Genomic DNA, 72,089 nt, shown 5'->3' on the forward strand with positions numbered 1-72,089 from the left:
TTGTGTGTGTGTGCCGTATAACACTTCCTGTACAGTGTCAGTTTGTTGGGTTAAAAAACTGAAAGGTGTCAACACTTACTGTTACTGTTGTTCTGAAGAGATCTCCAAAATCCTCAAAGAGTCGTCTGACCATTATGATAAAAAAACAAGAACAAAAACATAAAATCCTCTAAATTCTAGAAAAGTGTAGCTTTAGTATAACTGTCTGCTTTCCTGTAAATCAAAGGGTACCAGGATAAGTTTGATGAAAAACAAGTAAAAAGTTACAAAAATAAGGAGAAAAATAAAAAGTAAAATCCGCGCAGCCACAAACCAAACTAACCTGTATTTCCGTGTCATCCTGTTTTCTACAGCCCACACCCTGCACCTGCGTGACAGCAGTGTCCATAGCAACACCTCCTTAGCAACCACATTCCTTTCTTATCTGCTCATTCTGTAGGTGGGATTATGAGACATAAAACAAAGTGACAAAAGTGTGACAGTTTCTGTATGACATGTCTGTCCATAAATGAAGATAAAGTCTGTGAAATAAATAAATGTACAAGGTCACAATTCCAGAGTACAGTGAACACATTTAATAAACACGGTCAGCAGTTAAAAGACTTTCTGTTTCAGTCTTGACTCTGATCAACACAACACCGACAAAGTTCAAGTTTCAGGTTTATCTAATCATTCACAATGTCAACTCATGCACTGAACAACATGCCAGAACATTTTCAAATCTACTGATTTCTTCCTTATTATTTAACAAGACAATAGAATTTTATTTATTCACTTTGAAGAGATTAAAACATCAAAGTCAACAATAAAACGCTGACGCATACAAACACTTCAATAGTGACGTGGCGTTCCTTACAGCTGGGTGTGTATTAGATTAAACATTGATAAATCCTCTTATCATGACCTGGTTGTTTTTAGTCCAAGTAGTGCTGGATTACAGCAGCTTCTTAATATCTGTACTGAATATGGTGTGTTATATGATATACAGTAAAATGCTGTTGAAAGTTCAGTCTTGATATTTAGAACCAAGCAGGATAAACAGCTACATTTCTCTGTGTTTAAACTGTCCCAAAAAACTCTTGAGGTTCATAAAAAGGTGAAATATTTATTATTGCTCAAACTAATGATGATGATGACATATACAGACAACGATGTACGCTCCATGTGCAGCCAAATACTATTGCAAATCAGCTTTTGTTCACTTCCAGTTAAACTGGTTTGAAGGGTATTGCACCCCGTTACATACTGCCCCCTTGTGGTCATCTTAAAAACATTGTAGAAGCTGCATGCTGCATGTAATGATGCAATGAGAATCCTTCGTAGAAAACTTAGAGGAGGTAGTGCCAGTCAGATGTTTGTAGCTGTGGGTGTTTGGACTTTTAAAGTACTTTTAAGAAATTTAATGTTCACATTTATGGCTCTAACAGTCTAATTTTAGCGCTCACAGAAACAGTGATTGGTTCCTGTTACTCATCCAATCTGAGGAAGTACTGGTTGAAGTGTTTGTGTATTTATTGTTTTCTTTTAAGTAATTGTGTATTTTATGTATATAATGGTTTTATATCATTACAAATATTTTATGTTTTGTTGTTGTTTTTTAAGCTATGGACGTAAAGTCTGCTAATAAAGATTGATTGATTCATTGATTGAATGACTGAGTAGAGTATTCAGTATTCAGTAATTCAGACTAAAACACAATTGCAGGTCGCTACATTCATTCTGTTCAAATGAACAACAGAATTCACTGCAGTTTTATGTTATAATTTCTTTGAAATTGTCTGTTTAGTGTAAGCAGATTTCAGTCCTGTAAATGTAACTGTACAAACGCTAAGAAAAAAAGTGACATCAAATGATTATTTTTCATCTGTTATGAATTCTGAGTTTTCGTGTCTCCTGGATTTGGGTGCAGAAGTAAAAAAAAGAAATCTCCATGAATGAGCACAGACTCAGCTCAGACACTTCAGCAGTAAGTAGGCAATACAGTTTTATACCACAGCAAAAACAAGTGTTATTATGAATATCTTCTCCTGGGAAACAACGTGGCCAGTCCTGCCGACCCTGACTGGATCTTCTCAAGCACTTTATCCACGTCTGCCCTCGTCTCACATCTGTTCCTTTTCCTGGAAAAAGACAGAGGAAGAGAAACACCTCACTCCTTAACCTTTCTGTATTAATATTATCTAGCAATTCTCAGTCTGTTGTTTTCTACTTATTATCTAAGTCTGGTACACGCTGTTCACACTCCACTGGCCTGAGCAGAAAATATTTCAAGGACTTATACGTATTACTAATATGCTAAAATATTTTTCCTTTTTTTCTACTGCTCTTTACTTGCACTTTCTGTCTTGACCAAAACATTTCCAATGTGGGGGACTAATAAAGGTTTCTGTTATCTCATCTTAAATACACCAACAGATATATACACTTTAAAAACAGCTGAATCTGTTTTTTGTTTTAAACAACTGCTGAAAACTCATTTTTGCATGTTAGCATTCCCTTTCACACTGGACAGTCTTTTCTATAGCTTGCTTCATGGAATAAAGGTGTCCTGCTGTACCGAGCAAAGCACAACTCAAGTGTATCAGTATTCGCACATGCTGTGGTCAAAATCTTTTCACTTGCTGCTTTCATGTCTTTTGTCCTGTTTTCCTATTCTCACCCCAACCGGTGACGACCGATGGCCGCCCCTCCCTGAGCCTGGTTCTGCTGGAGGTTTCTACCTGTTAAAAGGACTTGATCATAGGGGGTCATATGATTATTGGGTTTTTCTCTGTATGTATTATGCAGGGTCTACCTTACAATATAAAGCGCCTTGAGGTGACTGTTCTTCTCATTTGGTGTTGTATGAATAAAATAGAACTGAATTGAACTGAAATTCAAATTTTGACTGCTGCATGTTGTGATGTACCTTTGCACAGCCAATAGAAAGGAAGCATACAGCTGTGCTAAGTTAAGCCAAACGATGACCAAAAATATTCTGTGCGTATGCAAGTTTAGGGAACATTCTGACACAAGTGGCTTTGTAGACCTTGGGAGGAGCAGTGTTGTGGAAACAACACTTTTACTAGCAGGGATAGTTGCAAAGATTTTTTTATGGATGAGACATACATGGTTTGAAAGGCAGCTGGCACATCTAGTGTACTTATCTTTAATGTGTAGCTTTTCTTAAAATTATGAAGCACTTTGTAACTGTGTTTTAAAAAGTCCCATGCAAATAATTACTATTTTCATCCCATTTTTGCTCTGTTATCTTATTCTTATCCTTTTCCCATTCATCTACCTGCTTTCCTGGGTGTCAGCTGTTAGTCTGTTCTTTACATCACTACCACTTTCCCACAGTGTTACACTGTAGCATCTTCTTGCCTGTCTTTTTTCATCAAATAAGCCTCTAGTTTGCGTGGTTTAAATCTGTGCTTTCTGTCAGTCTCCCTTTCAGACTCTTATTTGTGAAACCCTGTTAAATCCTATCACCACTGGGATTCTGTTCTCCCATAATGGGTCATCCAAGTCCAAGTTTGCCTTAAAGATTAATTAATTTCTCTATCTTTAGAAATCATGTTCAGTTCTTTCAAATGATCTGTCATTACTGAAATACTAATAGAAATGCACAAATAAGTAAAAGAAAAACACTAACAAGAGGGAGTTTATAGAGCTTGTCTTGGGAAAGCAAATATGTTTGGCACAACAGCACATTCAGGTCATGAATTTGATTGCAAAAGCTTCCAGACAAGACAGGAATTTTCAGGTACTTTTTTTTAACAACCTTTCACTTTTTTTGAGAGATGTGTACTGATCTGTACTTGCTCCTTACATTTTCAAAACCGGCTTGTTACTTTTGGTTTAACGCATTTTTGGGAAGTTATTATTTCACAGCACTAAAAAGTCCATCTGCTGTATTTCACAGGGAGACAAAAGAGTGCGAGATAACTTCACTCAGAGATAGTTAAAAGATAAGAAAGGACAGAGAAGGAAGAAAAGATGTTATATTTATCTAAAGTCCATTATTGATGAATCATTTTTTTCTGAGCCTGCTCCTCTGCCTCACTGTGTTCTGCACCTGCTGGCAGCTGCCACACCGTAACCAGTGCCACCGTATGCTCTGTGGCTGCCAAGTCACTGTCTGGTCCAGCTCCAGCAGCTGCGACTGCCACACTGCCGTTTGGTTCTCCGCCTCCTGTTGATACTGGAGTGTCCAGCACTATGTCAGTCTACCATATCACACCACCACTGGACATCCTGAGCTTCACTGCAGGGAGATAAGTATAGATATAGAGAAAAGATGTAAATTTAAGGTCGGTACTCATGGATCTGACCATATAGTCATATTATATATTAATTATTATTTTTGTTCTATTATTATTCTTTAATTTCTGGCTCCATTATCTAGCTCATTAACCCTTGTGTGGTGTTCGTATTTTTGTTACTCAGCCAGTGTTCATGGGTCTGGTGGACCCGCTAGAGTTTTGGCTTTCCAAATTAACACTATCAAACAATTTTATGTTAAATTACTCAACAGATGTTTACTTCATCCCAATTACAAGACATATGAACAGCAAACATGGTTAATTTTTTCCCTTTACCTTTGTTAGATCACATTTATGAATTAATGTGCTTCTCGTTTTTCTTTTATATAAAATGTTATAAATAAATCAGTTATAATCAAGTGGAGTGAGTGGAAAGACACAACACATTTACACGTGAAAAAATAATTAATTGTTTAATTTTTCTTTTGAAAAAAACTGAACACGGGTCTCACAGACCCGAACACCATACAAGGGTTAAGTAGTCCTATATAATACTCCCCCCTTTATTTGAATCTGCCGGTTCAGATAGAGGGGGAGGAGGTGGAGGTGGTCAACAAGTACAAGTACCTCGGGCTGTGGGTGGACAATAAACTGGACTGGTCATGCAACACAGAGCACCTGTATAAAAAAGCCCAAAGCCGACTGTACTTCCTCAGGAGGCTGAGGTCTTTTAACATCTGCAGGAAGCTCCTGAGGATGTTTTACCAGTCGGTGGTTGCTGGAGTACTTTTCTATGCTGTGGTGTGCTGGGGGAGCAGCACAGCAAAGAAGGACTCATCCAGGCTGGAGAAACTGATCAGGAGGGCTAGCTCTGTGGTCGGCATGAAGCTGGACACTCTGGTGACAGTGGCAGAGAAAAGGACACTAAAGAAACTGATGGACATTATGGACAATGCTGGGCATCCTCTGCACACGGCCATAAACAATCAGAAGAGTCTGTTCAGTGACAGGTTGCTTCTCCCCAAGACAAGAACTAACAGACTTAAAAACTCCTTTGTCCCACACGCCATCAGACTGTTTAACTCCTCTCTGGAGGGGAGAGGGAGGGGAAACAGGAGGACAAAGGAGGGGGGAACAACTAAGCTGTAGTGCCTCTTCACCTCACTGTACAATACCTTGTGCAATACTTTTTGTAAATAGTCAACAGTGCAATAGACTCAATACTTGAAATGTGCAATTCACTTGTATTTTTATTCCTATTTATTCTATTTATCCCCTTCATATATTTTATTTATATATGTCTCTGTATTTATATATCTGTGTATATATATAATATTCTGCTCACGTTCTGTAACTTCTGTCGGTGCTGTGCTTTTGGAAACCAAATTTCCCAGAGGAACCGACCCGAGGGATTAATAACGTTTTATCTTATCTCACACCTACAGATGAGGTGGGCATCTGATGATATTTTGACCTACCTTTGCTTGTGGATATCCACCAACAATATTCCTAATAACCAATCTTGTCTCTATTTTAGTGTTGTACAGATAATAACACAATGACAAAACAAGACTTAAAGATGATTCAAAGACAAATCAGCTAATGATGAGTGGTCACATATTAATATACCCTGGATAAGCCTTGCAGGCATTTCAGTAATATTTCAAGAGGCCAACACTGGACAACCACTCAGAAAACAATGGCCATGAACGTCTGATGCTTCCTTTGTCTTATGTTTTCTTAACCAAACAACAGATAACTGAGAAGACCATGACTAAGCCTGAGTTGCAGATAAACTCCTCGTCATGGTTATCATCAGTTAGCCAGTAGCCCTGGTACATTTTGGAGAAGTAACAACTTTTGAATCATTGTTCAAAACTGAAGGTCACACATCATTTCACATTCTCACTTATTTCTGTAATTTGTGAAAATTTCAAAAAAACATCAGAAAACACACATCTTAAGAAGAAGAGAGGGTGTCTGTCTCCTAAATCCAAGCTGGGGCTAAAAGCTAAAAAGCTAAAAGCTCTGCCTCACATGACCCACGGCGAAGCCACAAGTACCCTGTACTTTTATGGGCGAGGGCTGATTATGGAGGAACAAAGGCGCTTATAACCTTTATTTAGTTTCAATTTGCGGGCAACAAGTCAGGTTGTTACAGGAAACAATTACACTGTAAGTACTCTGTACTTTCTGAGGTGTAGGCTGTATTACGGAGTGATTTAATCTTGCTTAACTTCCGGGTATTTTATAAGGAAAGTGACGAAAATTGTGCAGGACATACCGTAGCAGCTTAAGTAATTACTGCTTAAGTACTTTCTGCATAATAGATGTTTCACCTCTCTATATATATTTCATATAAATTGATACACAGAAAAAATTATACATTGACATGTACAATCAAACTTAAAGCACCAGATTCAGATCAGATCAGATCCATAACTCTTAAAAAATTAGCTTAAACAATCCATTCTGCCACTCCGCTCAAGTCTCCACTGACGAAAAAAGTGGACAACAGCAGTCACTTTCTTTTATTTATCTTCCTTCATAAATGACAGCGTCAAAACTTATCCCGATGGGCAGAGCTCCTAACTTTGCCCGCCGCTGTTCTGTGTGTGACACACGTGGCTAGTGTCTCGCCGTCCAACGAGATAGGACACTCTCCTGTCACCTCTTCATTCTCTGCCAACTGTGTTCTTTAGCTTAAAGGTGACATTCTAGCGCGTGTGTAAACAAAAACAAAAACAAAAAATGCCACACGTCACATGATCAGTGACGTCTGAAGCTTCCATTAGAACTGTTTCATTACCTGATGATTTACAAGGAAGTGAATCATTCGTGGAATTTGTGCAGAGTTGTGATTGTGAGAGAGTCTTAACGAAACAAAAATCAGCTTTTCATTATATAAATATCATTAAATCAGAATCAGCTGTATTGATCCCTAGGGGGAAATTATTGTTCGTTACAGTGCTCCATTATAAACAAACAGTAAAAAGACAGACCAAAGACAGACCAGAATAGCACCATATATACATGCATATATATTCATAAGTCACTCATAAATAAATATTTGGAAAAGAAACATGTGTAGTTGTAGCAGCAAACAGTGTGTTAAGTGGATGCGTTGTACAGGGAGATGGCCACAGGCAGGAAAGATTTCCTGTGTCGTTCAGTGGTGCTTTTCGGTAATCTCAGTCTCTCACTGAACGAGCTCCTGTGACTGACCAACATGTCATGGAGTGGGTGGGAGGTGTTATCCAACATTGTCTTTATCTTGGACAGCATCCGCCTCTCCGACACCACCTTGAGGGAGTCCAGCTCCATCCCCACAACATTGCTGGCCTTACGGATCAGTTTATTAAGTCTGTTGGCATCTGCGACCCTCAGCCTGCTCCCCCAGCATGCAACAGCATAGAGGATCGCACTGGCCACCACAGACTCGTAGAAAATCCTCAGCATTTTCTGGCAGATGTTGAAGGACCTCAGTCGCCTCAAAAAATAGAGACGACTCTGGCCCTTCCTGTAAAGTGCTGTGGTGTTTTTAGCCCAGTCCAGTTTATTGTCAATGTGTACTCCAAGGTATTTATAGTCCTCCACAATGTCAACACTGACCCCCTGGATTGAAACAGGGGTCAAGTGTTTCCTGGTCTTCCTGAAGTCCACGATCAGTTCCTTGGTCTTTGCCACGTTGAGCTGCAGATGATTCTGCTCACACCACGTGACAAAGGAGTCGACCACAGCCCGGTACTCTGTCTCATCATCCCTGCTGATGCATCCAACCACCGCAGAGTCATCAGAAAACTTCTGAAGATGGCAGGTCTCTGTGCAGTGGCTGAAGTCTGTGGTGTAGAGGGTGAAGAGGAAGGGGGAGAGGACAGTCCCCTGTGGTGCCCCTGTGTTGCTAATCACCTTGTCAGACACACACTGTGGGAGACGTACATATTGTGGTCTTCCTGTCAGGTAATCAACAATCCAGGACACCAGAGAAGCATCCACCTGCATCGCTGCTAACTTATCACCCAGGAGGGTCGGCCTGATGGTGTTGAAAGCACTGGAAAGGTCAAAAAACATGACCCTCACAGTGCTCGCCGGCTGGTCCAGATGGGTGTAGACACGATTGAGCAGGTAGATGATGGCGTCCTCTGTTCCGAGACGAGGCTGATAAGCGAACTGAAGGGGATCCAGGTGTGGTCTTACTATGGGTCGCAGCTGGTCCAGGATGAGCCTTTCCAGGGTCTTCATGATGTGGGAGGTCAGTGCCACGGGCCTGTAATCCTGGGGGCCACTGGGACGTGGCGTCTTTGGTACAGGGACGAGGCATGATGTCTTCCACATCACCGGGACCCTCTGCAGACTCAGACTCAGCATAAACAGTTTATGAAAGACTCCACACAGCTGGGGGGCACAGGTCTTGAGGACAAGGGGACTCACTCCGTCTGGTCCAGCAGACTTGCCTGAGTGAAGTCTCCTCATTTGCATCTCAACCTGGTATTGAGTGAAGGTGATGGGTGGGGGAGGGGTGTCAGGAATCTCACAGGAGGCAACATGTGAAGAGAGAGGCTGGCACAGTGGTGTGGCTCTGGATTCCAGGCTGACTACAGGTGAGGTTGTGGGGGTGGGAGCAGACACTGTGGTGTCGAATCTATTGAAAAACAAATTCTATTGAAAAAAAAGCTTTATAAAGACTTTTATTTGACTCTATTTAATACAATACAAAATACATTTTATTTTTAAAATAATATTAAAATGTAATTCTACAAAGGTCGCCGGTTCGATCCCCGGGCTCTCTGTCCTGGTCGTTGTGTCCTTGGGTAAGACACTTTACCCTACTTGCCTACTGGTGTTGGCCAGAGGGGCCGATGATGCGATATGGCAGCCTCGCTTCTGTCAGTCTGCCCCAGGGCAGCTGTGGCTACAACCGTAGCTTGCCTCCACCAGTGTGTGAATGTGAGAGTGAATGAATAGTGGCATTGTAAAGCGCTTTGGGTGCCTTGAAAAGCGCTATATAAATCCAATCCATTATTATTGTTATTATTAAAATTTACAGCAATTTCATTTGTTTATTCATTGTAAGTGATAGTCTGTGGGACCCAGAAAGACTGCATACCTGCATCTCTACCAACTTCCAGTTCGTGTGAACTCCAGCCTGTTCTGTTCAATGTGAGACGTCACAGCCCTGATCAGCACTGATCATCCTAAAGTTAGAAATATCCTGTCTCAGAGTGACGCTGAAAAACTAGTTCATGCATTTATTACTTCCAGGCTGGACGACTGTAATTCATTATTATCAGGATGTCCAAAAAACTCACTGAAAAGCCTTCAGCTAATCCAAAATGCTGCAGCAAGAGTCCTGACAGGGACCAGAAAGAGAGAGCATATTTCTCCTGTTTTGGCTTCCCTTCATTGGCTTCCTGTTAAATCCAGAATTCAAACTCCTGCTCCTCACATACAAGGTCTTAAATAATCAGGCCCCATCTTATCTTAATGACCTTGTAGTACCATATCACCCTATTAGAGCACTTCGCTCTCGCTCTGCAGGCCTACTTGTTGTTCCTAGAGTATTTAAAAGTAGAATGGGAGGCAGAGCCTTCAGTTTTCAGGCCCCTCTTCTGTGGAACCAGCTTCCAGCTTGGATTCAGGAGACAGACACTATCTCTACTTTCAAGATCAGGCTTAAAACTTTCCTTTTTGCTAAAGCATATAGTTAGGGCTGGATCAGGTGACCCTGAATCCTTCCTTAGTTATGCTGCAATAGATGTAGGCTGCCGGGGGATTCCGGGTTAATAATGAGATATATAAACAAATAAAAAAAAAAAATATTTCATTTCTGACATTTTTGGATAACTAAACATGTCCTGGATCAAACTGACCATCATTGATGTACCTAAAAAAAAAAAGAATTTCTTCTTTAGTTTTTCTCACACTGAGGCAGAAATATGCCAGCAAGACATTTTCAAAACCAGGAGGACAAATGAGAAATGAGATGCAAATATAGTGGAAGCATTAAATGTTCACTTCCTTGTGTAATTGCAAGTGAAAAGAACAAGAGCAACTTTATGTTTATCAAATCAGTACCAGGAAACACTGTGGAAGTGTTGTTGTGGAATCATCACTTGAAAGAAAATAAACTTAAACCACAATGTTTTTCTTTTCAAGCGATTTTTACTCAAAACAAGTTGGAGCATATGACAGCACATTTTTATTTGCTTTCTCAACAACATTTGCTCTAAAAAGGCCTGAAAAGCTCTGTGTCATCAGCCATGTGGAGAAGTGAGTCTAAGCCTTGTTAAGTCTTCACTTCAGAATAGTCTTAAAATCAAGATCAATCATTTCACTTTCTGATTAATTATTGGATGCTGAACTGTATGCAGGTGAAACTGCTTCAGCAGTGAGTGTTTGTCACTGGTACAGACTGACTGTGTGTGTTGTGTGTCCGATCATACAGTGACAAGAGACAACAGCAATACACGCAGCACTGTGGGTGTGGTGACAGAAGCTCTGGAGCTTTGATGTTAAAAAGGGAAAATTCAACAACACCACCGAGGGAATTTTGTCCAGGGAATATTTACCAACCAGCTGACAGTCATTCAGGCAGCAGAGCGAGAGAGAAGCTTTTATGTCTGTGACTGTTTTTGCAAACACTTAACTTGTCTTAACTTGTCTTCTGTTGTTGAAAACTTATTGCTGGCAGCCAGTGAGTCTCTGTGTCTCTGTGCTTGTTTTGTCTACCCACTCTTTGTGAGCAATCACGAGTTGATCAACCAAAAATAAACACGAGGCAAATCTCAGCGTCTTGAAGAGTCCCATCTTTATCTGCGGTCATGATATCATCATGTTGCATAGCAATGTTCTAAAATGACCTTTTTTCTCTTTACAACCTCATGAAGGGAACAAACAAATTCATTTGACAAAAATAGCTCATCATTCATATCCATAAAAGTTGAATTATACATTATATCATAATGTGCGGCCTGGCAACCACCTATCAATGGACTAACTGAGCCATGTTTTTGCATCATGACCTACGGCAGGAACAGGCCAAACCCTGCTGCAGCATGGTCACATGTGAATTTAAAATAAACACAAGAGTATTTAAATGCTGCAAACTCTTCTCTGCCAGTTTTTGTTGTTTCACTGAGTGTTTAACAGTCAGTCTTACAATGCTCGTGTTCGATTAGGTCCAGGAACACTGTTACAAACAGAAGCAGAAAAACAAAGTGACATTTGATTCTTCTTGTTTGAGCATTTCATATTTTTCTGAGTCTACTTGAATCTCTTTAGTTTCATTTCCATCTCTTGTTTTGATTAAAGTCTGGTCTGATTTTCTGTATATTTCCAATCTGAAACAGGACGTATTTATTCCAGAGAACAGTGAACATATTTAATAAACACAGTCAGAAATAAACATACTTTCAGCTTGAAGTCTGTAACTGCACTCATTAAAACGACTGAGTTCAGTCATTCATTTAAATTCAAAAAGAAAGAAATTATTAGCATATTGCATTTTGTAGACAGCAAAAAATGTTAATGTTATTTTAAGTTAACACTGATGTCACAATATATGAAATGTGTAGTCGTGTGACGCTGTTTCCCCTTCATATCAGCACTGTATTTACTTTAACTTTGAACTTCAACCAGGCTAACACAAACCCAACACAGATGTGACCTCAGTGAAGAAACATGAAGACAGTTGTAATAAAAGTAAGAAGTCCATTAGCCTCACAGACTGGACTGGCTGAAGCTCCCTCATTCATAGAAATCCTCTCTCAGAAATCTCTTCCAGTGGAGCAGCTTCTACATTTCAAGGAAAATATTCACTGTATGAATAAATAAATTCAGACTATAATTGAACAGACAGAACTATGACTTAGAAAATGTAATGGAAACCTGTTCAGCTCAGGCTGAATGAATCTTGTAGTGCTGCAGCATTTGGCATCAGTCAGATATGTAAATAAGTATTTACAGGGTCACTATCAGAGAATTGGATATATTTCAGTGAGCTGAAATATAAATTAAAAGCACTTTTGTTCATTTACAGCAGTGAAATATTTCCACACCATGTTCCACTTTCTCCTTGGCTGTAGCCTCCATGTGCCCACTGAGTCACACGATGAGGGGAGGAGCAGAAGGACCAAAGACTGCATGCCTGACATTTAACAAAATTACTTGTTATTTTTCATTGTTTAAGTGTTAATAAAAAATGCATTGAGGTTTTAATTTGGTATTGGTCAGTGTAGATGTGAGTGTGGAGTCATGAGGGTGAAATAATCTAACCAACTGTAGCGTCAGGCGGCAACAAGTGAAGGGGCTCTGACGAATTTCTGATTCCACTTCATGTATTCAGGGTTATGGTGAGCTCAATATTTGTATTGTTGGCTGGGAGATTTTGTACACAGTTCATATTGTAGTTGGGAAAGATATGTCCTCAGTAAAAGTATTCAAATATGATGAAAATATCTTCACTAACCTAAACTGGTGTTGGTGGTACTCTGGTTATGTCGAGATAAAACTGGATGAAGCGTTCCTGTACAGTGTAATGTCTGTGTGTGAAATGAACAACCTGGATTAAATCATTATTTTACTAATGTTTTTGCTACAACATTTATATTCACGTATAAACTGATGACACAAATCAATATATGAATTAAATCTCAGTCAGGTCTTAAAACATAAAGATTTTATGACCTGTAACTTTTGTCTAAATTGAGACAAAGCTGAAGTTATTTTAATAAATTGTCAGAAACATGGTGTTTAATGAGATATTTACTCTGCATGACCTCCAGCACTGCAGTGAGGATGTATCAATGTATTGACTCTGTTTATCCACAGTCAGGTCACAGTGGCAGAGTTTTCCTCATGATCTTTACCACAGTGATGTTTTCCATCCTCCAGAGAGATCCTGGGACCAGATGAGATATAAAGTGACTCCAGTTCATGGCTGTAAACCTCTGAACAACACCAGCAGACTGTTGTGGGTGGAGTTGGGCTCATGTTTAATCTTTATATGGATTTTTGTCTATTTAATGTACAAAAGGGGGAAATTGTATAACTGAACTGATTTGAAGAAGGACATCTTCCAGTTTGTCAAACTATCAGCCTGATATTAAACCCTAACCCACCTTTAAGTGGTGACCTGCTGGATGTTAAAGAGGTTATCAGCTGTGCTGCAATACCCAGTTTCACCAGTAGATGGGAGCAGACATTAAATGTGATTCAGGTGCATTTTAACTTGACTGAGAGGTTTAGCAGGATGAGCTCTGAGTTCAGGATCCTGAAGGAAGTCCAGTTCATCAGTTTGTAGTTTCAGACAATAAAACACTTCAGCTGTGTTTCATCTGAAACATCGAGTGTGACACTATGAAGAGAGGAGTGTATCAGTTAGACTCAACCAAACAGGATCAAGTCAAAATTTTCATCAGCTTAGCAATATGGCTGTAAAAAGGCTGATTTATTTAGGTTAGGTTTTATTGTTACCTTCATGAAGAGATCGTTTTAATAAACCACAGCAGCTTTTCAAAATGTTCTCATCTTCACATCTCTGCTGTGAAACACAGAGTGACCACAAAGAACTTGGAGGTGTTTCTGTGATAAATAAGTCAGATGACCACAAAGCTGCCTTCTGCTTTTTGACACTTCACCACAGAGCAGAAAGCAAACATGTTCTCACAGCATGAACACTATTATTAGACCAACCAGAGCACACTGCAGCGGGACATCTCACCAGCTTCAGACTGCAGTTACACTAGATTCATCAACATCAATGTACATGTTCAACATGTTAGGAAGGCACAGAAACTATAAACTGTTACTGAGAATTTCAAATGTTGGAGACACAAATGTTAAAAACAAAAACAGGATGCTGGACGACTGCAGAGCTGTTAGCTTCAACCACAGACCACAAACACACAGTCCAGCTCACAGTGAACAACACTCAGTAAGTACAGAGTTGAACACACATGATTACATCTCACTCATCAAATTATACTCAAAGGAAACAAACGTGTAATTAAACTTTGTATTTAAATGTCCCCTCAGTGCTACGCTGCATAAATGTCCATTGAAAGATAAATAAAACATGTTAGCAGCCATCATGTTTTACCTTTTTTTTTTTTGTTTTTTTTTTTGCCTGTCCCGTTTGGCTCTTTTGCCATCAGAATTGTTGTCTAAAGGCAAACAAAGATGCCCAACGGATTTACTTTACCAAACTGACCATCCCAGCCTTGCCGTAATGGTCCATTTGATTCACCTTTTATTCTTTATTTTATTTTCACTTGCTGAATACGGGACAGACTTGACTGGGGGAAAGAAGGGGAGAAAGAAAGAGGGAAAGAGAAAACAGCTGAGAAGAGGGACGGGGGAGAAGGGCAAAAGACAAAAACCAACAGAACGGGCAGAGAAAAAAAAATGCATATATCAATCACCTGGATCACCTGCTGAGAAAGAAAAAAGAAAGCAAGCAGAAGAGAACAAGAGTAATAGAATAAACAACATCACAATGATATATGTGATGTTGGCGGAGCAGAAGCCAGGGGGAGTTGCAGTGACGCGCCCGTGAGCTCCGCCGGCAGCCAGCTGCGCCTGAGTGACCGAGCCCCAGGCCGAGAGGCCGGGGGCACCCCACCTCCGAAGTGGCCCGAGCGAGCCCCAGGCTCCAGGCCCCGATAAGCGGCCGCCAAGGAGTGAGCCGGTGTGTACCTGGACGCCCATCCCCGGACACAAAGAACCACCAACGCACCGATGTCTGAGGGAGTCCGCCACTGGCAGGGGAAGTGGTGGTAGGGGGAGATAGGCCTCCAAACCTTGGAGGGCCTGAGATGTCCCCAGAGAGGTGGTGCCTGACACCCAACCTGACATATGGACACAGACATACAGGCACACACAGACACAAACATCCATTCCCACCCTCATGCTCTCACGCTTTTTACCTTTTTACATAGTAACAAATGAGCTAAACCTGAACATGAGTCAAAGTCACATGTTTCATCTTTCAGCTGTTGATTGGCTGTTTGAGAGAATGGGTGTGGACACTTGCTTTCACTAATGTATATTCAGAATTCATTTCTTTGATTTCATCTCCTTTTTAAAATATTTTCATACTTGACCTCTTTACATCGCGTCAGTTTAGATGGTTTTGAATTCAGGTTCATACAAAAAACCCTGAAAATAAAATATAATTAATCCAGCAAGTGGATGTTTTTACTGTTATGGGAGTCATTTATGAACAGCCTCTGTGAAAGTAGACGATTTTGCTTCTGGAATGACCAGACACCAGTGCTACCAAAACCAAGCGAAAAATTACATATCCGTACCGCAGATGACATCAGTGCGCACACTGTGTCTGAGGAGGATGTGCGGAGGTGCTTCAGGAAGGTGAACGCACGCAAAGCTACTGGACGGACGGGATTCCCGGCCGCGTCCTCAGGTCATGCGCGGCTCAGCTGGCTGGAGTGTTCACGCACATCTTCAACCTTTCCCTCTCTCTGTCTGTAGTCCCAGCCTGCTTCAAAATGGCCACCATCGTCCCTGTACCCAAATCCTCCACCATCTCCTCATTGAACGACTGGCGACCTGTAGCCCTGACCCCCATCGTAAGCAAATGCTTCGAGAAGCTGGTCAGGGACTTCATCTGCTCTGCACTACCCGACTCACTGGACCCTCTACAGTTCGCATACCGCCACAACAGGTCCACTGATGATGCCATAGCCCTGACACTACACACTGCCCTGTCACACCTGGAGAAGAGAGACACGTATGTGAGAATGCTGTTTGTAGATTACAGCTCAGCATTCAATACCATCGTTCCCTCGAAGCTGGACAGGAAACTGCAGGATCTAGGACTGAGCAGCTCCCTCTGCAACTGGATCCTTAGCTTCCTGTCTGACAGACGCCAAGTGGTCAGACTGGGCAGCATCACCTCATCCCCCATCACACTGAACACTGGTGCTCCACAGGGGTGTGTACTGAGCCCTCTCCTGTACTCACTCTACACCTACGACTGCACAGCCACTAACAGCTCCAACATCATTGTGAAGTTTGCGGACGACACTACAGCGGTGGGTCTTATCACCAACGGTGATGAGACGGCTTACAGGGAGGAGGTCAGCGCCCTGACCCACTGGTGTCAAGACAACCATCTCACCCTCAACGTCGCAAAGACAAAGGAGTTGATAGTGGACTTCCGGAGGTGCAGAGAAGTACACACCCCCATCACCATCAACGGCGCTGCTGTGGAGAGAGTGAGCAGCTTCCGGTTCCTTGGAGTACATCTGGCTGAGGATCTTACGTGGTCAGTACACACAAACAAAACAGTGAAGAAGGCGCAGCAGCGCCTCTTCTTTCTCAGGAGACTGAAAAGATTCGGCATGAGCCCCCGCATCCTCAGGACCTTCTATCACTGTGCCATTGAGAGCATCCTCACTGGATGCATCACCACCTGGTATGGCAACAGCACCGCCTACAACTGCAAAGCTCTCCAGCGAGTAGTGCGGTGCTCTGAACGGATAATTGGAGGTGAGCTTCCCTCCCTCCAAGACATCTACAGGAAGCGGTGCCTGAGGAAAGCGGGGAGGATCATCAAGGACTCCAGTCACCCCAGCCATAAACTGTTCAGACTGCTTCCATCAGGAAGGAGGTTCTGCAGCATCCGGTCCCGTACCAGCAGACTGAGAGACAGCTTCTTCCACCAGGCCATCAGACTGCTGAACACGTCATAGACACTCAGCTTCACTACTGAAACTTTAACATTATGCACTCCATACTGTACAGTAATGCCACTGTTTTGCACGTCTCAACTCTGTATATTTTTATATATTTTATTTATTGTTTACTCTATTTAATTTGTAAAATATGTGTACACACACACACACACACACACACACACACGTAGAAAAACATATTTAGTATACACATCCAGGAATGCATATACTATTATATATTGTACATATATTTATTAGTCTCAGATTTAGCCATTCTTGTATTTTGCTTGTTTACATTATTGTATTTTTGCACAACTCTGTTGCTTGTGAAGCTCGCACACAAGAATTTCATTCACATGTACTGTATCAGTGTACCTGCACATGTGATGTGACAATAAAAGTGATTTGATTTAATTTGATTTGATTTAAATCCACACCAAACCAAGATTTGACGTAACCTGACACTTTGGTTTACCTTGAGCAGGTTTCTCTGATTCCACTCCTCAAGAAATACTGTCCTGTAGCTTTTAGAGGCTCCAAAAGCCCAAAGGCGATATGAGGGTGGCGGCTCACAACAGTTTTTGTTTGCTGCATCATTTTAGTTCAGCTGGGTGTCTTTCCTTTTGTTATATTTCTTTAAGAGTTCAAAATGTGTTAATTACATAAATAAAATGTAATTTTCTCTGTAGCACTTCATGGATTTCAAAAGCAACACACCTTAGTTGTTCACACAAAGCATAAAAGTAAAAAAGAATATATACAGTGTTATCTTCATTTTAGATGTCAAAAAGTATTTGTGCCTCCCAGTGTTTTCTTTTGCGTGGAAACCGGGTCCAAATGGCTCTTTGGGTGTTAAAGGTTGCTGACCCCTGCTCTAGGGGATCTTAAGCAGGGGATTGAGATCCTTTTGCTGTTTGGCTTCACTTCCTGCTGAGGAGACAAAAAGGAAAAGTTGCTAACATGATCCCAGAAAATCTGTTGAACTCAAAACATCCCCAAAAGATGAATGTGTTCTTGTTTCTTTAACTTTCAGTATCAATAAATAATGAAGAAATATATATAAACATAATGGAACCCCTGATCTACACGCACAAATGTTATCGCAGTATAACAACATGAAGAAAACACAACATCACCTCTGCTTCGTCTGACTGGCTGTTGTTGATGATTTGATGAAACTGTACATGACATGAGTGATGATGTCATCTTCTCCAGTTTCTTCTTGACCTGCTGAAATTATCCAACATGAACAATGATATAAATTAAATATCTAAACAGTGATTACATTTAAGATAGTTGTTACTGTCATTATAATGAATGTGAACTTTATTCTACTAAACAAACTCAGACATGAAAGATCAGGAAGTCTGAGTGTTAGATTTGTATTGTTGATTGTCATTTATGCTTAGAAATATTTACTCATATATGCTTAGAAGTGTATATAATCATTGGTGGATTGAAAGGATGTTTCATCCTAAAGTAACAGCTCTGTGTGTTAGGGAGTGCATCCGTTCATCTAGAGTGTCCTTGGTATAAATCACATACTCCCTAGGAGAGTTTCTCTTTTCTTGTTGATTTATGGTATAGCAAGCACACGTATATCTGTTTAAGTATAAGAGCCCTTTGTTCAGATGGACCGCTAGACTCCTGGCACCAGCTTTGGGGAGTCTTCACAGGGTCACATCTGGACCCCACACACACACACACACACACACACACACACACACACACACACACACACACACACACTATTCTTTGTTCACATGTATACCTATGTAAGATGTCATATGTTAATGACCCTATGCATATTCATGTAACCACAATAAAAGGAGTGCTATGGGGAGCCTGGCTGAGAGTCTGACGGAGGCTAGGTGGTGGGACGACACTCGGCCCCAGCCAGATTTCCCTCATGCATGAGTAAACCAGCCTGCTTGTGTCTTGCTTTGCAGTGTAATTATATTGTCTTCAATGTTCCAGCGGATAGGTACAAGCTACAAACCTATCACTGAGTCTCACCTTCAGGTTTCCTGTGAACACATTGTCTCCCCAGTAGAACCAGTAACACCAGCAGAACCACAACACAGACTGATCCAACAGATGACAACATATGTTTGAGAGAGGAACCAGGAGGAGGTGTGGATGTAGGTGGAGGTGTGGATGTAGGTGGAGGTGTGGTGGTGTGTTCCCCTAAAATAAAGCAAACACAGTCATTAAGTTGTCGTCACATTGTGAATGTTGAAAGCTGCAGAAACACAGACAGGTGAGTGTGTCACCTGTGACAGTGATCCAGCTGGATGGAGACTCTCCATGACCGCTGATGTCACACTTGTAGAGGCCTTCATCAGACCTGGAAACATGCTGGATGGTCATGTGACCTGTAGGCTGCTTCCTGATGAGGGAGCCATCTTTATAGAAAGCAGCTGTGAGGTTGGAGGGAGTGGTCTTTGTTTTACAGAGCAGAGTGACGTCGTCTCCCTCCATCACAGGGAGGACAGGACTCTGCAGGATCACTGATCCACCTCAACACAGAGACAAACTACAGCATTTCATCCATTTACACACAGCTTCATCAACACTAACTCCACACACTCAGCTTACCAGTGACTGTCAGGTTAACCATGTTACTGATGGGACCCTCTCTGGACTCACACCAGTAAACTCCACTGTCCCAGGTATTCATGTAACTGATGTTACAGGAAGTATTAGTTGAACCAGTTGGTTTTCCCCAATCTCTTCCACACTGAGTCCTCTGTCGTCTGCTTGTGTTTCTCCTCAGAGTCCATCCAGCAGAGCTGTCGTCCTCCTCACAGCTCAGAGACACAAAGGCTCCTTTAAAGAACTGAGAGCTGCTGGGACTCACAGTCAGATGAGCTGTGAGGGTTAAAATGAAAAACGGATGATCTGTTAGACTTTACATTGTGAAACATGAACACAATCAGGTCATATCAGTGAGCATTTATCAGGTTTAAACTGTGACAGAAGAAGGTTACTGACCTTGGTTTGTTGTGCAGCTCAGCAGTGAGATCAGAACTAAAGAGAAATGACACTCAGGTTGATTTGAGGTGAACATAAAGAACAACTCCACACAAACAGCTGACAAACACACAAACACTCGTAACTCTCTGAAATATCTGCTCATTTTCAATTTAAAGCCAGCAAAATGTTTAAAAATATTTGGTTGAAGATCTCTTTATCCATTCTATCTGACTTGAGGCAGAGAGAGAGTTTGAGCTTATCCCAGCTGTCAGCAGGTGCTTCTGGCACAGGTCCTCAAACTGTGACCAATCTGGCCTGCTTGACAGCTTTGCAAAATGTGAAGCAGGACATAAATCTTTCGACTTTGAACTGTTTTCCAACTTTTCCTGCTGATAAACACGTCACCAAAGACATTCATACTTGTTATGACATGTGTTATGATATTTTGATACCACGGTAAGCATTTACAGGATATTGTTTTATACAGGAAAACTGTTACTCAGTAAGGCCGATCTACTAGTTGTTTTTCTCTTTCTCTGTGACCCAAGAATTAATGTGAGACTCACAAGCTGGTACCTCAAGGTCGAAAACACCACAGAGATGAGACCACTTCTTTGCTCCCATCCTCCCTTTTTCTTTATCTCCTGGAAAAGGCTCGTTAAAGGCTAGGTGGTTCGTTTCAGAATTCACTAATGAAAGAACTCTGTATTCTATGTCTAGGAGTGTATTTTGCTGGGATGATCATAAATTGTAGCTGAACTGATAAACTACACAAGGGATACTTTGCTCAGAAGGCAGGAAGACGTTTCCTTATTTGGTCTGTACCGGTTTGAACTGGGAAAGCTGACACACGAACCTTTTTTCATCTATATAAACTGCTGTGTATCAAATAAACCTTTGAGTCGATTTGGGAAGACAACCTGAAGCAGTCTGTGTTTCCTTGTTCTCCCAAGCTGCTCCCGACGTCGTAACTAACCCAGCTGAATGGCATACCTGAGTGTTACTTTAAATAATTAGGAATCTTATAAGGAAAGGACAGAACTCTGCTTATCGCTCACGCCACGGAGGAAACCCGGGAAGGCAATTTCCTTCAATCTTGGTGTCAGAAGTGGGATTACTGACAGAAGGTAAATATGCGTCTTTCATATTTATATAAAGACCTATTATACCTCTCTCAGTGATCGATCCATAAAAAAACGGGATATGCTGACGAAGTTTCACTTAGTGATCCAGAGAGATACACTGACTGACTTCCTCAGTCCCCGAATAAAGTAAATTAACCCTTGTGTGGTGTTGGTGGACCCGCTAGAGTTGTGGCTTTCCAAATTAACACTATCAAACAATTTTCTTTTATATAAAATGTTATAAATAAATCAGTTATAATCAAGTGGAAAGACAACACATTTATACGTAAAAAAAAATAATAATAATAATAATTAATTGTTTAATTTTTCTTTAAAAAAAAAAACAAAACAAAAACAAAACACAGGTCTCAAGGGTTAAAAGCAGTAAATTAAAAGCAGAAAGACACAGGGAGTTGCCTGTTGTTTTGCGAGGAGTTGCTCGCTAAGTGAGAGTTGCTCACACAAACAAAAATTGCTAGCAATAAATTTAAAGTGACCTCAGCTGTGCCGCAGCGAAAATACTAACCTAAATCCTCCTAGCGTGTAAACCCCTCTGGAAATCACTGAACATGGGTCAGAATAATTCAAAAACCACAGACAAGTCCGATAAAAAATCTAAAGTACCTGTAAAACCAAAAATTAATAAAATACAAAATAAAGTCTCAAATAACGGCTCAGTACAACTCCCATTTCCGGTTACGTGTAACCTACGTCCGCGAATCGGTGAAGACGTCCATGATCACGTATCCAGAACATGCGGGAGTGCTTATGTGACTGACTTTGTTTACAACTTAAGAAGTTCAATGCATTCTAATTTCTTTTCGGAGCCTTATCCCGAACGATTATCGCCAGAAAACAGGTCAGTAGAAATGTTGAATATCATTTGTGATAAGAAAAGTAGTCTGCTTAAAAAGTCCTGTAGAAAATATATGATAGAATGCCGCGACGTGATACATCAAATGTTACCACTATGGACAAAAGGAGGGTAAATAATGACAAAGTCGCCGATTTCTTTAAGAATCTAAAGAAATTCCTGCTAACAATGTCCAGAGACAAAATTGACTTAAATGCAGTAACTATGTGTAAACAGAAGCCTGATGAATCTATCCTAGTATTCATAAAACGCTTTATGCACTGTTGGACAAGCTAGAGGTGCAAATTTAGCTCAGTTTTCCAGCAGCCGCAGACACCCAAGGCAAAAATGAATTTGTGTATTTAATTTAACATAAAGGGTGAAATGTTTGCTGACACTGATAACAGCTTATGTTTTCTCTGCCCTATGTACCGACATGATGGAGAAGGAACATCCTCTGTGTCAGCTGGACCCTCAGCAGAGAATGAACTCAACATCCTTTTTGTCCGGTACTCTATGTCACACACTGTGCCAAAAAAAACGTGTACAGACGCCACTAACAGGTAATCCCATGACTGGGAGCCACACTTTTGTTTCTCTCACACTGTTCAACAACATGATAACTGCTCACACAAGTGAAGGTCAAACAGTGATTTTGTCACATAACTCAGACATAGTTTATGACATAACTACACCATGTCGTCACATAGATCTAACCTACCCTATCCACTGTACTATTTCTGCACTTATGTTGCCAGCTGAATACCAGAATATGACATTGTGGTCAAAAAGTGAGAATGAGATAGGATTTATTGACTGTACACTTTATCACGCACACCTATTAAAACACAACAAGCAGTATATGTCAAGCAACATCCCATTTCTGCCGAAAAAGCCGCAGCCCTAGATGTCATGATAGGAGATTTATTGACTACAGGAGTAATAAAGCCCACACTCCTGTCAATCCTGTGCCAAAGCCTAACAAACCTGGCGTATGGCGTTTCATACAAGACTTGAGGCAAATTAATGCAGTCAACATTCCTCTGCCACCTCTCGTTTCAGATGTTCACAGCATATTGACATGCATTGCATACACATTTTACCGTGGTGGATTTATGCTCCGCTCCTTTTTCTCAGTACCTGTGACACACAGCCGTTATTTGCATTCACACATAGAAATAAGCAGTACACTTGGACTCGTTTGCCCCAAGGCATGATAGACAGCTCTGCTGCTTTCTCAATGGTGCTTCACTCCTCCAGGGCTGCACCCTGATCCACATGTGGATGACCTCCTCCTCTGTGCTGAAAGTGAAAAACTATGTCAAACTGCTACACACATGCTTCTCCAGCACCTCCAAAAGACTGGCCACAAAGCATCTGCAAAGAAAATGCAGTACTGTCAGACTTCTGTTCAATATTTGGGATTCACACTGTCTCACGGAAAACGTTCCATGACTGCAGACAGGGTCAAAGCTGTGACCTCCGTCCCTCGTCCCACTACACAGAAGGAAATGTTGTCCTTCCTAGGCATGGTGAACTATTGCAGACAGTGGATACCAGACTGTTCTTTTCATGACCACATTCTGCGTGACTGTTGTAAAAAAAAAAAGACAAGCCTCCTCGAATACTGTGGTCCACAGAAATGACTGCCTCTTTCAATGCATTACAGGGAGTGCTGATCTCCGCCACTCAAAGGTGCTGTCCGTGGTTGTTCAGGAATGCCGGCCTGCCTGAGGGCAGTAGCAGCTTGCTCTATCATGATAAGGGACTGCGAGAAGCTCACACTCTCACATGACACTATTCTACACACCAATCACCAGGTCACGACCATTGTAGCAAACATAACTAAACAACATATGCAAATCTCACTATAAAAGCGAGCAGCACACCTGATTCGCCATGACATTTATTGATACTATTCTGTGTTCTTCTGACCGACAGGATGGCTCAGACAGGCTTGATGATCATGACTGCATGACACGTATACAGGAATCCACAGCACCACGTCCAGATTTAGAGCAAACACCTATCCCAGACTCAGCCACGGTTTATGTGGACGGGTCCTGTTCAAGGCCGAGTGACAACTCATTTCTTTGTGGCTATTCAGTGGTAACAGTGCCTGACATCATACTAGAGGCTCACTCATTACCATTTCACTCAGCACAAAAAGCAGAGCTCATGGCTTTAATACGCGCCTGTGAGCTCCATTTGGATAAGCATGTGACGATTTACACAGACAGCCGCTATGCATTTGGCGTTGTGCATGACTTTGGCACATTGTGGAGACAGAGAGGATTTAGATCTGCTGATGGAAAATAAATTGCTAAATTCTGATTTTGTTCAAAGACTTTTTCAGGCTATACAGCTGCCATCGGCCGTTGCAGTTGTAAAAAACGAAAGGACACAGTACAGCTGACACAGACGAAGCAACAGGTAATGCCTTAGCAGACGTGACAGCCAAGGCTGCAGCTGCATCACAGCTCCCACCTCCGCAGGAAGTATTATCTGTGCCCCTACAGCTGCCACTTGTTACACTCCCAGACTATTTAGAAACAAATGTTGATTTAAAATTCATACAAGAGCAAGCCTCTGCATAGAATAATGACTGTACCTTAGATGACAGAGATGGCTTATACAAAATCTTAAGGGTTTGATTGCCCTCCCATATTCCCTGATGCCAGTCCTTGCCCGACATTTTCACGGTGTGAGTCATGTCGGACAAAGAGGGGTAATAGGGGCAATAAAATCAAGATTTGTAATTGAGAAAACATGACATGCAGTAAAAAGCATATTAGCAACCTGTCTAACATGTGCGCGAACTAATGTAGGTAGCTCAAAAGCAAAACATCAGCATTTACCACAACCAGATTTTCCATTTCATACATTACAAATTGATTTCACACATATGCCAGCACAAGGAAGCATCAAGTACTTACTGGTAATAGTGGATCAATTTAGTAAATGAGTAGAAGCTTATCCAACCTCAAAAGAAACTGCAGAAGTAGTCTGTCAAAAGTTGAGCAATGAAATAATACCCAGATTCGGAATACCTCACCAGATTAACAGTGATAGAGGACCTTCATTCACATAAGAAGTATTCAAAAGTGTGCTAAAACTTTAATGACCTGGGTCAAATTACTTACTCAAGTCCTGTGTGAGATTAGAATGACTCAATCTGCAGTAACCAAATTATCTCCATTTGAAATAAGATTATTTCCAAGACCATGGTCAGCTTCCAGAGGGGCACCGCTAGTAGAAGGTGATGTATATTGCATTGTCCACTGATGTTCACAACCTGGTAGAAAAACTGAATAATAACTATCAGAAAGTTTGTCTCTCTCAGCTTTTCCCCTCCACAGTTCCACCAGTGGAGACAAGGAGATGCATGTTGGAGAAGCCACTAAAACCAAGGACACTCTGGGAGGCCGCGTGTTCCAGCCCCCAGGCTTTACTGGCAGTGACGAAGAACCAGCATCCTCACAGACGGACAACCTCAGTGGATTCATGCCAGCAGGGTTAAGACCAGCCCAATCGGACCATCTCAGGCGTCGGATCAAGCAGACGACATCTCCGGCGAGCCAGCGCCCGGATCCAGAGCAAATAAACACACACGGGTAGATGACATCTCCGGCGAGCCAGCGCCAGGATCCAAAAGTTACATACACACACGCAATCACTGATTAACACACAACGTCTGAAAGAACAACAACAAGGTACTCAAACATCCAGCAGGAACAGAAAGCCAAAAGTACCACATGATGTCTAACCTGATAAAGCCAGACTCATTTCATCCTGATAATGGAGAAAATGAAATGCCCATTGTCATCATACGACGCTTATTCAATGTCTCTCGAACCTGGGACCAGGCCAGAAGACGACTGAAGAACTGTTTTTCTTATATACTTTCTTATATATTTAGGTTATTTATCATATCTATCGCATTAACCTTAGGATTTCTCTTTGCTATTTTGTATTGTAAACTGCAACCATGTTCACATTTCTGCAGGTCATATTTTGCTGACTATACCTCATGCTCCATTTTGCAAGACACCTACTTAATGCACTCCTCACGCTCCCTAAAATCAGTAAATAGCAACATAGACGCCACTAATAAACCATCTTATGCGCCCTCTAGAACAGGAGCTAACGCCTGGTATGAAAATGCCAGAACAGCCGCTCGTGATTTAGGAAACAGTAACTGTTATGTCTGTTCAAAGGCTAATCCAGAACAGGTAATAGTAGGATACCCCATATCCGGTTTCCCCCTCACTGAGGGACTAGAGAAAATCAGCGGAAATAATGCTCTCTTTAAAGACACTTTACAGTTGACTCTGAGCCCTCTCGACTGCTTACTTAGACACACACACACACACCAACTAACCCTGAGACTCCATTAGGCGAATTATTGAAGTTATCTAATGACACCGCAGGGACCTGCGCCCCAATGAAACGCCCTAAGAATAGGTTAAAGCCCTCACTGCCCTTAGGACAGATCCCTCTCCATTTTAATACTAGTATGATATGTCTGCGCAGACTAAAGTTAACTGGCCCAGACACACACATAGATTATACAAAGGATAACTATACATCCTTCTCTGACTCCCCAGGTGCACGCTGTAATGAGACATGGCTAGCTGTCTCTATGGCTGAAGTTGTATCATATCTGGAGGAACACACACACAGTTCAAGTTCGAGCAGAGAATCGATCATTGTTCCCCCAGACGGTGTATTAAATGATACTGACTGGGGGGAGTTAGTTAAATCACACATGGTCACGCGCCTAACTAGACCAATCCCACGTGCTTATTGGTTGTGCAATAATACCCTTAGATTAGCTTTACCTGTTAATTGGACCGGTACCTGTGGTCTAGTAACCGTTGATGTATGCTGTACTTTCATTCCCAATAATACCGCTCCTAACGGTCCATTCACACAAGCTATGAATAAACTTGAAGCATTGCAGATAGAACTAATTGCCAATACAGGCCACGGTCAGTGGCTACATAAGTGGCTACAGGACACGTTTGGAAGATGGTAGGAACTAATTGTAGCCTTTGTAACCGTTGCAGCATGTTTTTGATGATTATTGTCTGTTGTGTGGTACCCTGTGTACGTTCAATGATAACCCGTATAGCTACTAGTACAGCTACTTCAATGTATTTGCAATTGGCACAAATTGACCCAGATTATGTGTCAGATGTCATCGATGATGATCCTGATGTATGTATTGAGCATTAGATTGTGAATTACTCGATTGTTCAAGAAGAGAATGACGTTTTCTTCTTTTTCTTTTCTTCTTTTTAAGATTTTGATATTAAGCTTGCTCGAAGGACCAGTTACATTTATGATTTGTTTCACATTTATGATTTATCTTTATATTATGTTATTACATTCTGTCTTTATACTATGTTATCATTACATGATAAAAGGGGAGAACTGTTATGATATTTTGATACCACGGTTAGCATTTACAGGATATTGTTTTATACAGGAAAACTGTTACTCAATAAGGCCGATCTACTAGTTGTTTTTCTCTTTCTCTGTGACCCAAGAATTAATGTGAGACTCACAAGCTGGTACCTCAAGGTCGAAAACACCACAGAGATGAGACCACTTCTTTGCTCCCATCCTCCCTTTTTCTTTATCTCCTGGAAAAGGCTCGTTAAAGGCTAGGTGGTTTGTTTCAGAATTCACTGATGAAAGAACTCTGTATTCTATGTCTAGGAGTGTATTTTGCTGGGATGATCATAAATTGTAGCTGAACTGATAAACTACACAAGGGATACTTTGCTCAGAAGGCAGGAAGACGTTTCCTTATTTGGTCTGTACCGGTTTGAACTGGGAAAGCTGACACACGAACCTTTTTTCATCTATATAAACTGCTGTGTATCAAATAAACCTTTGAGTCGATTTGGGAAGACAACCTGAAGCAGTCTGTGTTTCCTTGTTCTCCCAAGCTGCTCCCGACGTCGTAACTAACCCAGCTGAATGGCATACCTGAGTGTTACTTTAAATAATTAGGAATCTTATAAGGAAAGGACAGAACTCTGCTTATCGCTCACGCCACGGAGGAAACCCGGGAAGGCAATTTCCTTCAACATGCATAGGTTCTTTCTCTTCAGCACCCTCTGCTGGTCATAGCGGGAATACTGACAAGCTTATATTTTGGTGGGGTTTTTCTGTGTTCCTGTGGGTAGAGGAAACAGGAAGCTGGTCGCTTGTTAGCCTGCAGGATATGCTGTTTGTTGCCTTAGATGCTCTTTAATACATTTCTGCCTTGGAGAGTTATTGCTTGTGAGTATTAATGTGCAACATGTTTACAAGTTTATTTGGTGCATTTCTATTACAGAGATTTGTTTAGAAACCAGTTATTTCGTCTGTTATGTTTATCTTTGAGGAAGCTAAACTCACTAAGTTGTATTGTGATCAATACTGAGTTGCTGTTATATATATATATATATATATATAACAGTATAGTTCATATCCTAGAAGTGTGAGTTAAAGGAAAAAACATCTTGTAACATTTAGAAAAGGATGTCAATCATTGAACTACTGACGAAGTAAAAAGCCTTAAACTTACTTCCACCTCCAATGTTCATTGAAACCGCTAGCTGTCTGTCAAGTTGGGCAAAGGGACGCACAATAAGGCCAGAACAATACTACTCCAAAGTATTTAATTAACAGATAATCAATTAAAGGAAAAAAACATTCCTGGTGTTCACTGCCTACTCAAGAAAAATAAAACATTTTCATCAATCAACAAAAATAATATAATATCAATATCTAATATCAATACAGATCAGTCTGGGCACTGAGTTACCTGCATTTCTTCTATATTTTCTCACATTTGTCAGGTAGAAAAACTGAGATTTTCTGTTGAAGCTGCACTAAAGATCTTATAGTAAGATATCTCTCGTAACTTGTGACGTGACTCTCGATGTAAAATGAGTTTGCATCCCTGTCACACAGTAACTACAGGCCATCAGTCCATCACAGACTAACAGTCACACCTACAGCCAGTTTAGAATCACCAGTTAACAACACGTCCTTGTACTGTGGAGGAAACTTACAGACACTAACACTGCACCTCTGTAACACCTGTACAGTTACATATGATAAATAAATAAATCGTTGCTTTTTTATTATGATTTTGAGATGTATAGAAGAGTTTTCTTTGATGTTTGTTACTGACGTCAATGTATCCAGACAGTTTCAACTCATCATAATTTTTATCTTAGAAGCAGCTTTTAATGTGATCACAGTGATCATGAGTACAGACTACACTATATATAAAATATCCACAGCATTTAAATAACCCAGTGAAGTCATGTGTCCTCTGTGCAGCTGTGTTGATATAATGAGTGAATGATTTGATCTTTTCACTGCCTGCTGTGTTTCCTCGACTCCTGAGCAAAGATAAAGAGTCAGTTCAGACCTGCAGTTGGTCCTCGTGGTGTTTGAACTTGAATTCAGCCTGATTTGTTTTTCATGTCTTCTCCTCCATCATCAGTTATCAGGAGAGCAGACAGTCAAAGTACAAGAATTCAAACAAACACAGAGATTCTACTTACAGAGCAGACACAGCACAGATGTTTCCTTCATCGTCCTTCTCACTCATTTGAGCTTTTTTTCATTTCTGTCACTGACACCAAGTAAAGCCCGCCCTCTTCCTCTGAGCACCAGCTTTCTATTGGTTCAAACACCGAGGTTATCAGTGTGTGTGTTTACACCCCCCTCAGTGAGAGAGGCAGATATGAGCTGAAACACAGGAATCAAACCAGAGACGCTGCTGGTCATTAAATTCTTCATTTCTTCATTTCCAGTTAATACTTGTACAGCTGCTGTTATTGTATATATATATTTATATCTCTTCATACATTCTTATATAGTTCTATATTGTGTATTTTGTTGTACAGTTATTTTATTTTCAACTTTAATTTATATATTTTATTTTATTCCTTCCTAGTTAAATTTACACTTTAATTTTTCATATTTATTTCCTATCTTATTCATAGCCTTTTCTTTTTTCTTTAGGTCACGAGCAGTTGTCTAAGCATTTCACTGCATATCGTACTGTGTATGACTGTGTACGTGACAAATAAAATTTGAATTTGAATTTGTTATGGAGCTGAACTGGAACCATTCAGACACTGAGGCCCTTTGAACACATTTTAATTACAGCTGTGCAGAGACACACTGATGACTGACTGGATCACTATGATTCACATTTTACATTCACACCATCCTCACACATGGTTTATATTTGACCACTAGAGGGAGATGTTGCACTTTAAACACTAACATGGATACAGTACAATGATGTTTCCACATTTTGTTATCAATAAATAAGACACCAGCTACTCCTGTACAGCAAATCCGAACCAGATTTTTGTCAAAACTGTCACAGTCTTTGCTTCTAAACTTTTTACTCTAGTAATTGAATTTACAGTTATGTTTTCATTTGACATACTGTATTAACACGATCTAAAATCAGACAACAAAACATAAAATCAGTGTAGAAGAAGTGATATTTTTTACTGTAATAACCACAAACATGTTTAATGAATCATATTTCATAACTTTAAATGCAAATATAAATTGTCAATTTTAAAATCCTATGCACAAGTTTTGCAAACAATAAAGTTATTTGCATAAATTTACCTTTTACCCCTTTTTTAAATAACCATTTCAAACTATTTACAGAACAATCAGCTGTTATGCATTCAATAAGATGCTACACAAATTATTTGAGCCACTCCAAAAAAAATTTTTCTGTCCTCTATAAAGGAGAACATCATGGATTAACTCATTATTTAACTAATTTATTGCTATAAGATGACATTCAGTTTATATTCATGTATAAATGACACAAATCAATATATTAATTAAATCACAGGCAAGTCGATGAACATCATCTGCAGATATATTTGGTAAATGCCCAGGACATCTTGAGAAATGTAAATCACTGCTTAATTCATCTATTTGGTTGACCTGTTTTGGAAAACCCTGCCATAAACAAGGTGCGAGTATCACACCAGAAACGAAGCGCTCTGCAGGAGCTTCCCCACTGGAAGTAGCATATGTTAAGGGGCACATATCTAGACATTGTGATAAAACTTAACATGTCACAAGACACACCTTAAACATCATGTAATCCACTCTCACTCTGCACTTTTATTCGTGACTTCAATATGTTGAAATGAGCTTTGAAGAAACATTTACTGAAATAAAGCTTTCATCATAGGATTCATGAACTTTACAAATAATCGGTGGATTTATCTTCAGTTGTAGATCAACCTTTATCACTTAGAGCCATCTTAAGTCCGTTTTTCCTATCCTCTCACTCACTAACATCTCATGAGTTTAGATCCTTGCTGTTTCCGATCTGCCCTGTAGGTGGCCTCAGTGTGCATCAAACCATTTACAGACGATTAAGTGTTGTTCATAGTTCATATTTGAATAGAAGACGTCGGACATTGAACGAGTTTAAACACGTCCATCCATCCATGAACATGCAAGAAATAAAAATAAAGGTTTGCTTCATGTCTGAAATATGTAGAAAATATTCTCGGTATAACAGTTTGGTGCAGATGTTCCAGATGTTCTTGCAGTCTCTCCGTGTTTCACATTAACATGTAGATGTTGTACCAAAGTGAAGCTTTTTGATGTCACTGCAGGAATGTGAATAACTCTAAGATTTAGGAAATAAAACTAAATGGACTTTTTCTCATTTATTTAAAAGAAAGTATAGGAGAGCAACAGATGAACAAGTGTTACTGTAACAGGAAACACAAACACGTCATCAAAGGATCTTTATGTTCATCATTATCACTGTTTCCTTCTCTTTTGCTGATGGATCTGATTGGCTGGTTCACTCAGAGCTGCTTTCACGGGAGGTCCGGGCATCACACAAACAGCTTTAACTGCACAAAGACGCATCATCATTAAATCATCTGTATGTTTGATTTATGAAGAAATAATAAAGAAGCGTTCCACAGGTGTACATAAAGCTGCTTCTCACACAAGCTCTGACACTTCAGTGACTTCAATTCCTGAAAAGCTGCAAATAAAAAACTGGGACTGCTATGAACTGCTTATGATGACTGCATTAAGCTCTTTGTGAGGATTTCAGTGTCAGACGTTAAAGCCCCTTTTCCATTACTACCTACTCGGAGGGACCTTTGTGACAGGTCGGCACTAGTCAACACCCTTGTTATAAACAAACTACTCCTGTTTAATTAATGATCAGACTTATGCATTGTGAAGGTGCAGCAGTTGACCTTTGACCTCTGAGCTCCAGCCAAACACCCTTTATGATTTGTCAGGCATGAGCTGTGTTCAGTCTCTTAATCTGAGCTCCCTCCCTACTGCCCTGCTTCAGCTCGAGTCCTGACTCCTTCCTGGAAGCAGCTCACCTGTGTGTCCGTGTTTAGTGTATAGAAATTATTATTTGTACAGAAAACCCAGCGTGGACTCAAAGTCTAAAACAAACATAACTATTTTTAAAAACAACCTCGGAGGCTTGGGGATGAACTGAGGACCTTCCACATGTTGAACAGCTGCAGTTAAACTGCTGTGAACATTAATAAGGATTTGTGTTGCTGTAGCTGTGTGTGAAACATGGTTACATGCCCACAGATTTAATGTTCAAAGGCAAACAGACACACACACACTGGATGTGTATCCACACACTTGAGTTTCATATGAAGATTAATCACAGTGAGAAAAACCACCTGGTCTCCTTACATACACCTCCCTCAGCCACTCTTTCATCATTTCCTCATCCATCCAGCCCTTTTCATTTGCCTTAATGATGATTCCTGCTGGAAACTTCTCTTTAGGCAAAGTCTTTCTCTTAAAAATCACCATAGGCGGCAGTTTCTGTCCATTAGCATGGCAGCCAAGCACAACAGTGAAAGAAGACTTTTCATACCCCCGTTGTGTGTATCGCTACCGTGCTGGTCCCCTTCTTCTCCACAGTGTGACTCACCGGGATGTCAAAAGTGAGCGGGACCTCGTCCATGTTTGTGATGTGGCTGGGCTGGATGTTTTTGTCGCCGATGTGTTTGCTGCAGTAGGAGTGGAAGATGGCCAGCTTTTCCTTATAATGCGCTGGAAGTTGCTGCGCTACCGTAGTCCTGGTCCGGATGGAAAAATGGCACCGTTTCATAAAACGAAAGCACCAAGACGGACCTCCTTGGAAATGTTCAATGTTCATCTCTTCAGCTAGTGAAACTGCTTTTAGCCGAATGGTGACCGTCGAAACGCTTCTCCCGCTCGTTCTTTGCTCGATGATCCACTGCTCGAGTCTTTCCTCCAACTCGGGCCACCTCGCCTTATGTCCGCGGAAACTCAGCTGCGTTTTCTTGACCTGTCGGAGCTTGTTTTCTAGCTTCCTCCATTTGCGAACCATCGATTCGTTAATCTTAAATTCTCTCGCCGCTGCTCGATTTCCATGTTCCTCCGCGTAGCTGATGGCCTTCAGTTTAAACTGTGCTTCATAAGCGTGTCTCTTTGCCATTTTCAGGGTTGTTAAAACAACGATGTCCTGCATAACGCACATACCTGTTCTTTTATACAGGTATGTGCCATTGTCTCGGTATATACAATCAACGCCCACACTTCACCCTTTAGCGTTCTCATGGTGTTCTCTTCTACGTCCTCCTTACAACACACAGGGCGCACCGCGCTATAGGGCGCGCCGCACTTTTTGAAGAAAATCTAAGACTTTTAAGTGCGCCTTATGGTCGTGAAAATACGGTAAACCCTGCAGGGACACCGGCCCTCGTGGACTGGGATTGGGGACCCCTGATCTACTCTCTCCTCTTGTTTCCATTAGAGGTGGAGATCTGACTCATTCAAAGTAGCAGTTCATCTTTTTCTAAGTACCAAAGTCAGCAAGTCTGGACCTGTATACTTGAACAAGTTCACGCAGGACTCCTGAGAGCTGGATTCAGCTCATCTTGACACCTCTTCATGACCTATAGAACTGTCCTACACCTGTGTGAAAAAGCTGTGATAGAAATGTCTGATTACCTGATTGGAGGAGAAATAAAAAGTATTTCACAGTCTAAAAATATATGAACTGAAGTGAATTTAATTCAGAAACTTTTAAAATCCTCTAAATGTTTCTCTCAGGCTGTGAAAACTTTATCTATACTCTGTTACAGTCCTGTACAAATGATAAAGACTTTAATCATTTTGTTGATAAAAAAAGTAATTAAAAAAAGTGATAAACAAAAAGTCATTTTATTATTTTAATAAATCTTGAATCTGCTCCGAGACAAAAATAAAAACGTGGTGTGATGTTACAGTCATTTAAAAAAGTGCTCTTGTTGTGAAAATCGGTCTTTTTCACCCTCCCCACCTGCCCTTAGCTAGAGGTGGAGTCCCGCCTCCTTCCAGAGAGAAGCTCACCTGTGAGTCTGTGTTTAGTGTCCAGGTGTGCCGTGGAGCTTATTTTTGTGTGTTTGAAGAAACTGTAAGTTTGCTTTGTTTCCTCCTTTGCCCTCATTTAACAGTTTGTCTTTAGGAACTTTGCTGTTTGTTCAGCTCATGTTTGAAACAAACTGAATGTCTCCACAGAGCCGCTGGAGAAACTCTGAGCTCTGTGTTTAATAGTTACAGCAACAGCAGAAGATGGAGAGCAGATTTTGTAAACGATTATTTTGTATAGATGTGTCCTAGAGGTTCTAGTTCTTAGTTCTGTTCTGTCTTAAAAATACCACGCCACAAATGTTGGCTCTGCTGCCAACAGGAAGAAGTTTTTAGAGTTCACTAAAACTAGATCTCAAAATACAGAAAAACCTAAATTATTGATAAGGATCAATGAAAAACGTCAACAACAAATTTCTTGTTAATGCTTTTTAGTTTGATTAGGAAAAAAGGATAAAAATGTCTTATTGTCCTTTTACACATTTATTAAGATGTTGGATTTCTCCAAGACTGCGAGTCACTGCTTTCAAAGAGGCCTGTATTTATTATAAAAACCTGCATTAATTTAAATCAGTGGTCTCAAACTCAAATGAGCCGCGGGCCACTTCTGGCACCGTCACCTCGTTGGAGGGCCACTTTAGTGTCCAAAGAAACCAAACACGAAAACACCCACTAATGCATTACAAGCAACAAAAGGTGTTGGTTAAAAACATCATAAACTTGTCCACCCCAGCTGTAAAACTCAGAAACCAGTCTTACTTGTTATCATCTATCGTCCACCTGGGCCTTACACAGAGTTTCTGTCTGATTTCTCAGACTTTATATCGGATTTAGTTCTGAGCTCAGATAAAATAATTATTGTGGGTGATTTTAACATCCATGTAGATGCTAAAAGTGACAGCCTCAACATGGCATTTAGTCTGTTATTAGACTCAATTGGTTTCTCTCAAAATGTAAAAGAACCCACCCACCACTTTAATCACACTCTAGATCTTGTTTTAACATATGGCATAGAAACTGAACATTTAACAGTGTTTCCTGAAAACCCTCTCCTGTCTGATCATTTCCTGATAACATTTACATTTACAATAATTGATTACACAGCAGTGGAGAGTAGACTTTATCACAGTAGATGTCTTTCTGAAAGCGCTGTAACTAAGCTTAAGAATATAATCCACCCACTGTTATCATCTTCAATGCCCTGTACCAACACAGAGCAGAGCAGCTGCCTGAACGCTACCCCAACAGAGATCGATTATCTTGTTAATAATTTCACCTCCTCACTAGATTTGGCGCTATATAAATTAAATTGAATTGAATTGAATTAATTGTTTCTGAATTGACTCTATAACAATGGATTTAAAATTGTAGTTAATTTGGGCACATTTTCAATGAAATTATTAATTTGGGACAGTTTTCCTGCTACCAGATGACAGTCAGCTCAGACTGAGGAGTGCACTCATTAAACATCCCAAACTTCACAGAGAGCTGAACATCATCTATAGTGAAGGTTTGAACTGTTAATGTGATTCAATATTCCTGAAACAACTTCATGTTCATTTCAGCCGTCAGTGGAAAGTTTCCTGACAGTTGTGATTGGATCTTTCACTGCGAACACAAACTGTCCTCATGGTCAAATGTCTGATCGTGTGGCGCCAGTCTGCACTTTGAAAGGTCGTCTGGGTACAGGGTTTTTTGTCAAAGATCTGCTGGTCAGTGATCTGTTTTTTTTAACCTCCTAGGACCTGGCGTCCACATATGTGGACATCCCATGTTGGGTTATTTAGACCAAAATACTCAATTTTGCTCAGGTTTCAGTAATGTAAATGTTCACATTTGCTTTATCATCCACCACCAAAAACATTAAGAGGATGAGATAGATAAATGTTTGATATCCGAGTTCAACCCTTCCACCTCCCTCCCTCTGAAAACAAACAAACCTGTTACCACAGCGTCATGTTCCAATTTAATCTCATGAGGTTTGAAACTGAAGTCTTCTGCTCTTTTTGGAAAATATCACCGTCCTTTGGACATTTCTAAAAATCTAAGTGTGCATGAAGCAGAAATGTCTGCTGTAACTTCTGTGTCTCTCTGCTGGACTTCACTGTCTCTCTGCTTCCTGTTTGTCTCTGCAGGTGAGACTGAGCTTGTTTTTAATCAAACAGGATTCTCTGAATGACAAAGTAAAATGAAATTACTCAGACTTCATGTCCATGATGACAGTGAGTCTGTACGTGATGTGATTTTCCTGTTCTCAGCACAGATGAAGAGCTCAAGCTGAATTAGAACTCAACTAAATCTTTTATATTTAAATGGCCTGCATTTGTATAGCGCTTTACTAGTCCCTAAGGACCCCAAAGTGCTTTACACTACATTCAGTCATTCACACACTGGCGATGCAAGCTACGTTGTAGCCACAGCTGCCCTGGGGCGCACTGACAGAGGCGAGGCTGCCGGACACAGTCGCCACCGGGCCCTCTGACCACCACCACCAGTAGGCAAACATGGGGTTAGTATCTTGCCCAAGGATATTTGGCATGCAGCCAGGAGGCAGCCTGGGATCGAACCACCAACCTTCTGATTAGTGGCTGACCTGCTCTGCCACCTGAGCTACAGCCACCATAGTTTAAATCATAGTTAAACACATTCATCTGTACGGACGAGGCAGCAAGAGTAAAGCAAAAAGATAGTTTAATATTTGTTCATAGCATGATTGATGCATGCTTATTCATTCCTAATACACACTTCCTTTACAGCAGGATCAAACTAAACTACACACTAAAAAAATATTTATGTTGATTATTTCTAAGAAGATAAGGTGGTTTCTTTAAAAAGCTTCATTAGATCGCATTCTTACATTTGTTAATTTAAATGTATGTGGTCTGTCTGTAGCTCCTGACTGTGAAGTCATCAGTTGTACTTTGACCTTTAACCTCTCTGCTCTGTGTTGTTTCCTCTTTCAGACCAGAAACACATCACAGCTGAGTCTGGACAGAACGTCACTCTGACATGTCGAGCTCCACACAACAACATCATCATTGTAGTAGAGTGGAGCAGAGCTGACCTGGGAGATAAATATGTGCTTTTGTACAATGATGAGCGATTTGAAATAGATGAGCAGCATCCATCTTTTAAGAACAGGGTGGATCTGCAGGACAGACAGATGAAGGATGGAGACGTGTCTTTGATTCTGAAGGATGTGACGATTAATGACACTGGAACATACGACTGTCGTCTCATCCAGAAAGGGGTGGGTTTTTATAATCGATTTATCCATTAAAATCGATTCTGGCTTGGATAACGTAAAATCGATTCATTAAAATCCTGAATCGACTTTTTAATATAAATGTATTTTGCCCGAAATGCCAGAATCTCTGGTGAAATCTCACAAAATTTCAACAACCACCAAACAGCTAAGACAGTAAATGAGAGCAGGAACACGGATTCTGCACAAAGACTTAAACACACAGCGTAGACCGCAGATCAAGAGAGAGGAGACACTTCTCTTCTTTTAAATAAAAGTAGAACTGAGTCCAGGCAGCTCAGACTGACATCACATGATTGTGTTTACAGAAAATATTTTATCGTGAGTGTCATGAAGCTTTTCCACTTACAGCTGAGATGAACATGAAGGTTATACGTGGAATATTTCAATAAGAAGGAAGGAACAAACAGTTTCAGTCCTGGCTGTGTGAATGCATGATGCTCAGCTGTCTGTGAAGTCTAGATGCACTTCTGTGTGCAGGCTCAGCGTTTCAGAGACACAAAGATTTTTAGAGCAATGACAGCACAGTTCACACTGAGCTGGGTTTCATCTGACAGCAGGGAACCTAACCCACATTTCACCTCACATAGATCAAATTAAAGTCCTCTCATGTTGTGTTAACACAGAAAACATGAGCGTTACCCATAAAACCTGTTTAACATCAGATGTCAGATTTCATAGAGAGGCTTGGCTTTTCTCAAACTTTAGCTCACATGCTCTGAATTAATTAATTAATTTATTGGTTTTAGAAGATGCAAGCGTGATAAAGGTTTCAGGGGGAGTCACCAAACCCCAACAAAGGACAGAAAATATGAGTTAAATTTTCAGCTGGAGACACGAAGCATGAAGACGCAGCTCTGTGGTTTCAGGTCGGAGCGTCTTCCTCCTCAGCAGAAAGTTGGTGGATGTTTATAATCTGTGGTTTTATGTAGAAGCTGCTGCTGCTGAGCTTGTTGGTGCTTCTTTGATGGAGCTTTCACAGCATTTACTCAGACTGATGAGGACGGTTTCTGATGTGTGCTCAGGGTTTCTGTACTATGGTTGTTAAATTGTGCATGTAAAAACCTTACTGTTGCTGACATCACCACCACTCACATTACATCACATCCCGTCAACCTGTTTTCACCTCCTGCTGCACTGAAAAAAAGCAGGATCCTGTTATTGACTTAGCAGCAGACCTCAGGCCTGTGTTTGAGTTCACTGGGTTAAAGAGGTGTTCCTATTGAAGTGGCACCTCCCACACACCTTTGACTGTCACAGTAAAGACAAATCCAGATTTTGTCTACATTGATTTTACAGAGCCAGCAGCAGCAGATCAGCTGTCAGAGCTCCTGTTCCAGAAATGTGGCTTTTCTGCTTTCTCCTCTGCTCCCTGGGCGCTTCTTTACAAGGTGATTTTAGAATAAATGCAACTAAGAAACAGAACACAAAACAGTATCAAACAAATGAGTTGTTCACTTTTCCGTGTGGATCATTTTCATTTTAACCCTCACAGCTCGTCTGACTGTGAGTCCCAGCAGCTCTCAGATCTTTGAAGGAGACTTTGTGTCTCTGAGCTGTGAGGAGGACGACAGCTCTGCTGGATGGACTCTGAGGAGAAACACAAGCAAACAACAGAGGACTCAGTGTGGAGATGGGTGGGGAAAACCAGCTGGTTCAACTAATTCTTCCTGTAACATCAGTTACATTGACCGATGGGACAGTGGAGTTTACTGGTGTGAGTCCAGAGAGGGTCCCATCAGTAACATGGTTAACCTGACAGTCACTGGTAAGCTGAGTGTGTGGAGTTAGTGTTGATGAAGCTGTGTGTAAATGGATGAAATGCTGTAGTTTGTCTCTGTGTTGAGGTGGATCAGTGATCCTGCAGAGTCCTGTCCTCCCTGTGATGGAGGGAGATGACGTCACTCTGCTCTGTAAAACAAAGACCACTCCCTCCAACCTCCCAGCTGCTTTCTATAAAGATGGCTCCCTCATCAGGAAGCAGCCTACAGGTCACATGACCATCCAGCATGTTTCCAGGTCTGATGAAGGCCTCTACAAGTGTGACATCAGCGGTCATGGAGAGTCTCCATCCAGCTGGATCACTGTCACAGGTGACACACTCACCTGTCTGTGTTTCTGCAGCTTTCAACATTCACAATGTGATGACAACTTAATGACTGTGTTTGCTTTATTTTAGGGGAACACACCACCACACCTCCACCTACATCCACGCCTCCACCTCCATCCACCCCTAACCCTGCATCTACCCCTGATCCAGCTGCAGTGAGAACATAAGACATCTGAGAAAACAGACCCAGAGGTACAGCTGATTTTCATTTAGTAAAAAGAAGATAAATCTGTTTCCTAAAAGGTTGAACTGTTCCTTTAAATTGATCAGGAAGAGTATCAGCAACATGAGCAGGGGGCTTAGTCTGCTGTGTTTGGATGGGCAGCTAAAAATAAAAGTGGGGACATTATATAAAACACAGAACCTCACAGCCCATTGTTCATTCAGTGGTGCTATTTTCAGTCATCATGCATGTACTGGGCAACCTGCAGTCAGCTGAGACTGAAGAAGTCACTTGGATGAGTGACGAAACATTTCTCCCATTGAAAACGTCCAGATGAACAGAATCAACTTTTTGGGACTTCCTGCTGGGTGTCTTTCACATTAAAAGCATATACATGAGAGTTTGGTTGCCAAACGTTTATTGTGAAATTTCTGGAGGAAGATCTGAGTTATATTCTTTGACATTGTCCAGTGAAGTGTGTTTTGAAATAAAGGCCATTGTTTATTTGTTCAAACCCTCTGATAATGATAATTCTAAATATGTTTGTAGTTTCTGAGGGACAGTTTTGGTTGTGTGCACAGCTGCTTATTTTTCTCTTTGGTGTTTGTTTGTTTACAGTTTCTGCCGCCACAGATCTGAGACGTGAGCCACCAGACCAACAACTGCAACCAAGCTTCTGGTCTTTCTTTGTGTTTCTTTTAAAAGGTTCTGCTGATAAAACAAACTAACAAATACATTTAAAATGTAAAAAATGTAAAACAAAAAAGATATAATAAATCAATATTTTCTTTGTCTTTACATTTTTTGTCACAGTTGTCTGTATTTTAAATGTTCTTTGTCTGAGGAGACGTTTGTAAGGTCTCACTTTAAGATGAAAGCAGAGAGCTGAGAGCTCGTTGTGTCTGACAAACTTCAGCAGAATGAAAGTGTGAGTCAGTGTGAGTTACATCTCGTTGCTGCTCAGCAGAAACTCCAGAGTCTGAAAACTGTGAAGCATTTAAAGTCTGCTCCCATCTATTGATGACACTGGTGCATTACATGGTGAATATGTCTAAAAGGATCAGTTCATTATAAAATTAGCAATAACTCATTTATTATTGATTATTATAACAATGGGCTGTGCAAATAATTGAGACTTCTTTAACCATTTTATGACCTTTCAAATGTGAGTAAGAACACAAAGTGCTGGCCTTTAGTCTGCAATCATGTTTTCTCTGCGAAACCAAACTACAAGCAAACAAACAAACAGTCTTCATCTACAGGAGCAAAATCAGTGTGAGGTTTATATTGTTTATATTATATTTATATTACTTATATATGCTTAGAGCTTTATAATCGATTGCATACTGATAGAGATCTGATCCTTAGCAGTCTGCAAAGACTCTGTGTGCCTTCCAGCGTGATCTGGCATGCACACACATCTTAAGGTCACGAGAGAGGTCATACTTTCTCTTACTGATTTATACTATAGGAGGACACCTACTCTGTATCTGTTTTAGTATAAGGCCCTCTTGTTTAGATGGGGAGTTGTTCACAGGGTCACATCTTCAATTCAGTTTTATTTATATAGTGCCAAATCACAACAACAGTCGCTTTAAGGTGCTTTCTATTGAAAGGTGGACCCTACAATAATACACTGAGTTTCACAGAGCCTCTATTTGACTTCAGTGAACCAGTGAAAATGCTCTTTTAGTGCACATGTGCAGAATGAGCACTCAGACACTGTCTGTGGAGTATAATCAAGCCTTTACCACTGACCATTCATGTGTTTGACTGAATTTTCTTAAAAAGTAAGGCAAGGCAAGTTTATTTGTATAGCACAATTCAACAACAAGGTGATTCAAAGTGCTTTACAGAGACATTAGAAACAAGAACAAATAAAAAGCACGATTTAAAATTGATTAAAACAAGCAAATAAACTAACTAATTAACAAACAAACAAACAAACAAACAAAACAGTATATAAAATCAAAACAGATAAAATCAGAACAGTAGATAAAATCAGTAGTTAAATGTAAGTTTTGAAATTTAAGCTTAAAAGTGTGGATTTGGTGCTTTATTCAAATGCAGCTGAGAACAGGTGAGACTTCAACCTGGATTTAAATAAACTGAGTGTTTCAGCTGATCTGAGGCTTTCTGGGAGTTTGTTCCAGATATAAGGAGCATAAAAGCTGAATGCAGCTTCTCCGTGTCTGGTTCTGACTCTGGGAACTGATAAAAGACCGGATCCAGATGACCTGAGGGATCTGGATGGTTCATACTGGGTTAGGAGGTCATTGATGTATTTTGGTCCTAAACCATTCAGAGCTTTATAGACCAGCATCAGAACTTTAAAGTCTATCCTCTGACGGACAGGCAGCCAGTGTAAAGACCTCAGAGCTGGACTGATGTGGTCCACTTTTTTGGTCTTAGTGAGGACTCGAGCAGCAGAGTTCTGAATGAGCTGTAGATGTCTGACTGATTTTTTAGGTAGACCTGTAAAGATGCTGTTACAGTAATCAAGCCTACTAAAGATGAATGCATGGACTAGTTTTTCCAGGTCCTGTTGAGACATCAGATCTTTGATCCTTGAAATATTCTTGAGGTGATAGTAAGCTGACTTTGTTATTGTCTTAATGTGTTTTTCTAAGTTTAGGTCTGCATCCATCACTACACCCAAATTTCTCGCCTAGTTTGTGGTTTTTAGATGTATAGATTGAAGTTCTCCGGTGACCTGTAATCGTTTTTCTTTGGCGCCAAAGACTATTACCTCAGTTTTGTTTTTGTTTAGCTGGAGAAAATTGTGGCACAACCAGTCATTGATTTCCTCAATGCATTTACCAAGAGCCTGTACAGGGCCTCGGTCTCCTGGTGACATTGTGATATATATTTGTGTGTCATCTGCATAGCTGTGATAGTTTATTTTGTTGTTGTTTATATTCTGTGCCAGTGGGAGTATGTAAATGTTGAACAGAGGGGGTCCCAAGATGGAACCTTGGGGAACTCCACATGTGATACTTGTCTGCTCAGATGTGAAGTTACCTATTGATACAAAGTATTTCCTGTTTTCTAAGTATGTTTTGAACCAGTTTAGTACAGTTCCTGAAAGACCTGTCCAGTTCTCCAGTCGTTTGAGTAATATGTTGTGGTCAAATGCTGCACTGAGATCCAGTAAAACTAAGACTGACATTTTTCCACTGTCTGTATTCAGACATATGTCATTAAACACTTTGGTCAGAGCGGTTTCAGTGCTGTGGTTCTGTCTAAAACCTGACTGGAAGGCATCGTAGCAATTATTCTGTTTTAAGAAGTAAAGTAGCAGATTTGTTTAAAAAAAAAAGTGAATCAGTTTCAACAAATGAACTTAAGACAAATGAGCTGGAGTTTTGAGGCCGTCAGGAGGTCAGAGGTCATGTTCACTCTGTGAGCTTGCTCTTACAAACAGGACCACCATTCATTAATATGTTTGTATCTGCTCTCAGTTTGGGTTTAATATCCCAGAGATTTGACTGACAGGAGGAACAGGAGTGTATATTATTGAAAAACATAACATGAAACATAAATAAAACTGCCACAGCTGTATACATACAGCAACCGTGTCGATATGTTAAGGGAATGCGGTTCAGCAGCTTTGAGTTGACGTAACTTCTCATTACTCCTGATGTCAACAAGCATATTCTGAATGTCGTTAAATAACACGCTGGGACTAGTTTCACTTCCATCGTCCTGTTTATGTCCGACTGTATACTTTTTTTTTCAGTCTTTGGCAGTCAGTAAATAATAGATGTTAGCTGGTCATTTAGCTATTAAAATGATGTTTCTCTGATGAGAACGCCTCAGTTCTTATCAGTGTTTGCAGCAGGTGATCATGTTAACCTATAGGTCTACTTGCAAACCTGCTGATCTAGCTATAAAGAAACCTAAAAAGCACTTGACTTCAGCTCCAGGCGACACAGAGTGAAGACTACACAGAGACAAACAGCAGTCGAGCTGCAGCCTCAGGCTGATACTCATATATTATTATCACATGTCAATCATTTCCGACATATTTCCTGTAGAAAAACAGATGCAGCTCAGATTCCAGTAAGACCCAACCCGTATGTTTACCTTCTTTAACAAAGACGTTAAAACAGACCTTGATTCAAAGTTCAGCTTCACCTCACCAACAGTTTTATGATGAAATATTTTCCTATCATTGCTTCTGTCACAAAACTATCCAGCAAACCTTCTTCTAAATTTAAAAACAGATCACAGTGTAACTTTAAGGATTTGGGGAACGTCTCACTGCCCAGGAACTGACTGAAGAGATTAAATTAGTGTTTTCAGTTATTTGAAGCAGATGGTAAAGCTGTTATATGATCAAAATACAGCTGCTGATTAGGAACTTTAAATAAAAAGGGCTAAAAAGAGGAAACAATTAAAGCTACGTAATAATTATTTAAACTTTTATTTAGTTTTCTGCATCATCGACCCTCAGCTGGATGATGCAGATGGGGTCACCGTCTGGATTAGCTCTCTTCCTGGGGTCTGTTCCTCTCATGAAGACGTGACACTCGTACACTCCAGTGTCAGCAGCCGTCACTTTCTGCAGGACCAAAGACGCGTCTCCGTCCTCCATCTGTCTGTCCTGCAGATCCATCCGGTTGTCAAAATACGGACGCTCGTTTACTGGATCAAACGTCTTATCGTGGTGAAGAAAAACCTGCTCTGGTTGCAGGTCCGGTCTGCTCCACTCTACACCGATGATGTCGTTGTTTGGAGCTCGACATGGCAGAATGACGGTCTGTCCCGGCTCCGCTGTGATGATTTTCTGGTCTGAAACTGAGCAGAGAGGTTAAAGTAACTGCAGCAGCAGCCAGTCAGACAGAGACTGCTGAGCTCTGCTGAACGGGACCAGAGTACGAGGAGGTTTACCATCAGCTGGGTGTCTGACAAAATATGATCCACATTGAGTTCAGTGAGCGAATCTCACTGAAGAAGAGCAGCACGTCCATCTGAATATGGATGACATTTGTGTTTTCACTAACATTCAGCACTTTTCTATAACCAGCTTAAACTTTACCAGATGCTGGATTAAGCTAAACTCCTGCACCAAACTCTGTTATGATCAAGGTTTCAGATGCCTGGGCTCAAAATTTACATTTACAGATATGTGTTCAGGCTACTGAAAAGTTCCTCAGATGCATTTAATTTTAGTGTCTTTTACTTGACAATATCAAACATTAAATCATTAGCACAATCAATGAATTCAATTCACTTCAATTTAATTTAATTTAATTGAATCACTGCACTTCGTTGTGTGAACACAGTTCAATTCAGTTCAATAACTCTTACATCTGTAGCCTGTATTCAGAAGCTTGTATGATAGCATTTGTTAGGTTAACAAATATTTCCTGGTTGGTTTTGTTGAAGTGTCACACAGGCTGTTTGTTTTTTTTTTTAAATTAAAGCCTGCCTGCTGTGTATAACATAAGTGTAAGGTAACAGACTAAGAGCCTGACAGTTCCTTATTATCCACAGTTAATAAAAGAAGAAGAGCTGCCTCGGCTCTTACATTGAGTCCAGCTCTAATACAAGAATTATTTGTTCCAGATTTACACCAACTTATGTAAAGGCGTAAAGATCTAATGCGAGCTTTGACGTTTTGCTCTTATGACAAAGTTGAAAAACTTGCAACAGGAGTCAGATGAAAACTGAGTGCAGCAGAGAGAGTTTTCATTGGCTCTCTTTCTGGAACAAAGTCATCTGATGGTTACGACAAATCTGAATCTTCTCCTTGGAACAGATCACTTCTAATTCAGCTTCAGTAGAATAGGGTCAGGTCATAGAATAGGACAGAACAACTATTTTATTGTAACTCCGAATATACACCAGTTATTGAGCATTAGAACTCAATTTAGCTGCATTGATTTGCCATCAGACTAATGCAATATAATGAATCTAAGCATCTACGAAATAAATATGTTCCCACATACACACAGAAATACAGCAATAAAGCCCAGTGGACATCTCTATTCCAGACATTTTGCACTCATACGAAGGGATTTTAAACAGTTTCAGAGATCATTTACATCCTGAATGTTTACAGAACTCTTCAGGAAATCCTGTTTGATTCAAAAAGAGTTTATTCTCACCTGCAGAGACGAGCAGGAGGCAGACAGACAGTAAAGTCCAGCAGAGAGACGCAGACGTTACAGCGGACATTTCACACAGATGTCCAACGATGGTTCGATTGTTTGAGAATGCCAGAGATTAAAAGCTGACAACATGTTATTAATAAAGTGAAAGTAACTGAGTGTTTTACAAGGTGTGCATGTGAGGTGGTGGGGGTTGGTTGAGGGTTGCTCTGACTTGTTTCTGACAGAGGTGGAGTCAGAGTAACTGAAGTGTTTCAGGGTTGAGCCCCAAGGCTTGAACTGTGTGTTTGCTCTGAACGTCAAACTCCTTTCCGGAGACTTGTTTATCAAGACACTCATCATTTCATTTCCATCGCAAATTATATTTGATTTATATCGATTATATCCTTATTAGCACCACACAACCAGCTCTGCTTTTAATGCAGTGTTGCCTGAGGGCCTGACAACAAACAGGAACGAACAAAAACCAGGACGACTCTCACTCGGTACGTTAACGCGAGCTTTTTGTGTCTAATAAACTTCACATTTATGAACATATGACTGAGTTGATCAGTTGTAGTTGCGGATCTTTAGATATAATTACAAATATCCAGCACACATTTCTGACATGTTTCTTTTACGTCTCATACAAAATATATCATAAATCTTATGTACATGAAAATCTGATGGTCAACCACAATGCTTACATTTTTCAACTACAGTATGTAACTAACAAACTGACATTAAAATGTGATTGCATGTGATTTGAAGTTCATGTACCTCCCCTTTTTACCCCACACTGCAACAACAGCAGTGAAGCTCAATGACTCATTTCTTTAAACAGTTCTTAGATTATATTAAATCAGTTTTTTCAAATTTAAAGTAAGAATTGAAAAAAGCATTTAAGATCATTTTTGGGGGGTTTATACATTTTATAAATAATTTAAATCCTGTTACATAAGATAATGTTAAAAGAAACTGAAAGAAACAACACAAAACGTAAGAAACACATTTTATATTAAAGCTGCAGTGGTGAGCGGGTCCTCACACCCTGGTGCACATCTGAGTGTGTGCGGTTTACAAGACATACAGCCCGAGCATATTGTTGAGTCACACGATCATATGATTGTCTTTAGCAGGGGATGCTGATTGGATGCTGTCATTTACCTACTGGGGCGATCGTGGCTCAAGAGTTGGCAGTTCGTCTTGTAATCGGAAGGTTGCTGGTTCGAGCCCCGGCTTGGACAGTCTCGGTCGTTGTGTCCTTGGGCAAGACACTTGACCCGTTGTCTACTGGTGGTGGTCAGAGGGCCCGGTGGCGCCAGTGTCTGGCAGCCTCGCCTCTGTCAGGGTGGCTGTGGCTACAATGTAGCTGCCATCACCAGTGTGTGAATGACTGGATATGTAAAGCACTTTGGGGTCTCTAGGGACTAGTAAAGCGCTATATAAATACAGGCCATTTACCATTTACTGAACACTTCCTGTGTTCACTAGATGGCGGTGAAGATTACGCACTAACTTTATGGCAGGCAATCATGTCTCGTGCTTGGACCCACCCGTTAAAATGTCATCTAAATGCCATGACAATGACCTATTGCTGATTTTCTGCTGCCACCAGGTGACATTTGTGTACATGGACGTCTCCAGACTCAAATTCCCATCAAGCACAAGTTTTAAGTTTGGAACATATTGGATAATTTGCAGTTGAGATATACGATTTTGAGTCTTTTGGCGAATGATTAAAATTAGTGCCATGACATTTCAACAACAAGTCTCTTTTTAAGACTGACTAAATTAGAATTTGGAGAAAACTCACAGTTTTGAACATAAACTGAGTACATCTGCTTCAGGGTATGAGGCTGCTGTATAATGCAAAATGTTCTTTATTTGTTTAAATGATGCTGTCTTTGTGGTATTGTATCAAGAGTCCAGCAGCATGATTTAAAATGCTGTGTTAAATTACATTTCAAACTAGAGAGCCGTGTGTGTGTGTGATGTATGTCGGGGGTTTTTATTGTCTTAAAGCTTTCAGAATCTTTAGATATTGTACATATAAATAGTTAAAGTTAAGCAGTAAACAACACCATGAAATATATTTAAAGTAACTCAAGTGCTAATGTGTCCCCAGTGCACGATACCTTTGGATAATGTTTACATTACTCTGCACCAGAGATGAGTGCGAGGATGTGACATTTATGGGGTTAATGACCTGTGTTGAACTTGAATTCACAGTTTTCATTGTCACAAACTTTGGCTCTATTTCACCTGCTCGGATCACGATTGGTAAATGAAACTAAACGGAAAACTTGAGAGAGCTGGTTTGTTTAGTGAAATCAGTGAGCAAGAGCTGGTCTGACTCTTAGGTGTAAACATATAATATAGCATCCAAATCAATTTCATTCAGCTTATTTCTGTAGCACCAAATCCCAGATTATAGTCGTTAGCTTCTGATATCAGACGAGATCAAGTGAACGCGCCAAACATTCGTATGGAGGAAATTAAAAAAAGCAAACCAGGAGTCAGACAAAAATTCACTTCAATTCGCGGAATTTTAATTATCTGTTTTCCTTTAACAAACCCTCACCTGACGGTTAGCAAAACCAGTTTTATCTGCTCTCTGGAACAGACCCAGGATCAGATCTAGTTCAGCCAGAACTCAATGACCAGTTCACAGAACTGTCTTTCAGAACATACACCAGGTGCACAACAGTGCATTAACTCACCATCAAACTAATACGATATACATTTGAATATACAAATATAAAATATAAAAAAACATCTGCCATGCCACATGCAAAACATTGATATGAGGAAATGAACAAGACAAACCAGGAGTCTGATAAAAGTTCACTGTCATTGGCTGAATTTTATTTGGCTATATTCTCGGAACAAAACCTCACCTGATGGTGAGGGGAGGACGAGGACGTGACATTTATGGGATTAATGATCTCTGCTAAGCTTAAATTCACAGTTTCCAAGCTCTCTTTTCATCTGCTCCGATCGTGATTGCTAAATTAAACTAAACACATGATGTGATTCAGAGCAGTTTGCTTACCATTAGCTTGTTTTAGGACTGTTTTTGTTTGGGTGAAACATCAACATCAATATGTTAGATGTTTAGCCCATTTAGTAGTTGGAGTTTCATCCATTATTTAGGATGCCTGGGTTCAAAAACTTCCAGATACATGTCGACATGTTGCTCAGATGTATTGAGAGACAAACCACACCCTGTCTCTTTTCAGTGTTTAACTAAGATGTCTTATCTTTGGTTTGGTCCCTGATCACAAAAAACAAAAACGTTTGAAAAAGTGAATTTTGGATTTCTTCATGACTCCAGCTGCCCGAGTACAGCTACGTTTACTGACTCACACATCTGACATAGTTAGTGACCATAAATAAAACAGATTGTTGTGAATCAGGACTAAAAAATGTAAAGTATTGAAAAAACGGGTTTTGTGTGTTGTGGTTTCAGTGCTCAGCGTGTCAGTTTACAGAAATGATGTTACTGAAACCAGAAACTACAAAGGGCCTCTGGATGGAATTTCATCAGAAGAGAAGGAACAAAGTAGTTCATGACTATTTTAAACACATTAAAAACTCCAACATGATTTATTACATTGCTCTGTCGTCTCAGGCCCTGCCGTCATCAGGGCAAACTGCAAAACTGATATGAACATAATCAACCCAGATATTTGTTTACATGGCCACTAGAGGACGATGTTTGAGCACTACACACACACTTCATCAGATCATCCATTATTTAATAACATTCAGTTGAACATGAGCATGTTTTTTTTTAATAAATATCAGTGCTTTAATTAACTATTAATAAAAACCAGCTTCACTTAAATATGCCCATATGGAAAAGATATATATAAATCTTATAAAGTTTGTATCTGTCTGGTGTGAAACTTGTATGAAAAGCATACAAGTGAAAACAGATATAAATATATATATAAGATCCCTTGAAAAATTATATAATGAAACTTGTATGTTTTGGATACTTCCTAAAACAATATATGAAAGTAATGAGAAAGTGGCCAGTTTCATGAGTAAATCATATAAGCCTTATATGATTAAGTATATGAAGAAGGCCACATCTGATGCAAGACTTTTTAAAGTTTTTATTATGTCTTTTCCATATGGACAGAGAGGATCCTCTGAGTCGTCCTAATGCAGCGCTGTCTGTAGAGATCCTGCATGGCTGGCAGTTCAGTCCCGGTGATGCGCTGTGCTGATCTCACCACCCTCTGCAGAGCTGTGCGGTCCAAAGCATTACAGCTGCCGTGCCAGGTGGTGATGCAGCCAGTCATACTTTCAATGGTGGATCGATAGAAGTTTGTAAGTATTCTGGGGTTCATGCCGAATCTTCTCAGGCACCGCAGGAAAAAGAGCTGCTGTCTTGCTGCTTTTGTGATCACACCAACATGGTGTGACCAGCTCAGATCCTCGTGGATGTTGATGCCCAGGAATTCACTATATGAAGTAAGCTAAAGCTGATGCAAGTCTCTTATAAGTAGGGATGGGTATCGTTTAGGTTTTATCCGATACCGGTGCCAAACCGGTACTTTTGAAACGGTGCCGGTGCTTAAACGGTGCTGAAACCGGTGCTTAAAGAATGGAGAACACAATTTTGTGTCCAAAAACCTCTCATGTTCAGCTGGTTTTTTGTAAAAAGATAACAATGTTAGCCTTTTCTGCAGCTATGGGGCATATATGGTATCACTCTTGGCTGGAAGCAGTGCTTAAACAATGGAAAAAACACCAACTTTGTCCAAAAACCTGGTCATTTTAGCCTTTTTGGCCAGGGTGAAGGGAGTATCTGCCATCAGACAAGAAGACATGTAGCTATGATGATGTTTGCTAGTTCACCTTACATGCATTAATTTAATAACGTGGTTAGCCTACTCAACGTAAATTACACACGAACAACATTAAGCTACTCACGCAGAGAAGAACAGTTGCTGCTGCATCATCATCCATCATCATTTCTGCTACACTGGCAGGGCTAGGGGCCAGGACTCTCCTCTTCGGGTTTTTGGGGGATGTTGCTAACTCCGGGTCCAATAACAGGCAACCCACCCGCAGCAGATGTGCACAGTGTGAAGTCTCGCAGCAAGCTATCAAATACGGCGCATTTCTGGGCTTTTAAAAAAAACGCTATGCGTCGCCAGGTGTTTCATCGGATTCGAGGTGTTACCTCCTTTGACAGTATCACAGTATCAGCTTAAAGCACTTGTTGCTGCTGAGTTTTCATATTTTGCTGTGAACTACAGCCAGAGTTTGACCGCTTCGACTTGGTCATTTTTAATCTGTAAAAAAAAAAGATGACAAAGGATGAACTGAAGCTCCGCCATCACGTGATGTCACATGCTGCTGTTTCTGATGTCACTTAAAAAAAAAAAAAAAAAAAAAAATCTGTAGCTCTGCTCTAAAAGAACGTACGTACCTGGACCCGCCTACTATCCTCGGAAACGTAAAATGATTGGCTAGAAGTGTATCACAGCTCAGGAACAAAAAGCACCGAAATAAAGCACCGTAATGTGCGCTGCTTTTCGGTCTGGTTACTACCGTTTATGTCATCATGGCACCGGACACCGGTACCCATCCCTACTTATAAGTTTTTCCCATTTCTTTTCCATATGGCTCAGTCAAATCCTGAATTTGGGGTTGCTTTGTAACTCAAAGCAATCATTTAAAGAATTCATCATTCAATAATTGTTTCCAATGAACGAGCTTCTGTATATCACACTTACACATACAGCATTAGCAAGTATTTTCATCATATAAAAACACAAGCTACTCGTCCATCAGAGCTTCATCTTTCAGGCCTCTGCTGTCCTTCCTGTAAGCATCACTTTTTTCTTGCTTTGCATTGTAAACATCATTTAAACTGCTGCTGCGCTGACACACTGCTCTAAACGAACTACCCAAAAACACAAGTTGTTGCAAGTTGTTGACTTCAATAGATTTGCAAACATTAGCTACAAATGAGTGAGAGCAAGGTCAGGAAGTACAGGTAATATATTTCTCAGGATGCCCCTCACTTTAAAAAAAAAAAAAAACTAGCCAGGAAGCTAATTTTAATTAGTTTACTGTAAATTGAAAAATATTTTCTGTTAAAATTCATTAGGAAAATACATATTTATATAAACAATAGAAAAAGTTAAGTTTAGGTTTACAGGGGAAAAGCATGAGCTAACCCATGACCATGACAATGACACAAGGGAACTCTCACATCTTACAAAGTACACACACATCATGTCACGTGAAATGGAATCAAACCCTGCAGGTTGTCATTCATTAAACAAGAAAAAAATCTGCTCCACTGTAACACTGTTAATGTTTTACCACTAGATGGCACCAGACAATATAACCACTAACTTTGTAATCCAAGTTAACATAGTGAAATTGCTTTGTTTCTCTTCCAAGTGTAGTGCTATATTATTATTATTATTATTATTATTATTACTATTTAATATGTCAGCTGCTGCGGGCCGGTTTCAGTGACACTTACAACATCAAGGCGAAGTTCTCCATCTGTAATAAAGTTTTTCTGTGAAGTTTACAGCAACTGGAAAATTTCTGCTGCTGTGGTTTCATGCTTGATTTTTTGTGTGTGCTTGTTTTAATATTTTGTTTGTTTTATATATATAGTCGTTCTTTTGTTGTTTTTAGTGTTATGTTTATGGTTTTCTGCTGTGAAATAAAGCATGCGTCAGTTAGCCACAACCGGAAGAAGTCAAATTTTCCATCTGACATCACAGAAAGAGAACAAGTTTATTAATCCTGCAGAGAAACTAAAGTATATGCAAACATAAACAAGGTGCTTAACTCATATGGTTCATATACAACATAAAAAAAGACATTTAACACTCCACAAGTAAGATCTGAGTTATGACTCATATTCGTTTAAATAAGTGAAAAAATACATAAAACATAAAAATATGTACAACATGTGGATGTTCTCTGATTTGAAGTTCTGAATGGACCAGTTAGAGACCAGCAGCTGGACGTCAGTGGTTGGACTGGTGGACTACTTCAGTGAAGAGTAGACGACGTCTGGCTCTGGTTTAAAGTCTGAACACAAACACGCACAGTTCAAACAACAGGAAACATGATTACAAGATTTGTAGTTCAATCAATCCACCTCTCTGCATCACACGGTTCAGATGTTACTGAGAACGAGACACCTCAGTGCTTCTGTGCCGCCCACACTTGTTTGTGCTTGTTGAACTTCATAAAACTCAAACGAGGAACCCACAAAACTGAAAAACTTGCATCAGCTGCATTCAGGGAAATTAAAATTCGAATATTTCCTGTTTCCAACTTCTCACAGAAGATTTCTCAGACAGACCAACACGTAAAAACACAAACCTTGAATTATCAATCCTCACCACTAGACATGATTCTCGTAAGTAGGAGCATTCCCACATTTTCCACTAGATATTTCTTCTCTTGGTCAATATTTAGCTATTTGTCTTGTCTGACAACCTCCTCTGTCACAGCATCTTTTATTTCACGTCACTGCTGCAAGATGTAGCTACAAGTAGTGAGGCTTCAGACAGTAAAGGTGAACAGTGATGCACAGTTGTGTTGAAGCTGTGAAGCAAGTGTGGGTGTGTAAAATTTGACCCAGTTTGACCCATGTGTAGAGGAAAAAAATAAGCAGCGTAGGAAGACAGGAAGTTACTGGGCTGAAACACATTGTAATTGAATTTATTTGAGTTTGGTTATAATTTGTGTTCTATTATCCTCTCTGTAGGACAGGATAATAGATACGCTTCACATTTAACATAAAACTTATCTGGTTATTGCCTGAGTAGCTGTGCTTGATTCACACTTATAAAAAAATCTTTATCTTATACTGAACTCTCTTCAGCCTCTGTCTTCATTCTCTATTTTATTTGACCTTTAATGAAACATTCAGCTGATTGGCTGTCCTTTACGTGGGTGTGGCTTTTCTGCCTGAGATGAGCATATTAAGGATATCTTTATTTATCTCTATGACAGCATATCGATCTAACAAGTGAGGTAGAATAAGTGAATACTGGGGTGAGTTAGAGACAGGTGATCTGCTGTGGTAACCCTTTAATGGAGAAGAAGAAAAAGAAAAATGATGGACTGTGATTCTACAGCAGTCAGAAGGCACCTTCAGTTCTCACTTCTGACTACACAACACCTGTCTCAGCCTCTGCAGAAATAAACACACAAATTGCTACACTACACTAACAGCACTGATATACTACTGAAATAAATCGGTGGCAGTTTTTATTTATTTTATTTTTGATTATGCAGACATTAACGTATAGCATTTGCACTTAGCAGCAGGTTTTCACAGTTTTCTCCACTTTTTTTCTTTTCTGCTGAGAACAGGAACTGATTGCATAAAACTTGTTTGTATGATGAAATTGCACAACCACAGTCATGGCCTTTCAGTGCAGTCTGACACATTTCACCACAGAGCACCAAGAAAACACGCTCTCACAAAATGAACACTGCCATTGGCTAAACCAGATCTGTCTGTGGTGGTTTCTTCAGCTACAGTTTAGAATCAACAACAGGAAGTAGCTGCTGCGGTTAAACATGCAGGACTTGTTTCACTGCATTAAAGGATAATTGTTGTATTTAGTGTGAACATTCACACTGCTAACAGCTTTTGCATATCAAAACCAGACACATTTTGGCTGCTAATGGATTTATTACCCAGTTATTGCATTGCCAAATGCCCAAACACACCAGATCAAATTTGGCCCAAACAAAACCACCAATACCAAAACTCCTCATTTTCATTTATTTACTTTAGGTGGAGTTGGAGCTACCACACCGTCAAATATGCCTGCAAGAGTCAACTCTGTCCCCTGGTCTCAATTTTGGATTGAGATGGGTTGTGTGTTTTAATGAATGTTTTATTAGCTTTGTTTCTTTACCTTTAACTGATCAAAGGAACTGAAAAATCAATAATCGGTACGACCAAAGTTATTCTCCATTCTCCATTTCGTTGTGTTGTTCTATTCAGGTATGCTTTTACTGCATCCGCAGTGTGAAATGAAGCTGTTGCCAATTGGATGCTTTCCAGATGGTATTGCATGGTGGATCAAAATCCACTTACTTTTCTGTGTTCATAATTCTTTTGGCGGTCACAGGCTAGTGCTGATGTCAAGTCTACATAAATGGAGAGAACGGCATCGGGAAGCGGACCCAGTGCAATTAACCATTTTGATCTTTAAGAATGAGCACACCAGATCGGTCAGGGCCTGGATTAAACATGACTGCCTCTGGTACTGTTGGCTACAGAATGCAGGGGAAAATGTACTATTGTTACCCAAAGACAAAGAGGAACGGGTGAGAGGTAGTGAACGTGGCTGAGTTTGAATACTTGTGCACTACATTGTCAGCATACAGGCTTATTTTATCTTCTGTATTGTCAGTTTTAACTCCTTCAATATCCACATTTTGTCGACTTTGAAGTAGATCTAAGATTGATGGACTCTGATGCTTAATGAATAAACTGCAATATGATATTAGAATGTTATCACACAGTTTATCGGGGGGAAAGTGTGATTTTTAGCTTTTAACCAGCTGTTAGTTTTGTTTAGTCGGCTCTTGACTCTCTCCAGAGACAGGAAGGTAAAAAGACTAATCTGATGACAATAATTAATGGAAAGAATATCAGGACCAATTAAGAATTTTTATGCATGCTTCTGACTTCTGTTCAGTACATGAGATGTGAGGTGAGGAGGAAGAAGAAAACATTTCATTAGCATCCTTGACATTTCTTTGCTAAAGAAACAATGCTAACTGTCTGCTGTCTGTTCTAATGTTAGCATTTAGCTTAAAGCAAAGGACCAGTTGTTGGTTGTAGAAGTGAACTATGATGGAGACAAGACGCAGCTGTACCTCTCATCTTTGAATTGTTTTGCTTCTCTTTGATGATGATTTCTGCATAGCTGGTGTCTTCAGATGTCACTGATGAGTACACTGCAGCTGAATCTCTCACTGCACAATAAAAGACACACAGGACCATCAGCTAATAGGAGAGCTGCTCCCACAGATGTTTTTGCTACTATAGAAAACCTTCAGAGAATACATAACATTTCAGTTATAGATAATAAGAGGTGTATTCCAAATTTAAATGGGTTTTAAAATGTTGCCGCCCATCACAAAAAACTGTGAAGTCTGTTAAAAAACAATCTGTAAACAATATTAAATAAGTTTGTCTAATATGAGGAATTAATTCCTATTTTAAATAAACAGCTCTGTGTTGAAACACCTGCAGCTGAAGTGTTTTCTTTCTATCAGAAACAGGATGCTGGACGACTGCAGAGCTGTTAGCTTCAGCTAACCACAGACCACAAACACAATGAACACAAAGTAACACATAATAATAAAGTTTTAAGACAAAAACTCATATTTTATAGAGATTATTCTTTTCTAGCCTTAAATTGTTGACAAAGAAACAAATCAAATAAAACAACATGTTTGTAAAAGTGTGAATTAATTTAAGTAAAATGTGAAATGCTCGGACATATGCAGAGGGGGGATAGTAAATATACTGGACAAAGGATTTTAAAGATGGTGCTGCCTTGCAGGAGTGTTGGTGTGACAGAAGAGGATGTGACAGACGATAGCAGAGTGATTCCAGATCCAGAGGCAGAGTTTTTCCCTGTCAGTCAAATGTTTATCTCAGCTGTCAAAGCTGGGTGAGAAGCATCCAAGTTTATTTCGTCTGGAGGTTTTTGCCACGTTTTTGCCACTGTTATCTGTTGTTTGCACTATTGAAGCTTTCTTTTCTTTTTTTCTTTCTTCTTTCTGCCTGGCAGTTTTTGCAATTACAATCCATGGTGATGTTTTGAAAATTACAATTCAGACACAGAACTGTTAATTTTATATATGTAAGATGTAACAACTTGAAGATGGCAACTTTTGCATGCAATGTAAGCACAAAACAACGTTAATCATAATACATGTGTAAAGAAACCAACACATGTAAAAAATGTTAAGTCTGAGTCTCACCTTCAGGTTTCCTGTTAACACATCGTCTCACCAGCAGAACCAGTAACACCAGTAGAACCAAAACACAGACTGATCCAGCACATGACAACACAGAGAGAACAGGAGGAGAGAGTGATGTAGGTGGAGGTGTGGTGGTGTCTTCCCCTAAAATAAAGCAAACACAGTCATTAAGTTGTCGTCACATTGTGAATGTTGAAAGCTGCAGAAACACAGACAGGTGAGTGTGTCACCTGTGACAGTGATCCAGCTGGATGGAGACTCTCCATGACCGCTGATGTCACACTTGTAGAGGCCTTCATCAGACCTGGAAACATGCTGGATGGTCATGTGACCTGTAGTCTCATCCCCAATAAAGACACCATCTTTGAAGAAAGCAGCTGGGAGGTTGGAGGGAGTGGTCTTTGTTTTACAGAGCAGAGTGACGTCATCTCCCTCCATCACAGGGAGGACAGGACTCTGCAGGATCACTGATCCACCTCAACACAGAGACAAACTACAGCATTTCATCCATTTACACACAGCTTCATCAACACTAACTCCACACACTCAGCTTACCAGTGACTGTCAGCTTAACCATGTTACTGATGGGACCCTCTCTGGACTCACACCAGTAAACTCCACTGTCCAGTAGGAAAACAGTGATATTACATGAAGAACCAGCACCTTCTCCCCACCCATCTCCAAACTGAGTCGTCTGTGGTTTGCTTGTGTTTCTCCTCAGAGTCCATCCAGCAGAGCTGTCGTCCTCCTCACAGCTCAGAGACACAAAGTCTCTTTTAAAGAACTGAGAGCTGCTGGGACTCACAGTCAGACGAGCTGTGAGGGTTACAATGAAAAACTGATGATCTGTTGTACTTTACAGTGTGAAACATGAACACAATCAGGTCATATCAGTGAGCATTTCTCAGGTTTAAACTGTGACAGAAGAAGGTTACTGACCTTGGTTTGTTGTGCAGCTCAGCAGTGAGATCAGAACTAAAGAGAAATGACACTCAGGTTGATTTGAGGTGAACATAAAGAACAACTCCACACAAACAGCTGACAAACTGAGGAAGAGCCCTCTTTCCAATAACTAAACCCTTTTAACTGAAAAAAAAGAAACTTAGAAACTTAAAAATAGATACAAACTACGTCAACCATCACCCATTACTGCCACTGATGCAACTAAACCACATACCACAACATGTCCAGGTTCAGTTTCATTTCAAGGAAATTTAACCACATTTACTCAGGGCCTTCTTGATGTGCTGTTCTTCTGCTTCTCTGGCCGTTTTGTCAGTGGGGATGGTGTTCGCTCTGTGTTATAGCGTCCTGATGACACCCAGTTTGTGCTCCAGTGCATGATGAGAGTCAAACCTTAAGTACTGATCCATATATGTAGGTTTAATGATCAAAGAATTGAACTCATGCATCAAGACAACCCCTCGGATGGGGGCAGGCGTTAGCAATAGTGATCTGACTCATCTGGTGGCATGGTAGGAACCCCACATTGGTGGAGAAGGAGACACTAAGGGGCCGACCTGAAGGGTCCACTGCCTGATGATTTGTCGACAGCTCAAGCCCCAGAGGTTCAGATTCAGGCAGCTTAGGATACTATGCTCAGGAGCAAGAAGACAGGGCTGCTCAGCAGACAGTGTTGAGGAGTAACAGAATACGAACCAGGCTACGAGTCCGACACAGAACCCGACGTATTAGCCAGAGGTCCCTTTACTACGGTTTAGAGCTGCGGACCTGTTTTATATACATGCGGCGATCACAAGATCACTGCAAAAAGTGCAGCCGTACCTAATGTCAGTCCTACTGTTACTCATTTTATATTAATGTTTAAAAATCTATTTGGTATAAGTATGGCAAGTAGCCTTCAGCAATAGTAATAAATCACACAGCAATAGTACATTCATGTAGCTGTAAAAAGCATGATAATATATTAAGTAATCCAAAGTATTCAGGATACGTTACTCTGATTGACTTACATAACATTGAGTAACATAACGGAATATGTTACAGAATACATTTTGGGGCATGTATTCTGTAATCTGTAGTGGAATACATTTTAAAGTAACCTTCCCAACACTGTCAGCAGAGCATGCAGGTTTGCTGTGTCCAAATTCAGGTGCAGCATGCTTTGACGGCCGCATTTGTAGGCAATTACATCACAGCGATGCGACCAAGGCTATCCAAATTCGAAGACTGCTCCAAATGTGGGGACAAATGCGTCCTCCTTTTCCCTAGATTTGACTGATGGGTGGGGTGTATCCTTTGTGGCCCAACCTATCCCAGAATTCATAGTGCAGCCCAGCCAATTCTAATTTCCAAGCTCGTGTCAGCTTGACACCAGCAATATTTTTTTAATAAAGTTTGGATAACAAAGGTGAATAAAACTGAATAAAACATACCTAAAGCTGACAGACAGCTGCTAGCATATGTCATCCATCCATCCATGCATTAATTTTCTTAACCAGTGTTTCCTCGACTCCTGAGCAAAGATAAAGAGTCAGTTCAGACCTGCAGTTGGTCCTTGTGGTGTTTGAACTTGAATTCAGCCTGATTTGTTTTTCATGTCTTCTCCTCCATCATCAGTTATCAGGAGAGCAGACAGTCAAAGTACAAGAATTCAAACAAACACAGAGATTCTACTTACAGAGCAGACACAGCACAGATGTTTCCTTCATCGTCCTTCTCACTCATTTGAGCTTTTTTTCATTTCTGTCACTGACACCAAGTAAAGCCCGCCCTCTTCCTCTGAGCACCAGCTTTCTATTGGTTCAAAGGCAGTGAGTGGTCAGTGTGTGTGTGTGTGTGTGTTTGGAGACGTCCCCCTCAGTGAGAGAGGCAGATATGTGCTGAAACACAGGAATCAAACCAGGGACGCTGCTGTTATGGAGCTGAACTGGAACCATTCAGACACTGAGGCCCTCTGAATACATTTTAATTACAGCTGTGCAGAGACACACTGATGACTGACTGGAACACTATGATTCACATTTTACATTAACACCATCCTCACACATGTTTATATGTGGCCACTAGAGGGAGATGTTGGGCTTTACATACTAACATGGATACAAGCAGATCAACAACGATGTTGTCATAGTTTGATTAAAAGACATTAACATAATAAATATGTCTGTATCTATTGAAAATAAAAATTTTTATCGTAAATGGTCTGTATTTGTATAGCACTTTACATGTTCAGTCATCCACCCATTCACACACTGGTGATGGCAAGCCGCCCTGGGGTGCACTGACAGAGGCGAGGCTGCCGGACACTGGCGCCACTGGGCCCTCTGACCACCACCAGTCGGTGAAGTATCTTGCCCAAGGACACAACGACCGGGTCTGTCCGAGCCGGGGCTTGAACCAGCAATCTTCCGATTACAAGATGAACTGCCAACACTTGAGCCACGGTCGCACCTCAGTGTCACTGTGGATAAAGATTCTCTTCATTTACACATATTTTTGAGATGGTACTTAAATAAGTTGTGGAGAGTGTGAGTGTTACAGAACTTTTTGGATTTTCAAATTTATGTGTTCTTCTGAAATTCAGGAAATCCTGTTTTGTGCTCCTCCCTGCTCCCATTTCTAAGGTCATAACATGGAAACTATGTGTTGGCAAATGTTTAGGCAGGTGTTGTTTGTGGTTTGTTGATGTGATTTCAAAACGTAGTGCACTTTTCACCAGAGAATAATTACACCATGTTTGACGAAACACACAGTCAACAGAAAGATCTCTGACTTTCAGTCACTTGTGATTGAAATGGTTATATTTAGACATGTGCTTCATGCATCTGCTCTAATAACATATGAACAAAGTGCTCAGCAGTGCGCTGGATGCTAGAGGCGTTTTTAAACATAAAGTGATTCCAGGAGGAAATTCCATTTATCCTTTTTCTTCCACTTATTATTGTAGATGGCAAATGCAATACATTTATGGAACTATTCAACTTCTAAAATACTCTCGGTCAATCATATCACATCTTTAAAAGTTACTTGCAGCTCTCTTGATATTACTTTAGCAAATCACAATCTATTTTAAGCCAGTGCTGGTCCAGTTGAAGAAGATGGTGTGAGTTTAAAACATAAGCTTGAATATCAATGTGTGTGAGTGCTGTCCATGGTGCTGATCAACAGCTGGACTATCACAAGCTGAATGGACTCAGGCCCAGACTGTCTTGAGTAATACAGTGGGTTTATTTACAAGTTTGTGGTGCAACAATAGCCCAACACAGTAGTGATAAACCCCATTTCCTGCTCCACATTGCCATTAAGTAATTTGGAGAGTGATTTATTATTTGCAGAGCTAAAATTCAATGTATTCAGAAAAAGTACACCAAATAAGAAACAATTAGTCTTTGTATCACAAGACAGAATCATGACCTGAAACTACAATGGAGCTCTGATAATCTACATATAGTTATAGACATGCGGTATTTATTTGGTGGAAGCCCCTTACTGCCTTCATAACTTTGTTAGACACCCCTGCTGCCACTCTGGGAACCATTATTTTGGTAAAAAGCAGTTAAACACAAATGACCTCGGGAGTCAATTGAAAGATATCACACTGTCAAAGTATTGTCATGTGAAAAGCAGCTGCTTTGCTTGGAGCTGGAATGTAAATGTGTCTTTCTCTCTATCAATATCATAGATAATTGTGATATTTGGCTCGAACTCTATTGAATTGCTCAGTGTTACCAGTAGACGGCAGCAGACTTTATATGTGACTCATTTCCTTTTGAACCACACGAGGAAAATAAGTGAGAGCAAAGATTTATTATTCACACGCAGAAATTAAGTAGTAGCTGAGGGAACAAGAACAAGGTGTTTGAGTCACACTTAAATATAAACAGTGAAGCTCTGGCCATGAAACACATTAACATATTTATATTCTTTGTCACTGCAGCAAAATACACATTTAAATTCTCAACTAAAATATATCCTCATATGGTTTTTGAAGTTTTGAATCATTTTAGTTTATATCAGTGAAAAATTAATGTGTGGATGTCTTCTGGTCTGAGGTGCTGGGGGCCAGTTAGAGACCAGCAGCTGGACGGTTGGACTTCACTGAAGAGTAGATGGTCTCTGGCTCTGGTTTAAAGTCTGAACACAAACAAACACATTTCAAACAACAGGAAACATCATTACAAACTTCATAGTTCTTGGTGACTTTGTTGAAAGATTTAGTCACATTTCTAAATGTCCTGTGATAAACTGGTGTAGCCGACCTCTCACCATTAACAGCTCCAGCTCCCATGTGAAACAGTGAAGCAGTAACAGTGAGCAGTGGTGCAGCACCTGTGTGAAGCGAGGTGCTTCACAGCCGTGTCAGAGTGAGCAACTAACAGGCCCACAACATTTTAAGCAATTGTGAGGGTGAAAGTGGGCTCACATGTGAGTTTATTTAGTGTGACCTTTGTATGACATATTAAAAATAGTAGCTTTTAAGTCTTAAGTCGCATAGATATCATGACACATTTAATTTACTTAACCTTGTAGCCTGTACACTGGTGTAAAATCGGTCTCTTTAGGACATGGCTGTCTGAGTTAATGAACAACTGGTGAAAATACAACTTTGATTTATGTGTTATTAATTAATACATTCAATGATTTTAAAGGACTTTTTATTTGTTTGTATATATTATTTAACAGGCTGATTTTCTATACATTTTAGTGATGATTTAAATTTCAGAAAATGTTCAGTCGTTGTGTTAAAGAGTTGTCTGGGTCAGCTCTTTAGACCTGTTTTAATTTAACTGCCAAGCAAGTGTGCCTAATATTAATGTTGGTGTTTGGCCTCTGCAAACATTAGAACTGTTTTTGGTATGTACTTTTCATAGAACCAAAACTGGGGTATCAAGCTTTAGACACAGCATAGACCAGTTAGACCACAGCTAAAAAGACTGTGTGCAGATTGACCTATGTATGTAACGTTTGTAAATAGCTGTAGCTTTTCATGGTCTTTCTTTTTCCATTTCTCAATGCTTCTGCTGAGAAACAAGAAATGACGAGCTGATGATGACCAACCACAGAGCTGGCACCTTTTTCAGTGCAGGCTGAGACTTGACCACAGTGCAAGTTCTCAAAATATAAACAGTGTCATTGCCCACACCAGAACAGAGAAGTGTCATCAGCTTCAAACTAAACTACAGGAAGTAGCTGCTGTGGTGTTAGAACTCTTTTTATGCCCTTCATATTAACAACACTTTCACCCTGATAACAAACTGTGTGCACTGAAGCCACAGAGCAGTATAACTGAATTTAATTGAATTCAGATTTGTTTATATAGCGGCCGCTCACAAAAACATGAATACACTGATGCAGACCTCTGGATGAGTCTGTTATTTGTTAAGGTCCAGCGTGCCCAAAGAAAATTGCAGATGTTTCATATTTGTACTCCCTCCAAGAGGAAGCGCAAACACTGGGATCTCATTAAAGTAGACAGTCGAGTCTGATGATGCTTGCTTGGAGTAAAAGGGGAGGGGCAACGGTTATTGTGGTGATGATAAATGGTAAATGATTCTTATATAGAGCTTTTCTACACCGAGCACTCAAAGCACTTTACACAACTTGCCTCATTCACCCATTCACACAAACACTTTTTCCTTATGATGTTTCTATTTGTGTTCTTCTATCTAACATTCATGCACATTTATACTCCATCGGAGAGCAACTTGGGGTTATTATCTTGCCCAAAGTTATTTGGCATCCAGACTGGGGATCCAGTCCTTCCACCCGACCTTCTGATTAGTGGGCGACCTCCTCTACCATCCCAGTCTTAAAGTGTGGTCAGTCTTATCAATGAGATCTCTGAAGTTGTTTGGTCAAAATATTTGTGGTATTTGTTTTATATTAAATGATCATATTAAAACAATGAGTTTATGAAGGCAAGTCTTTAACCTATAATCATATTATTGAATCTATATTTGAGGACAGGGGTTTTATCAAGGAAAATGGTTTCATAGTTTTGAATATGCAAGTTTTGTTTATGCACACTTTGTTGTTCAGGGAAACTCAGTGATGAGGATCAACGGTCAAAAGACGTAAATCCCTGCCTGTACATGTTATAGATTGAGTCTAATGTATATCAAAGTTTGTATGACTAAACTTCAGGTCTGCATTTTACACAGATGACCATCAAATCCTGATCAGAGGCTATGTGATTGGTGGTCATTTTAGCTACAGCTTTAGAATTTTTACTCTCTCTACTTGGGGCTTTGTATCTAACGTAGCCATTAGCATATAACCTTAAATCAAGGTCAAGGTCAAGCTTATTTATATAGCACATTTCCAAAAGCTCACGCTGCACAAAGTGCTGTGCAAACTAAAATGCAACTAAAAAAGTAAAATGTGCAACAATGTTGCAATTAAATATAAAAAAGAAGACAATAAAACAATAAGACAATAGAAAGAACTAAAACAACAATGTGTGGGTTACCTCGTGCTGAAATCCAAGAAATGTGCAGATCTAATATTTAGAGGCAGACTATTACAGAGTGTGGGACCTGCCACACAGAAGGCTCTGTTTAGACCATGGAATAGATAACATAAGTTTGGAACTGGACCGCACGGTTCTCTCTGGAGCATAAATAAATAGGAGCTCGAATAGGGAAGAGGGGGCTCAGCCTTTTAGATCAAAATCAAGGTGGGCCTGCAACTGTATATAGATCACTTTCTCCAGAACTCTTGAAAGAAAATGGGAGCGTTCCATCCATCTACACTTTTACATGCTCCACAGTGTCCTCAAATAACTTTATTTTTAATAAGCCATAAAATGTCTGTGCACAGAATTAAAAGCTCAAACTTTTCTGAAAAAAACAACAACAACATCTGTACAACCATTAAAGAATCTTGTAACAAAACCACCCAGAATTACCTCGAGTTCGATTGGTTGATATTTGGATGTCACCATACGTGATGTCATCGTCTACAGGTTCATCTTCATCTGGTGAAATGATCCAAATTCAACAGCAACATGTTTTACTTAAAAACTCTAAAGTTAGGATTTTAATTTAAAAAAATGATATACAAAGAAATATTCGTAGATTTGTACAATGTTGAGTTACTTCCATGGGGATCAAACATCAATGCAAAACCATCAAATCATTATTGATGTAAAGACTATAACATGTAGATTAACATGAACTTCAAATCTAAAATCAAAAAGTCTGAGTCAGTCTCACCTTCAGGTTTCCTGTGAACACATCGTCTCACCAGCAGAACCAGTAACACCAGTAGAACCACAACACAGGAGGATCCAACACATGACAACAGAGAGAGAAGAGGAAGAGAGAGTGGGGGAGGAAGAGCGATGGAGGTGAAAGCTGGAGGAAAGGTGGATGTAGGTGGAGGTGTGGTGGTGTGTTTGTCTAAAATAAAGCAAACAGTCATTAAGTTGTCGTCACATTGTGAATGTTGAAAGCTGCAGAAACACAGACAGGTGAGTGTGTCACCTGTGACAGTGATCCAGCTGGATGGAGACTCTCCATGACCGCTGATGTCACACTTGTAGAGGCCTTCATCAGACCTGGAAACATGCTGGATGGTCATGTGACCTGTAGTCTCATCCCCAATAAAGACACCATCTTTGAAGAAAGCAGCTGGGAGGTTGGAGGGAGTGGTCTTTGTTTTACAGAGCAGAGTGACGTCATCTCCCTCCATCACAGGGAGGACAGGACTCTGCAGGATCACTGATCCACCTCAACACAGAGACAAACTACAGCATTTCATCCATTTACACACAGCTTCATCAACACTAACTCCACACACTCAGCTTACCAGTGACTGTCAGGTTAACCATGTTACTGATGGGACCCTCTCTGGACTCACACCAGTAAACTCCACTGTCTCGTTCAACGATGTAACTGATGTCACAGGATAAATTAGCGGATGTTCCCCATCCATTTCCACAGTGACTGTTATTTCCTTTGCTTGTGTTTCTCCTCAGAGTCCATCCAGCAGAGCTGTCGTCCTCCTCACAGCTCAGAGACACAAAGTCTCCTTCAAAGAACTGAGAGCTGCTGGGACTCACAGTCAGACGAGCTGTGAGGGTTACAATGAAAAATATTTGATTAGTTATATCAAATATTTTTGTTAAAACTTTTATAATTCTGTGATTAATGCTTAATTGAATCAGTTTTATATTTGAGATCAGGCTGCAGACGTGGACGCGCCAAAAAGAAAACAGTGAAAGTACACCCTGAGGGAAGTCGATGAGAAAAAAGAACTCCACCCATACTGAGCTCCTAGAGGAAAACAAATTGAGAACAGAAAAAGATCTCGGCACAGAAAGGCAAATGAATCTTCATCTTTTAACACCATAGAATCACAGAGAGTCTAAACAGTCCCATTATTAAGGAGAAGAATTTGTTGTTAGAGCCTTCTGGCAGCAACATGGGAGAAATTATGGTTGTTTGGGTTTAGTGCAAACAAACTGCATTACATTTTTACAGCTGACCTCATGTCCGTCACTGGTCACCAGGTCTGTAAATTTCCAGTTGAAGAGTCGTGTTATTCCTTGGTTTCATGTGTGGGTCTCTTGGTTTTGGTTTCTGTAGTATTCCGAGCTTTTACTGAGTCCGAGTTCTCGTGTTTGCCATGTGTGTATATTGTTGTTTGAGTTCTTGTGCCGTGTTTCCCCTCGTGTTTTGTGCTGTTATGTTTATCTGTGTTCCCCCACCCAGCTCCTCTGTGCACTTCCTGTTTTACTGTGAAAGTATTAATAGTCAGTGTGCTCAGTTTTGCATCCTCCCTTTCTCCTCATGTGTAATTATCCTCAGCCGTGTCTCCCAGCTGTTCCCTCTTTGCCCTGTTGACCTTCTGTATTTATTGTCTGTGCTTGCTTCTGTTCATTGTTACGTCATTAACTTCCATGCCCTCAGACCTGCCTGTGTGCTTTAGCTCTAGTTCAGTTTCTAGCCCTCCTAGTTTTGTTCTGTTTTTGACTTATGCCTGCAATAAAGCAGTGGACCTTGAGTTTAAGTTCTGCCTCTACGAGTCTGCATATTGGGTCCTTTTCCTGCCTGCATACAGACATGACAGTCGTGAGCTTCTCCAAGATCTTTCCATTTTATGTTCCATAAGCACCGTCTACGTGCTCATGGCCCTTCCCATCGCTTCAATCATAGCGGCTAGCCTTGTGGAGTTTTGAACAGCCATAAGAGCTTTCTTTAATATCAGTAAGTCAGGGCCGAGCCAGCTCCGATCAGCAAGAACCCTGTTATCACGGTTCAGAATAGGTATAGATCTTCTATGTCCTAAATTGACAGTCCCACCAGGCACACGCCAGTGCTGCCACCCGTCCATCGTGTATCCGGCAGAAAACATCCCACCAGGACAATTGGGCTCTCCCAAACTCAGGCTTGTCGTCCATAAAAAGGTGTCAATCGCGTTCAGAGACCAGTTGATATAATCCATATTTTTTAGGGTTTAGAGAACAAGAAAGACACTCTCTGAGGGTTAGAGTAGACAAGACAAGGACATGAGTAGCGCAAACAGGGAAGATAAGTTGAGCGGGAGGGAGAAAAGATGTGACTGAATCTGTCAAGAGCCAAGAGCCTAGAGTTTCATGTGTGACAGAAGAAGGTTACTGACCTTGGTTTGTTGTGCAGCTCAGCAGTGAGATCAGAACTAAAGAGAAATGACACTCAGGTTGATTTGAGGTGAACATAATGTAGCCAATCTATCATATATTTATACTGATGTAGACCGGGGCAGAAAATCAAAATTCCCTAGGGTCAATAATGAGACCGATATATGAACTACTTATAGCCCCGGGCACAACCCATATATTCTGCAGCTGTTCCTGACATCTTCTGTTCTGAGTTCTGGTTACTTGACTTTATAGAAATACTACACACCATGAACACAATGAATACACAGTATTTAAACTTGAATGTGTCTGTTAACTGATATTACAATATAAATATTATTATAAGTATTGTACAGTGTAGCAGCAAATTTAAATGCAACTTTATAACTTTATAACATTTATAGAGTTGGTTATGTGCCCCTTTGGTAGTTACGTGTTTTGATATTTACATGTTATGTTTACATATGCATGTTCAAAGCAGTAATAAGTATGTGTTATATCTACCTAGTTGTTTTCCCTGCATTGATCCGAGTATAGCTTCTGAGAGGCCAGTCAAGTATTCATGAGGGTGGTAAACAGGAAGTGTTGGGTTGTTGTTGCTGTGTGCTGAGAGCAATGAGGCTTCTAAAAAAGTTATCCGTCTCCATCTTGCTGTTTCTAATCATTCAGAGTGATTCCAAACCACATAGCAAACCCTCACGTTACAGGTAATATACAAAATTAAAGTCCACTTCTCTCTTGTTGTTCAACTGAAATTTTCCCACTTATTTTAAGCTGAGAAAACAATATAACAGAAAAGGAGCTGGAGATCATTATGACCCAAAACCTTATGGTTGCTTCGCTCCATCTGGAGTAAACAAAATAAAACAGGGTGGTCAAAGGAGCTTGCAAAGAAGATTCTTCAGTTCAACTGAAGAAGCTTCTCGGATGAGAGGTGAAACGTCTTCAAGCAACTTAAAGAAGTCCAGACGCTTTTCTTTGCAAGCTCTTTTGACTACGATGACCTGGATGACTGAGAACCTTCACAGACATAAAACAGGGTGGTACTTTGGAAAGTCTGGTGTCAGGTAGAGGGGACTCCAGTAACCTGGCCTCAACTCCGAAGCAGAGCAGAAAGTCTCAGGAACAACTGCAGAATACATGGGTAGTACCCGAACCATTCAGGCCAAGAAATGTCCTGAGAGAGCAACTATCTTGAAGCTAGTTTACTAGCTGTACTAGCTGTTCAAGGTCTGCTCGCTCTGCCAAATAGCCACTCATTTTATCAACAAGCAGCAAACTTAAGTGCAGCAGCGTTCAGGTCGACATTCGCTGCTTTGCAGTGTCTAATAGTTCAGCTACAGGAGTCCACTCTCTTTTGCGTAAGCTCCTCTGATTGTCTCCCTTTGACTGCTCTGACACAAAAACTTCTAAACTTGTGTCTAGTTCACTTCTACTGGGACAAAACTGCAAGTAACATGTTTATTTTTAGCACCTTTATTTTTTTCAACAAAATAAATAATAAAATTAAATAAATACACTCTTATATGCTTGATATTTTAACCATGAACTTAAAATGTCATCACACAACAAAGCATGTTATTAACTCTCTTTCATTTTGTAGGATTAATGTGTTATGAACTGAATATTTGCAGCAGTTTTCCATTTTCTGTTGGTTTTCTTTTGTTTGTTTGTTTTTTGGCTACAATAAAGAACAACTCCACACGAACAGCTGATAGACCCACAAACTCGTCTGTGTATTATAGATTTATGAGCTCGTTTTTTATTTAATATCAGTAACATGTTTCAATAAGGATTGGACAAGTAAAGATTGAAAAAAGTAAATCCCATAAAGTCATGTGTCCACTGTGCAGCTGTGTTGATATAATGAGTGAATGATTTGATCTTTTCACTGCCTGCTGTGTTTCCTCGACTCCTGAGCAAAGATAAAGAGTCAGTTCAGACCTGCAGTTGGTCCTCGTGGTGTTTGAACTTGAATTCAGCCTGATTTGTTTTTCATGTCTTCTCCTCCATCATCAGTTATCAGGAGAGCAGACAGTCAAAGTACAAGAATTCAAACAAACACAGAGATTCTACTTACAGAGCAGACACAGCACAGATGTTTCCTTCATCGTCCTTCTCATTCATTTGAGCGTTTTTTCATTTCTGTCACTGACACCAAGTAAAGCCCGCCCTCTTAATCTGAGTAGGAGCTGTTCTATTGGTTCAAGGACAGTGAGGTGGTCAGTGTGTGTGTGTGTGTGTGTGTTTGGAGACGTCCCCCTCAGTGAGAGAGGCAGATATGAGCTGAAACACAGGAATCAAACCAGGGACGCTGCTGTTATGGAGCTGAACTGGAACCATTCAGACACTGAGGCCCTCTGAACACATTTTAATTACAGCTGTGCAGAGACACACTGATGACTGACTGGAACACTATGATTCACATTTTACATTAACACCATCCTCACACATGTTTATATATGGCCACTAGAGGGAGATGTTGGACTTTAAACGCAAACTAACCAGTCATGTTAGATGGTCACTGTGTTGATATGTAGATGTTAATGTAATGATAAGGTTTACCAGCAGGGGGCACTGTATTTAAGAAAGCTCATGAATGCCTCCAGGACATAAGAATGGTGTTAATAAAATGTTTGGGGCAGTATCTTGCAAAGCATAAGTGGATGCTGTGTTATTTTGAACAAACGCTACGAAGACAACACATGGTACCAGGAGTAAAAGTGACAGAGTGGAAGCAATAGCAGTTCAAAGTTCTGTTTAAGATGGAAAGTTTGAAGCCACCGGAAGGACTGAAACCGGTGGGGAAAGTGGACAGCAACTGGTGGTGTTTTAAGCAGCAATTTGAGCTGTATATGGCAGCCATGGGACTGGACTCCAAACCCGATGCCAGGAAAATTGCATTGCTGCTCACGGTACCTGGTCACACTGATGACTGACTGGAACTCTATGATTCACATTTTACATTAACACCATCCTCACACATGGTTTATATTTGGCCACTAGAGGGAGATGTTGGACTTTACTTACTAACATGGATACAAGCAGATCATCAATGATGCTGTCATAGTTGGATTAAAAGACATTAAGATAATAACTTTTTATTAAGTATAAACACGCTGTATTGAATGAAAAAGTTGTGTTTGATGTCACTGTTGATAAAGATTCCCTTCATTTAAATATGTGTGTATAAGATGGCATATACAATCCAATCATCCATCCATCCATTTTTCAGGGTCGTGGGGGGTGGAGCCTATCCCAACTGTCTTAGGACGAGAGGGAGGGTACACCCTGGACAGGTCTCCAGTCTGTTCCAGGGCTCAAATACAATCTATTTACAGAAACATTTAAGTTGTAAAATACTCTTTGCTAATCATATTACATATTTAAAGGTTACTTGCTTTATGTTACTTTGGCAACTCACAATCTATTTTACGCCAGCGCTGGTCCAGTTGAAGAAGATGGTGTGAGTTTAAAACATAAGCTTGAATATCAGTGTGTGTGAGTGCTGTCCATGGTGCTGATCAACAGCTGGAATATCACAAGCTGAATGGACTCAGGCCCAGACTCTCTATGTTTTTTTTTTTCATTAAAACATATTTACTGAACACTTCTAAGTGTGCTATATACTGAACTTATGGACTAGCACTATGCTATCATTCTAGTATCAATCTAATATCAATAGCAGCGTTGGCATCCATCATTTCTGCTGTAACTCACTGAGGTGTAGCAGGAGGGGCTCTGAGCTGGTTCAGCAGATGAGCCTGTCCAGTCTGAGTCACATGTTCATCAGTTTGTAGTTCATCTCTAAACACTTCAGCTCTTTATGTTAAAACTCTGAGTGTTACACTGCGAATGTTTCCCAGGTGGAGTAACAATAAATGAACACTCAGTAAGGTTAACAAAATAAAATTCAATTATATTCATTATTATCAAAGACTTTTCAAGATGTTCTGTTTTTATTTGACCAGTTTAAATAATAAATTTTTAAAAAGCCATGTCAGCAGCTGCCTGCTGGTTTCAGTGTCACTTACTGTAAAACATCAAAGTAAAATCTCTCTGTCTGAGATGAAGCTTTGCTGCATTATTTAAAGCCGTTGAATAGTTTCTGCTGCTGTGGTTTAATGCTTGTTTTCTTTTCTGCAATGAAAAGATATGTGGGTCGGTTAGCCACGACCAAGTCAGTTTTTCCATCAGACATCTCGGTGAAACCCACAGAACCACACGAGGAAAATAAGTGAGAGCAAAGGTTTATTATTCACGCAGAGAAATTAAATAGTTGCTGAGGGAACAAGAACAAGGTGCTTGAATCATACTTAAAATATAAAAAGTGAAGCTACTGTGTCCATGAAACACATTAACATATTTATACTGTTTTTCACTGCAGCAAAATACATTTAAAACTTACTTAGATAAAATCCTCATATGGTATTTGAATTTTTGAATCATTTTAATCTTAATCCGTGGAAAATCAATATATGAATGTCCTCTGGTCTGAGGTGCTGGGGGGGACCAGTTAGAGACCAGC

At 40.3% G+C, this 72,089-nt stretch overlaps 2 protein-coding genes and 4 long non-coding RNA genes across 6 annotated transcripts; 3 read left to right on the forward strand and 3 right to left on the reverse strand.

Annotated features, from left to right (window-relative positions):
- Positions 1-17,789: 17,789 nt before the first annotated feature.
- LOC113011226 (uncharacterized) lies at positions 17,790-19,056 on the reverse strand. Its single transcript, XR_003270492.1, has 3 exons — positions 18,956-19,056; positions 18,076-18,169; positions 17,790-17,866 (listed from the first exon to the last, which is right to left on the reverse strand). It is a non-coding gene; the product is annotated as an uncharacterized LOC113011226 (long non-coding RNA).
- Positions 19,057-19,231: 175 nt separating this feature from the next.
- Positions 19,232-19,866, reverse strand: LOC113015059 (Fc receptor-like B; the record flags this gene model as incomplete). The annotated part of the gene is made up of 3 exons (XM_026156975.1): positions 19,855-19,866; positions 19,538-19,742; positions 19,232-19,458 (listed from the first exon to the last, which is right to left on the reverse strand). Coding segments are annotated over exons 1-3 (444 nt in total), but the record flags the coding sequence as incomplete, so codon positions are not given.
- Positions 19,867-21,414: 1,548 nt separating this feature from the next.
- LOC113011095 (uncharacterized) lies at positions 21,415-22,433 on the forward strand. Its single transcript, XR_003270456.1, has 2 exons — positions 21,415-21,898; positions 22,341-22,433. It is a non-coding gene; the product is annotated as an uncharacterized LOC113011095 (long non-coding RNA).
- A 16,722-nt stretch (positions 22,434-39,155) lies between these two features.
- On the forward strand, positions 39,156-39,666 carry LOC113010986 (Fc receptor-like B; the record flags this gene model as incomplete). The annotated part of the gene is made up of 2 exons (XM_026150336.1): positions 39,156-39,360; positions 39,440-39,666. Coding segments are annotated over 2 exons (432 nt in total), but the record flags the coding sequence as incomplete, so codon positions are not given.
- On the forward strand, positions 39,661-40,594 carry LOC113010998 (uncharacterized). Its single transcript, XR_003270410.1, has 3 exons — positions 39,661-39,685; positions 39,772-39,894; positions 40,484-40,594. It is a non-coding gene; the product is annotated as an uncharacterized LOC113010998 (long non-coding RNA).
- Positions 40,595-52,876: 12,282 nt separating this feature from the next.
- On the reverse strand, positions 52,877-57,003 carry LOC113011332 (uncharacterized). The gene is made up of 3 exons (XR_003270521.1): positions 56,977-57,003; positions 55,861-55,959; positions 52,877-53,040 (listed from the first exon to the last, which is right to left on the reverse strand). It is a non-coding gene; the product is annotated as an uncharacterized LOC113011332 (long non-coding RNA).
- Between the last annotated feature and the right edge of the window lie 15,086 nt (positions 57,004-72,089).

Source organism: Astatotilapia calliptera, chromosome 3 (assembly GCF_900246225.1).
Source record: "Astatotilapia calliptera chromosome 3, fAstCal1.2, whole genome shotgun sequence".
NCBI lineage: Eukaryota > Metazoa > Chordata > Actinopteri > Cichliformes > Cichlidae > Astatotilapia > Astatotilapia calliptera.